Source organism: Polypterus senegalus, chromosome 4 (genome assembly GCF_016835505.1).
Source record: "Polypterus senegalus isolate Bchr_013 chromosome 4, ASM1683550v1, whole genome shotgun sequence".
In the NCBI taxonomy this organism is placed as follows: Eukaryota; Metazoa; Chordata; class Cladistia; order Polypteriformes; family Polypteridae; genus Polypterus; species Polypterus senegalus.
Genome location: NC_053157.1, coordinates 71,263,153 through 71,335,241, shown reverse-complemented (window position 1 = coordinate 71,335,241; position 72,089 = coordinate 71,263,153). Strand labels below are relative to the sequence as shown.

Below are 72,089 nucleotides of genomic sequence, written 5' to 3'. Positions count from 1 at the left end.
AAAATAAAAGTGCCTAAACAGTCTGATGGGGTACTTTTACATTTAGACCCTGCACTATAATTTTTTTTTTCTTTTGTTGCCTTGTATTTGTCTTATGTGGTATTTTCTAACTCAAGCTTTAAACTGCTTCCTTATTTTAATTTTCTAATACCTCTAAATAACAAAAATATGTTTTTCAAGTATTTTAAAAAAACAGTGATTGCTGAGTCTCAGGTGAACATAGGGTGGATAAGGATTGGAAAAGTGAGAAGGAGGTTTTGTGGTAGGAAATTTGGCTGGAATACTCCCACAGTTGGAGGGACTGGAGAGATCTGTAATAGATGGGCTAATTGTCTTTCACACTGAGGACTTATTCTGTACTTTGTTTTTAACTTTCTTCTTAGTCGATCTGATTATGATGATGCCTCATGGATCCAGCACCCTAGGATCAAATCTCATGTCTGGTTCCTCAATAAGAGGAGTTTGCATGTTTTCTGGTGTCTGAATGCATTTTTTTTTTGGTTGAGAAACACTGCTATAGGGTAAATTGGTTTGAAGTGTAAATCTGTGGCCTAAAAAACTAGTCACATTAACCAATATAAACAGGAAGGCAAAAAGTGACTTACATCAAGGTGTAAGATGGAAACCCTTAATATATTCCGGAAAAACAATGAAGAAGGCCTGATTTCACTTTACTTTTCACTTCATTTTCACTTTACTCTTTAAACACCTTTAAAGGATAGGCTTGCTATTTCCTGCTATTTTACTTCCTTATTTACATGACAATATACACTCACCTAAAGGATTATTAGGAACACCTGTTCAATTTCTCATTAATGCAATTATCTAATCAACCAATCACATGGCAGTTGCTTCAATGCATTTAGGGGTGTGGTCCTGGTCAAGACAATCTCCTGAACTCCAAACTGAATGTCAGAATGGGAAAGAAAGGTGATTTAAGCATATTTTGAGCGTGGCATGGTTGTTGGTGCCAGACGGGCCAGTCTGAGTATTTCACAGTCTGCTCAGTTACTGGGATTTTCACGCACACCCATTTCTAGGGTTTACAAAGAATGGTGTGAAAAGGGAAAAACATCCAGTATGCGGCAGTCCTGTGATGCTACAGGTCAGAGGAGAATGGGCTGACTGATTCAAGCTGATAGAAGAGCAACTTTGACTGAAATAACCACTCGTTACAACCGAGGTATTCAGCAAAGCATTTATGAAGCCACAACACGCACAACCTTGAGGCAGATAGGCTACAACAGCAGAAGACCCCACCGGGTACCACTCATCTCTACTACAAATAGGAAAAAGAGGCTACAATTTGCACGATCTCACCAAAATTGGACAGTTGAAGACTGGAAAAATGTTGCCTGGTCTGATGAGTCTCGATTTCTGTTGAGACATTCAAATGGTCAGAATTTGGCGTAAACAGAATGAGAACATGGATCCATCATGCCTTGTTACCACTGTGCAGGCTGGTGGTGGTGGTGTAATGGTGTGGGGGATGTTTTCTTGGCACACTTTAGGCCCCTTAGTACCAATTGGGCATCATTTAAATGCCATGGGCTACCTGAGCATTGTTTCTGACCATGTCCATCCCTTCATGACCACCATGTACCCATCCTCTGATGGCTACTGCCATACTGCAGGATAATGCACCATGTCACAAAGCTCGAATCATTTCAAATTGGTTTCTTGAACATGACAATGAGTTCACTGTACTAAAATGGCCCCCACAGTCACCAGATCTCAACCCAATAGAGCAGCTTTGGGATGTGGTGGAACGGGAGCTTCGTGCCCTGGATGTGCATCCCACAAATCTCCATCAACTGCAAGATGCTATCCTATCAATATGGGCCAACATTTCTAAAGAATGCTTTCAGCACCTTGTTGAATCAATGCCACGTAGAATTAAGGCAGTTCTAAAGGCGAAAGGGGGTCAAACACCGTATTAGTATGGTGTTCCTAATAATCCTTTAGGTGAGTGTATAACAAAGTGAATGAAGATGTGAAGAAGAACATACAATTGCCTCAGGAAAAATAGTGCCCAGAATTTGTGATACAGTAATCCCTCCTCAATCGCGGGAGTTGCGTTCCAGAACCCCCCGCGATAGGTGAAAATCCGCGAAGTAGAAACCATATGTTTGTATGATTATTTTTATATATTTTAAGCCCTTAGAAACTCTCCCACACTGTTTATAAATATTCTCCGCACAGTTATACAGTAAACCCTTGTTTATCGCGGTTAATCCGCTCCAGACAGATAAATGAATTTCCACGAAGTAGGATTCTTTATTTATAAATCTAATATTTTCGCAGTTAGAGCATAGAAAACCTGTTTACGACCTTCTAAATACGTTTTTTAACATTATTAGAGCCCTCTAGACATGAAATAACACCCTTTAGTCAAAAGTTTAAACTGTGCTCCATGACAAGACAGAGATGACAGTTCTTTCTCACAATTAAAAGAATGCAAACATATCTTCCTCTTCAAAGTGCGCGTAAGGAGCGGAGAATGTCAGAGAGAGAGTAAAGTAAACAATGAAAAATCAATAGGGCTGTTGCGCTTTTAAGTATGCAAGCACCGCGATAAAGCAGCGGCAATGAAGGGATCAATGCGAAGGTAGCCTTTCAGCATTTTTACAGGAGCGTCCCTATCTTCTAAGCAAACAGCCTCTGTGCAAAAGCCCTCTGCTCACATCTCCTCCGTCAAGCGCAGAGAACGTCAGAGAGAGAGAGAGAGCGCAAGATTAAAGCAAACAATCAAAAAATCAATAAGTGTGCTTTTGGACGCACCTCGATAAAGCGGCATTTCTTAGAGGATCGTCCGTATCCACTAGGCAAACAGCTTCTGTGCAAACAGCACCTCTGCTCACACCCCCTCCGTCAGGCACAGAGAATGTCAGAGTGGGTGAGATACGTAGAGGCAGAGACAAGCAAACAATCGAGCACCGCGCAGGAGGCATATCTTATAGCATTGAGGAGTTTTAGTTAATATGTAATACGTGCTCTGATTGGGTAGCTTCTAAGCCATCTGCCAATAGCGTCCCTTGTATGAAATCAACTGGGCAAACAAACTGAGGAAGCATGTACCATAAATTAAAAGACCCATTGTCCGCAGAAATCCATGAATCAGCGAAAAATCCGCAATATACATTTACATATGCTTACATATAAAATCCACGATAGAGCAAAACCGCGAAAATCAAAGCGCGATACAGCAAGGGATCACTGCATATATTTATTTCTTCTGACTTGCTTTTATCATTATAAACATATCTCTGAAGAAAATCTTTGCTTCTTTAAAATGAACAGATTTGGCAATTTGTTTTCATATTTCGACTGGTATCCCTCAGATACTATTTTAACATCCAAGAAGATGCATGGCATTACTTTAATTTTATTAAAAATGCTTCATTTAAGAACACAATTTCCCATGACAAATGAATATTGCCATGATTAAAAAATATTGACCTGAAAAATACCAGATTTTTCACCACGCTATTTTATATTTCCCTCTTTTGCCTCATCCCAACATGTAGTGTATTCTTATGTGCCTAAATCTCAATTCAGTAATCAAACAATCCAATTACACACAATAATCTCAATCCAATAATCAAATAATCCAATTACACATATTTACAATACTTTATTTGAGTTTACAGACACTCTTAGCATTTCTTAATGATTAATTTTTCAACAAGTTAGTTATCTTTATGTTAACAGTAATGATATAGTGATAAATGTTCCATGAAGTTACAGATTGATTAACATCCAATGCCTGATATTTATTTAATTTAGCTGGTTTCTTTGTCAAGCACAATTTCACTCTTAAAATTATGCCAGGTCTGTGCAAAGTTAACAGCAAAACTTAATCTTCAGCATCTTTAGATTGCTTATGCACCATTATGCATGAAACGTCTGGAGGAGGAATTGCTGCTAAGACACATCTGCAAAGAAAACAGAACAAAGCAGAAAAGTTATTTGTGGAATAACTAGACATAATGGAAGTAAACAGCTAACAGAATGAAGTAAACAACAACAGCAGCATGTATTTATATAGCATGTTTTCATACAAATGATGTAGCTCAAAGTGATGAACAAGATGAAGAAAAATATCAAAATAAGGTTAGGTAATACTAAGTAACAAAGAATAAAGTAAGGTCTGATGGCCAGGAGGACAGAAAAAACAACAAAAAAAACTCCACGAGCTGGAGAAAAAAAACCCAAAAACCTCTGCAGTGGTTGTGACACCACAAGACCACCCAGCCCCCTCTAGGCCTTCTACCTAACATAAATGGTCTCAATCAGTTCTCATGGTTTTCAGGCTTCACATGGAAAAATTAGATGATGATGGTCATGTGGACCTCTGGCCTTCAATCCATTGATGTAGGGACTGTCCTATCATTCCCATCTATCATTTTTCCATGACAGCATATTCCACAGCTAATAAAAATTATGTGATTATCAGACAAGGGAAGGATGACCATAGCAGAAACCCAGAGTACCAAAGGAAGAGGGAGAAAACAAATAGAATACTTTTTGCTTGTTTATTAAGGCACTTTTACTTTTACCTGTAAATTCACTCTTTATCACCTTTTTCAAACTATTTCTTCAAATGGAGAATCTTTGCCAAACTGAATTGACACTAAGCCTACTTTAAGCTTACAGTTTTTAACCCTACTGACCCAGCTAATTCACAGTTTAAAGCAGTGGTGGAATCTAACAATCTGTATCATTTGTTTCTTTTTTTAATGCCCCGCTTGGGGTTAACTCATGCCATGATGCCACATGACATCCCTTTTTACTAAGGCAATATCTTACAGAACCTAAAGCAATTAAACACGTATACTACTGTGTCAAAGTGTTATTTTACATGTGCTATTAACTTATTGAAATATATTTTACACTATGGATTTTATTTTTGAAGTAGCCCCACACGTCTTAATGATTGTACAATGAGCAGTATATCTTATAGAAATAAAAGTATTTTTTTCTTTCCTTCGATCCATCTAGCTTCTGAGCCTGCTTTTTGAATTGCAGGTTTGCCAAATGCTAGAGTTGATCTTCACAAGAATAAGGCCTGAATTTCTCAACATCTCATAAATGGCTAAATTAGAGTCACCTATTGACAAAGTAGGAACCTTACTGCCAGGATTTCTTAGAAAGCAATACTATTAAATGAACCTCCAGTTCACAAGTAATATTTTGTAGTTTCTAATCTACAGAACAAGTTCAATATATTATAAGGCGACTCATTACCAGTACATTTTATATTATTAAAAAGAGTTGCTTTCCCATTCCGGTCAAGGCTTACCCTCATATTTGTTTCTGTTAACTTAGGTCTTTACTCATTGAATGGGCCTCATTTCTAACATGTACTATATAATGACATTTAAGTCTTCCCCCGTATAAGTCAGGGCTTGATTTTACAGTATAATTTCCAGTATTTTATAATGTCAGTTGTATAAGTCGAATGCGGAAAACTTCAAGCTATTGGTCCAAGAGATTATGATATGCTAATGCCCACCTAAGAGAGTAACCATGGAGCACACTGCCTTTTTTTTCTATGTATTGTGCCTACGTGACCACACGGTAATACCGTTTGCGCTGTTTTGTGTTCTTTGTATCTCACACCCTCATAGACCTTTATCGTAAGAGCATCCTTCGATCAGAAGAAAATATGAAGCTGGTTTTAACTTAAAAGTCATTGAAGTCACAAAAGAAATTGGTAACTGTGCTGCTGCAACCAAATTCGATGGGTCTGAGAAACTGGTGCGAGTTAGGAGGAGGCAAGAAGATGTAGGTAAAAAAAAAAATTAAGTGTCGTATTTTTGAATGGGCGTATAACTCGGGGTCTGATTTTATGATCGATTTTTCGGGTTTCAAGACCCAACTTATACGTGAGTATATATGGTAAATGCTCATCAAAGGCCCCTTTTACATTATATTTTATTTGTTATCATTTTAAGCAGGAAACTGATTAAAGTGTGGAAGGTTCAGTAGCAAATCTAATCTGGCCCTGTATGAGTCAAAGTGGTCAGCTAGTGTCACACTCAGTGTAGTTTACTACCTTGTTCCCTGTGTTAATAGGACAGACACCAGTTCCCATGTGTCTGATGTTGGTCAGAAAACATATGGATGATTAAAAAATCTCCTGTTTGAAACAATGGCTTAATGATGGATTACTTGGCTTAGAACATAAACCAATATACAGTATGTCTAAATAAACAGTCATTAAATGCTGACCTGTGTATTAAGCAGTTATTTTAATACAGAAAACTGCACACACTTTGCTTGGGGAAATCAGGGCCATCAGAAAGTAGATTATGTATTGAAGAAAACACTTTTAAAAATCATATAATATTTAAGTGACACAAAGCAGTATGTTTGTGTTGTAGCTGACTGTTCAGACTCAGAGATCCAGAGTCATGGGATTAAAACCTGGCCCTCTTTCAGTGAAATGTATATATTCTTCCCGTCACTCTAAACGTTTTCATACCAAAGACAGTTGTATTAGGAAGCAGGTGACTAAATTAGCCTGGAGCGACAATGGATGTGTGCTGATCAAAATTAGTTCTTGGATTATGGACAGTGCTGTTGGGTTAGATGCAGCCTTCCGTCATCTTGAATTGGAAAAAACAGGTTGTGTAACAAAATCACACATTTTTAAGTAATCTACTAATGAATTACATTTGTTTGACATTTGTTTGCTTTTAAAAAGTATGAATAAAAAGTCACCAGCATTACAATTATATTACAAAAAGATTTTTTGTGCGAAATCTTTGTCTAATGACTGCAGTGCCATTGTAGAGAAAGCATTACATGTGAGTTCATAAACACTCATCTGTGTCCTCTTGTTTAAGCAGTTGTGATGGAGTGACCTGCATGTATCTTTTTGTTGGGACCCAAGAAGGCTTGCAATCTGCATGAAACCCTGGTCATATTGGGCAGAGCAAAGGGGTAATGTTAAAGAAAAAATCAAACCTTCTTCACTGTATTTACATTACATACGCAAATTCACTTCATCCATTTCAGGTTCATGTTGGTGGGGTTGGGTGCTAGGGCCTAGTTTGGCAGCACTAAGCACAAGGTTGGAAACAGCACTTGGACATGACAGGGCCCACTCAACCACACATCTCCACTCACACAGTCACCAATTAAAATTCCCTGTACTGTATGTCTTTGAGGATGTGGAACAAAAAACTACAGTACCCATAGGGTAACTCACACAGACAAAGGAAGAACATAAAAACCACAAAGACAACAACTGGGCATTGCATTCAAACCCAGAACGCTGCATGTATAAATCATCAGTTCTAACAGTGCTACCATGCCACTCCACTATTATAAACCTGCCAAAAGCAATTTGTAAGTCTGCATGTTTTAAATTTATGTTTACATGTGTAATTAAATATTTATAAAAATTTACCTTTAAGCCATTTTTTGCTGTTTTCCAGTTACTGTGGAATGTAGTTTTAATGAAGGCATTTGTTTTTCGCTTGGAGCTTGAACTAACTTATTCCACACATAGGAGCGTTTCATTTTAGATGTTGAAGGAGGTGTTTTGGGTGACTTCAACATTCCAAGTGATATAACTGGATACCCTGAATCCACAGGGAAGCCATACTCTTCATTGCCATAGACTGGCCCATCTAAGTCACCACGTGAATCAGGAAAAATAAATATAGGAGCGCCTGGAGCTGGGGGAGATGGTGCAGGAAATAAATGGGCAGCATCAGTAAAATCTGGACCTGCTGGACTAGCTTCAGGACCTGATGGTGGGGGAAAAATAAATATTGTCGGAGCTGGAGCAGGAATGGGAGCAGGTACTGGGCTTGGGGATGGAGCTAAGCCAGAGAAGGGACATGGAGATGCTGATACTGGAGACAGTGTTTCTCCTTCAGATGGGTCTGAGGTAGATGGTGTTAGAACAGGAGCTGGTGGTGGAAAAACAAATACAGGAGCAATGGGAAATAAGGGATCTGTACCAGAGGCATCTCCTTCTCCTGATGGTGCTGGAGGGACAGGTGGGGGAACTGGATCTTCTGGTAAAGGACTAGGTGGTGGAAATATGAAAACAGAAGGGGCAGGAGCAGGGGCAGGGGCTGGTGGAGGCAAAAATGAAGGAATACCTGCAGCCCCCGTGGAAGGAGCAGGTGCCAGTGCAGGTGGTGGTGGTGGTGGTGCTGGTGCAGGAGGAAAAATAAATATTGGTGGTGGTGGAGGAGGAGGAGGAGGAGGAGGAGGAGATGGTGGGGGTTGTGGTGGTGGTTGTATTGCAGGAGGAAATGCTTGTCCTGGAATCTGGCCATTGAGTCCATTGGCATCTTTTTCAGTTGGTGGGTATATGACAATAACAGGGGCTGGGGCTGGGGCTGGTGAAGGGGCTGGAGTTGGTGCTGCTATTGGTTGACGAGGCCCATCTGAGAATCGTCCAGATTCTGGTGGAATAAAAGGAAATATGAAAATAGGAGCAGGGGGTGGTGCAGGTATAGGCACCTGTGCTACTGGTTGTACAGGACCACTGCCACCACCAGAAAAGACAGAGCCACCTGGACCAAATCCAGGTGCAGGACCAAATCCAGGTGCTGGACCAGTTCCAGGCCCTGGACCAATTGCCTGTCCAAAAAGAGGACCTGTTCCAGTCCCGGGTCCTGGCCCTAACCCATTTATTCCAGGCCTAGATCCACGTGCAGCCCCATTGCCTCCAGAGCCTCCACCTGCTCTTGATATAACAGTAGGTGGTAAAAATATAATTGATGGTGGTGAAGGACGAGGTGGGGCTGGTGCTTGAGGAAGAACAATAATTTGGGGACTCTGCTGTGCTGGCAGAGAAACAGGGGCAGGAGCAGGTCTTATAGCAGGAGCAGTGGGTGGAGCAGGTCTTGGTACTGGCATGGGCACGGGCACTGGTACTGGCACAGGTATTGGTGCGGGGGAAGGAGGCGATGCAGGAGACGTTCCTCCAATCCCTGAACTGGGTGTGCCTCCTGGTAATGGAATACCGCCACGAGTGGAGGGGCCTGAAGATCTGGGTGATATTACAATTACAGGAGGAACTGCTGGTCTGGGTACAGGCACTGGAGGGTAAGTGGGCCATCTAGGATATACTAATGGTGGAAGCCTGGGTTGATACCTTGGGTAGAAAAGTGGATATGCATGCCTTGGAGCAAACTGTGCTGAAGGTTTTTTAATTTGTTCACCATTTTGAATAAACTGTAAAAACAAAGTATAAAAACACAAATCAGAGTAAGGAAAAAAAAAACTCTTAAAATTTTATTTCATTATAAGAATGCTGTGAAATATTAATTGTCTCTTGACTATATATCTATTGATACATGCATACATTCTCAGATCTGGCTAATCCAGTTCAGGATAGGAAGTGGAAAGGAGACAAACTTAGCAGCTCTAACTACTAGGTTGACACAACCCTGGACAAGATAGCAGTAGGTTCACATGGCCCACCTCTCATAGACCCATGCTCTCACTCACACTAGGGGCAATTTAGGTTTGTCAGCAACTGGAGAAGAAGTTCAGACTCCACATGGACAACGACTGGGCACAAGATTTGAATCCAGTGTGCTGGATCCATTTGGTTCAGAAAAATTAAATGAAAACCATGTATGATATACTTATAACAGATTGGTTATAAAAATGGTGCAGTTATTAACTCAAAGAATGAACCAGAAAGACAGCATAAAGCACAACTCAAAAATCAAAACACTTAATTATACGGGCTGCTTTCCTCCATCCTGTGTGTAGGGTGTCTTTTTGCCTTTCTTCTACATATTTCGTTTGACCCTGGCCTCTCTTTCTCCCTGCAGTTAAGAATTGACCAGAAATTCTACACTGTCTACACACTCAGATAGGTTCAGGTCTTCAGATGCCTTTAATCCCCATTCCGCAATTATTTTTGATCAATTCCTGGAATCTTTTGTGGGATCTGGGGTACACCAACATTCCTTCTAGGCTAGGTCCAGCACCTAGTGCACCCTGGTTTTCCTGCAACCATGAGCCTTTAGGAAGAGGACAGATCTCTCAGGCACCTGTGATGCTGCCAGCTGTAATGATGGAACAGGACAGCAAGATCCCATTTTGCTTTCTGGTGGCATGTCCCCTTTAGTAACCAGGAGGGGTTGCCTATTTGAAGAAAATCAGTCATCCTGACAGTTAGTGATCTCTCAATTCATTAGAACCTTCCACACAGACCACCGTTTTTCAATCTATGTAGAAGTGTCCCTGCCTGTTACCCTTCTAGAACACGCAATACCTAGAGTGTACCTCCACCTAGTGGGCCTTGTTCTACTACAATCTATCTCAAATGCAGTATCTTTTTCTTTTTCTTGGAAACCACCCTTTAGATCTATCACTACTTTAAAACAACCTGATGGTGCCTTGCCCTGGCAACCACTTAGCAGCTTGGGCACTTCCTCACAGGGTATAAATTAAAGAAAATATAACCTGCATGCAACACCACACATAATTTCTGCACCGCTGTGAGCTGACAACAGCTGCATTTATATGTCTGCTTAACTAAGTCACTCTGTTGAGACTATGATTTTTGTCAAAACTATTTATATAAAATTAAATACAATTATTTACAAGTAAATGAAGATACAGCATTATAATTCAACTTACTGGAATGCAACAGCCCGCATGAAAACTGTAGAGAACCAAAAGTGTAATCTTCATTTTTAAAGGAATTTCTGCAATCATTTCAAAGATAAAAAATTAAAATTGTACTACAATGCTTAAAATATATTTATGAATACATACAGAACTTTTAAATTATTAGGTTAAATGTGCATGATTCCTCAGATGTATTGCATGCATGAAACAGTATATCCCTATGTTTTTTCTGAGGAAAACAAGAAGAATCTGAATCTGAAAGCAATCCAATAGTTATAACAAAATTAATACAGCTAATTACTATTATTATTACTAGTATTATTTACAGATTATAGGAAGGATAAAACTATAGCCCAGTAATTTTTGAAAATGTTTCACTTACCTTAATGCATTGAATGGTGATTCATTTCTATGCTTTAAAAGTGTTCGCTGTTCTTCAGTATTCTCCTCTACATTAAAAATGTCAGTGAGCCAATGAATTTAAGGTAAGTGAGGGTGGAAAAGTAACCAATCAACTTCTCTGAGGTTCAGAACTATTACTAATTTTGCAAGCACATTTATACTACACCACTACTAATTACACTCTTTATGATCTAATATTTTGCAAAATTATCATGCAGGACTCCAGAGGTGCCTTACCACAGTCTTGTGGCAAAATTAAAACCGGTTGAAGAAGTAAATGTGTTTTTACGTGAGCAAAAATAAATACAAACAATTCTCCTGTTATGAGTGCCCTGAATCATAATATTGAAGTTCTAGATTTTACTGGATAACATTTTCGCAACAAAATATCAAAATAACTCTCTCAGACACACTTAATCCATTTGAAGTTCATGTGGTTGGAAGTCATTCTACACTGGGAACAAGACAGTGAAAACTCAAGGAGCACTCAAGTGCAAGGGTCCCGTATAAAGTAGTCAGTTAACCTATCCTACACCTTCTTAGGAATGTGAAAGGAAACTTAAAATACCAGGAAAATCTACACAGACACAGGGAAAACATGAAAACTCAATATAGACAACTACTAGGAATGGGAGTTGAACACGGGGTGGTGGATCTGTGAAGTAGCAGAACTAACTACTGTGCCACCCTACAACCAACTAACATTATCAAATGTCATTAAATTGCAATTTTTCTCTTTGGGATATTCATAAATAATTAATTTTATTTGTTTTGCTCTTTCAATCTACAAGTGCAAAAATTGCAAAGTAACAGGAATCTCCCCCTACAGCAGTGCTTCTCAATTATTTTCTGTCATGCCCCCCTAGGAAGAAGAAAACATCTCGCACCCCCCGCACGACTATAAATAGTATCATTTATCTATAAAATTGTTATAAGTACACCTCTGCATAACACTGTATCCTTATTAACGTATAAGAGAATAAAAAAGAAAGAAATAAGGACCAATTTACAACAAAGAATAGCTTTATTAAATGTTTCAGAAAAGATTTAAAGTGCATTCTAAATTCAAAAAAAATTTAAAAGAAAAATAAAAAAGCATGTTCCCGGATGTCAAACGTGCCCCCCTTGACGGAGGCGTGCCCCACTATTTGAGAAGCACTGCCCTACAGCAACAAATAACTGAGTGTGCATCATTCTGAGGCTTGTTTTTCTTTACAAGCCCTTCCTGCTCCTCCAGTACATTGTTAATTTCACCTTGCTTCAAGTATAAGAAGTAAAGTGGTTCAGTCTCATGCTGATGCCTCATGGCTTCATTCATGGCTTCATTCCCGGCTTTGCAGGTTTGAATCTTGGTCATACACTTGAATGTTCTCTCTACATCTGCATGAGGTTTTTGTTACAGGACTCCAGTTTTCATCAAAGATTTTAATAACTGGGTCTAAACTGGTCCTGTGCAGTGCCCCATGGTTGGGTCCTACCTTATTAGCTTTGTAGCAACCCTAAATTAAATTAATATGAATTATGTTACCATGAGATGCTGCCTTAAAACTGAATATACTGTACTGATGTTACCAACCTTCAGAAAAGCTGCAGCCTCTTAAGGTCAACTTTGGTCATCACATAAATTCAGGCTAAACTGTCAGTATAGTAGCAGAAATTTGAGCACAAGCAATGAGTTCTGAGTCTAAACAGGGTATTGCAAGTCAAAGAAAATTTCCAATTTCATAAAAAGTTAAATATGAGGAGAAAATATTGGTTTATTTTTAGTAATCTGTAGTAGTAATAATATAATCATGTTTACTGACTACATTGAAATTCTTACTTGATGTCCGAAAAACATACAACGTATTGCCAGGATTCTCGATTTAGAAGAGTAAGCTGGTAGATTAGCTTTGCAATGTCAGATAATAAGAATCCAGTATGGTATTCTGTATTACTATAACATGTAACACTACTATACAGTTTTTGTTTTTTGCCTTGGGCAGCTTTAGTGAAAGAAAATATTAATCTATCCATCTTTCCATTCTTGAAACCAGTTCAGGGTCACAAAAGACGCATGTCTGTGCGCAGTATCTGAAACTGCAAGGTAAAGTTTCTATACAGTTGCAGCACTGTAACACTAAGACTCAAAGTCTGAGTTGTTAATACTAAAAATATATTTAGGGACTCTGCATCAGATCTGAAAAAGTATGCAAACAACAAAACTCATCAAAAAACATGTTTAATGACTTTGGCACAAAATAACATGAAAATAATGTAGATATTTGAAACTGCAGATCACCAATGGCATCAAGAATTTAATTGAGCAATTACTTTTATGTATTTATAAAAATCCTCTTGGCTCCTTAATACCAACAGCAATACGTCTACATAATGTCTCATTGGCACTGTGACAGCCAAGTCAGAAGCTTTCTTTCTTTATAATTTTCTTGCTTTGTAGTCATTCTGGTGTGTATTCATACCTTAGTGTATGTGTGTGTGTGTATTTACTTAAAGAGCTTCTATAAAAATCCAAATTTCCCCTTGGGGACAAATAAAGTTCTGTCTATCTTAGTTTTGTCTTCACTATCCATACCAGCTTTTGGACTTCAGTACTTACACCAAAATGGTTTCAAAGCAAATAAAGGATAATTCCAAAACCCTTCATCTTACTCCAGTCTCCCTGATGTGCGGCGCCACTGAGCTGCACTACGGTCCACTCACCACTTTTCCTCTTGAAGCTGTAAAGTCCAGATCACCTCAAAGCAATAAGGAGGGGCAGTGTAGGAGGTCCTCTGTGAAGTCCTGATCATGTTGAAAAAATGGAGAGGAGGGGATTCCACTGTGAACTTCAGTTATGATCGTGTCGAAGCCTGTTCTTTTGTTTCATGAAGACTATAAAAATGGACGTTTTTCAACAACTGCAATAGCACATGTTGAAAAAAGGAGGGTTGTGCGGGGGATTGAGAGGAAAGGAGATGTTTACTACAAGTATCAAAATTTGGAAATGCTAGTACTACACTGTTTTAAAATTCCTTTTTCTGGTATTTTGCCAGTACTGGTGTAGCTATCTAAAATCCAATCAGGTCTCGGGATATTATTGGTCTTCAGCATTTCAAGGACTTGAAGCAAACCTGACTATTCTATTATAAAATTTGAGAGGTGCAATCCATGTGTTTCTTCTTTTACAAAGACTTGCGTGAAATATGTATTTAGTTCATTTGCTATTTCCAACTTAACCTTCAATGATTTTTACTTGTGTATCAATGAGGTTTCTTGAATTCTCTTTTTCACTTTACTGGCAACTTTGATTTTTCAGTTTTTCTTTTGATCTTGCAAATACTTTTTTGATCTCTTATTGTAGTGTCTGGTATTACTCTGAGTTGGAATTATATGGCTGTTAATTTTTTCATACAGTGATCTTTTCAGTTTTACATTTTTTAAAGAGGTGCTTATTTTTTAATAACTTTTGCTTTTATTATAATGTCTTTATTATTTGAAAAGTTGAGATCTAGAAAGGCATCACTGCATGCTAGGCATGGAACAAACTGCAAGAAAAAACAGTCATTTGCTTCACAATCAATATTTGCACAGTTAAACCTCTTTAATGCACATGTCTTATTTGATTAAGTAAGACGCTATTGTTCAAAAAAATATAAGAATTTAATGGCTGATAACACATGCCAGTCATTAGATCTCTAGTCTTCCATCAAACTAGCCTAACCCACAGTGATTCTGAAATGTACTCTTCCTTTTGTGTGATTTTGTGGGCTTGAATATTATTATTAGCATATAGTACCACAATATAAAAATGCTTTCAGATAATGATCAGCAGAAATGTACCCAGGCCATAGTTACTCTTTGCTATACTAATGTCAAATATTTTTTTTCCCAAAATACATTTTTGCTAAAATTCGTTTGAAGCATTTCTAAGAATACACTGTTTTTAATTTTCTCGTATATGAAGTATAGGGAAAGTATTGTACCCATCCATTATCCAACCCGCTATATCCTAACTACAGGGTCATGGGGGTCTGCTGGAGCCAATCACAGCCAACACAGGGCGCAAGGCAGGAAACAAACACTGGGCAGGGCACCAGCCCACCGCAGGGCACACACATACCCACACACCAAGCACACACTAGGGACAATTTAGGATTGCTAATGCACCTAACCTGCATGTCTTTGGATTGTGGGAGGAAACCGGAGTACCCGGAGGAAACCCATGCAGACACGGGGAGAACATGTAAACTCCATGCAAGGAGGACCCAGGGAGCAAACCCAGGTCTCAATCGTCCAGAAATTCAACCTCGAGATTTTGATGAATTTTGACGTTTTAGCCCTCCCTGAGTCCGATTTACTTTCTTGTAGGGAAAGTATTCTAATTGTCAAAAAATTCGATTTCGATGAATCTCGATGTTTTAGACCTCCCTGACTCCAAAAATACCATTTTTGAAATTATGTCTGTGTGTGTGTGTGTATGTAAACACAATAACTTGAGTATGCTTTCACTTAGGCCAACCATTTTGCACATGAGTATTAGGTACAAAATGCAGATTTATATCAACTTTTAAGCTATTTCCGCTTACTGGAAGTTGTACTTTTTTATTCATGCAGCTGCAGAGTCCGATTTATTCAACTTTACTTTTATAATTGTTCAATATATTATTAATTTGATTTGATTTGTTGTTGATGGTACATAATATAAAAATATAATCATTGTCTTGTGGTTTACTCCTCAAATATCCATCCCTATATCTGAGTATACGAGAAAGTCTAGGGGAGACCACTCCCAATTTCTAAATGTCTGTTTTTGTTTATTTTTTTGTTTCTTATTGTACTGTTTACATTCGCAATTTCTATTTCAATAGAATAAAACAAGCCTATTTATTTATCTACAGTGCTATTTTTAACAGTACTGTAAATATACTTTACATGAGAAAATACAGTATTCTCAAACCCACTTAATCCATGGTTGTAAGGCACCAGAGTTTATACTGGCAGCACTGGACACAAATCAGGGAAGTGTCCTGAAGAAAGCGCCAGTTCATCACATGGCTCACTCACACATGCAAACTCACACTCATACATCAGGTAAAGTAACAAGCACATCTTTGGGTATGCAGGAGGAAGACTCACGAAGACTCAAATCAAGACCTCTGGATCCATGAAGCAGGAGCATTAAAAAAACAAAAGTTATAGTGCTGTTCAAAGCATCTCTAACACATACCGGACGTAGTTATTAAAAATTGATTGGTGAGATGCAGAAAATGAACAGTCTTAACTACTGTTGATGCTTTGTCTGGACATTCTGCATTATTTATGCTTTCTGTGAACTCCCCAGATAATTTGGCATTTATTGTTGAGAAATGTTATAATCGTTTTTTAAATTACACATTTTTGATGGAAGGATATTTCTGACCAAATTTTATCTTTATTTTTCCTTAAAGTAAGTCTTATTTTATATTAGAGAAGAGTTGTTTGATTTAGGATGTATAATTAAAAATCATTAGCATCTCAGTAGTGTAGCAAAGAGTGTTACCTTCAAGCAACACTTGAACTCTGGTTTATACCCCACCTAAATTGTCTAACATATAGAATGTGCATATTTGATTATGTGGGTGTGACTGTTTTCTACCAACTTTGGGTTAATTTCACAGTTAAAAAGTTTGAAATAAATTGGACTGTCAACAGTAAATTCTCTTGGAGTGAGTGCCCCTGATGATGGACTGGCTTCAGGCACCAGCTTCCTCAGATCATGGACTGGATAAACAGGAATCAGAGTATAAATGAATAAAAAGACATTCTGTATTTACTGATAAAGGATTAAACTGCTAAACCCTTAATATATATCAAGTCACCAAAGCTAACTCATCAATTGAATTCTCTGTATTTTTGTTATTATTCATTTGATTCAATACAAATTTCTTTTGGCAAGTGTATATATTCCCTAGGTGTTGAACTACACAGATTTCAGTTTGACTTTCATGTTGTAAATTTGTTTTATTCTAGAACCAATAGTTTTATCTTTATACCAGTAATGGCGCACTGCACAAAAACGTGCAGTGAATACACTTGACTTGAGCATTCATAGTTTTCATCCTCTTTCTCTGTACATTTAGCATTCGTTTGCTCAGAGGTTGATGTGCTTGCTGCTTCATAAGCAGCTCTTCTTTTCTTCACCCTAGCGGCCCACTTCTTCTCTTCTTTCATTGGCATCTTTTTGTATTAAAACTGATTAAGTCAGTGTTTGTATTGCAATTACTTAGCACGTTTTGCTTAAGTTTTCATTTAAGCTGGCACTTAAGTCTTCAATCTGTCTCAAGAATGATTTACGATACAAAGAGGTAGGGGAAGAGATGGCGAAGGTGGTAGGGAATGAGAACGGTGCCCATACGCATGCGCCGCACGGCTTCCCTGCTGGCCACTGCCGAGAGTTGATTCTACCATAAAATAAAATAAAAATAAAAAGAGGAATATCCTTGGAGGTCAATCATCACCTTGAAAGCAGATAATAGACATCACGTAGTATATACGTACCAAATTTCAGGTCAATAGTTCAAACGGTTTGTGAGCTACAGGTGATTTAAAATCCTGGACAGACAAACGAACAGCTATGGTAGCATATTATATAAGAAGTTTTTTGTTTTACCCAAATGTCATCTTATTTTTTAGTGGGCACCAACATGTTCTTCCTCTGTTCCTGATAACAACTGCCTGTCTTCAAGGACATACCCCTGGCAGTCACATTGTATGACGTCAACAGCACAACAATAATTAAGCACGTGTTGTGAGGTTTGGAGATTCAATACAAAAAGCTTTTACAAGTGTTTTCTTTAAACCATTGGTATTTACACCTTTTTTGCTTTCATTCTTTCATTCTAATACTTTACTTCTATGTTCATTTATTGGGCTTGTGGCATGTTAGTTTTGACTTTCTGGTTACAACTCACAGTAATATTGATGTTAAGATTAATCCTATGATCCTTTTTTTCTCTTTTGCCCTTACAACGGTAAATATGATGAATATTTAACAGGCATTGACAAACAAAATGATGTTGGACTCCTCAGAGATTCATTTTCTTTAGGGATACTGTAACTGTCTGTGTAGTCGCTGTTTGTTATCAACTGACCATATCTCAATCTTTTTATTGACAGGAAATAATATTAGAACTGCTCTGCTTGATTTAACCAGATTTCAGTTTTAGTATTTGTTTACTGTGATATATGTGTTTCTGAATACAAATGTTGTAGGGTTTTGTCCTTTACTTTTTTATATTATAGTTAGAAATAACTGTTAACTATTTGAACCATTACTAAGTGTAAAGATCTACTCAAAAATAAATTAAATTGTGTTTACTTGAACTGTCATGAAATATGGAACACAACTGTCTTTGTTCTTTTACTAACTGCTATAGACAGTTTTTGCTTGCTGTTTTGTTTTATGTATTCTGAGTATTCTGAGCACTACTCTTTTTTTAGGTGCTCTTGGTAATTTTTGTGGTGAGCAGTGTTGTTTTTACTTAGTACTCATTTCCCTATTTTAGGATTGTGCTTTCTTAAAAAGCTAGTTATATAAAGGCAGGCTCTTATAGTGCATGGACCTTTGTTGTGGCCTTACCAGTAGCTTCCTTTTTTCAGTGTAATACAATAATCTGATTTTTAGGAAATCTTGCATTAAAGAACCCAGTGACTTATCACCACATACTTGCACTTCAGAAATGTCTTTTTTTTGTGTGGAAACAGAGTAAAAAAATGGATGCAGAAATCTTTGTTACCCACTTGTTTTGTGGTATACCACTATCAGTATATCACAAGCACTGTACAGTATAAGCACTTGTATGAAACATATGATTTATGTTTTGGTGGCTGCTAACCTAGATCTTTTAGTGAAATCCATCTTTTTACTAGCACATGTAAGTAAGAATTTCACTGAACTCTCTACATATGACAATATTGATCTTATGAACATATAAATATTTAGAGAGTTTTAATTACTTTGAAACTGAAATTTTCATCTAGCTTTTGATCAAATTTCAGCAAAAGATGAACTCTTCGTGTAGAGCAGTGTAGCCTGCAGATCCGTAAAAAGCAGCTTGTAAAGATGTGTTTAACTGCGGATGGATCTGTAGTAAAGTAAATCAGAAAAGTATTAAACAACTTTCCTTTAATAGTGCTAATATTTATTTTTCTGTTAAGTGCATCAACACTTTTATGTATAAAGCATGACTGGACAAAAATTAAATAACAAACACAAAGATTTTCTAATAACTTCTACAACAAAGCAACAAAACCTCAGATTATATTGAAAATGAGCGTTTGTGTCACAGGTATTTACATTATAATCATTTTCAGTGATATTTTACTTTTACAATAAAGGATTCAGAAATGTATCCTTTATAAAACTCCTGATAAATTCTTGATGAGTACACATACAAGAAAGCATAGTTTATGCCACATATTAGTTAGTATATTTTAATTATAGTTCCAGTCTTTTTATTTATTACTAAAAAAAAATATCAAAAATGAGTTAAGCATTTATCTATATAGTTTTTAAAACTGCTTTGTATTTAAACAACATATAAACCTTTTAATCTATTTCTGCATTTCTTTATTCGATTAAATAAGTATCTGACTTAAAAATGATGTTGCATACAATCAAAATTCGATTATATTTGGTAATACAAAAACTGGTCAATTAACATACCAAGGTCATTTCTTTTCTGTCTGGGAGTGTGACAATTGGCATACCAAGAAAATCAAAATTTTGTAACTAAAGTGGTCAATAAGTATAGAAAGAATAAAAAAACAAAATAGTTTAAAGAGGAAGAGGGTAAATAATAATTGGAGGAATGGCCTCAAAACCTCCATTACCCCCACCACCTCCATATCCACCTCCCCCATTACTTCCTCCCTTACCTCCCACAACTCCATAACCTGCTCCACCTCCTCCACTGCCTCCAGTCCCACCTCCACTACCGCCTGCACCACTACCAGCTCCTCCACCTCCTCCATTACCTCCTCCCCACCCTCCACCATTGCCTCCACCCCCGTCTCCTCTACCACCTCCCCACCCACCAGCTCCAACTCCTCCTCCCCTACCTCCTCCCCACCCTCCACCATTGCCTCCACCCCCATCTCCTCTACCACCTCCAGGTCTACCTGCTCCTCCACCCCACCCTCCCCATTACCTCCACCCCCACCTCCTATACCACCTCCAGCTCCGGCACCTCCTCCACCCCCACCTCCAGGTCCACCTGCTCCTCCACCCCACCCTCCCCCATTACCTCCACCTCCACCTCCTGCTCCACCACCTCCTCCCCACCCCCCTCCATTACTTCCACTTCCACCTGCACCACCTCCAGCTGCACCACCTCCTCCATTACCTCTTCCCCCTCCACCACCGCCACCAGCACCTCCACCAGCAAAACCATAAAAGGCAGCCATTCCACCAGCACCATTAGCACCTGACCCAGACAAACCAACCACAGGAGGTGGAACGATGATTAATGTTCCAGAATCAGAAGGGCCTGGATCAGCAGGTGGAGGAATTATAATTATAGGTGGGGGAGCTGGAGCTTGCCCTGGAATAGGAGCAGGATCTGGAGAAGGAGGTGGAACTGGAGCAGGCCCTGGCACTGGATAAGGAAAGGGTATTGGAATAGAAGGTGAAGGACCTGGTGCGAGACTTGGTGCTAAACCGGGTGCAGAGCCTGATACAGAACCTGCTGGTGCTGCTCCAGAATCAGTTATTATGATAATAGGAGGCAAAGCTGGTGGTTGTGGTGGTGGAATGGGTGGAGGAGGGATAATAATTGGTGGGAGACGAGGAGGTTGTGGGACAGGTAAAGGCCGTATAAAAACAGGAGGTAGTGGAGCAGGTGGTACGGGACGAGGTGGAGGAGCAAGAGGAGGAAGAACAACTGGTGGCATTGGAGCGATGAGTCTTCTTCTTATAACTGGATATGGAACTGGGTATGGAATTCTTCTGTATAAAGGCTGTATTATACGTTGAGCTCCAAACCCTCCAAAACCCTATTGAAAAAAAAAGATAAAATGTATATGCTTAAATTGCATTAACCATGTTTTATGTATGAAGTATTTAATAATTGCACATGGTTTGTAATGAGTGCCACACGTACTATTGGCCTTTTGTTAGTATGTCCTCTTCTTAAATGTATACCTGGGAAAATGGGTTGGTGAGAGTTTGCCTCATAATGGGGAATTGCACTTTTAAGGAGGAGACATGGACGGTGCTGCCAGGACAGATGGCCTAAAGGGGATTTAACCTGGAAAGGTATGAGGAGAGGGACATCTGGAGGTGATGCAAAGAGCAACCGGGTTCTAGCACAGGAAATCTGCAAACAGGAGCCATCTAATGGAATTTGGATTTTTTTGTCCAGAGTTACAAGCGAGTGCCTCAGAAGACAAACATTTTGTTTGTATTTATTGTGGTGCATCCAAATGCCTTTCTGGTACAGCAGAACGTTACTATTATTGGTGTCAGTTGGCTGTGTATTCAGTCTTGTTTCCAGCTTCCATCACCATCTTACAACCTTAGGAAAAGTAAAACCAGACTGAAGGATTTTTGGGGAAATGGGTTTCCTATAGCAATAACATCTTGCACCCTAATTTGTTAATTTCTGACTTTGTTCTAGCAAAGAATTTGTTGTTTGTTGGATGTAAGTTAGAAAGTATTTGTCTTTTCTGTAAATATTTAAAAACACATTTTCTTTTCTTCATTGCTGCTCACTGAGTGCTGGTCTGGGATTTGTGGTGAGTGGGTTAAACAATGACAAGTGTTGGTCATTGAACCCTGAAAAGATTTATTAAATATTGCTACCATTACGTGTGGGGTACAGCCCGGACACAGACAGGTAGACATGTTGGTTCACCACACACGTTTATTTACAATACTATTTTATAATCGTAAAGTGCACTAACCCAGTGCGTAGCACCAATCACCCTTTTAAGTCCTGGCGGTCGCCCCCTCGTGGTCGGGAGGAGGCACCATTCTGATCGTGTAGCTGCACTGGGCTTAGTTGGCCTCCCAGGGTAGTGGAAATCCTAAGTGACTACTAGGAGGGCAGTAAATTTATTTTAATGTTGCAAGCTTGTTACACAAGCTAATTTGTTTTATTGTATTTTTTTTATTTGCTACTGTTGACAATATTACTGTGCTGCTGTTATTACTATTTTAACAGTAGAAAAACTGAGAATTTAATTTATGATGAATAGAGTGTGACATAGTAATTAATTCTAGCTTTTAATAGTCTATAACTATTGTATTGTTATTATAAAAATACTTATGACTACTTTGAAATCAGTTCAGCTTTTTGTCCAGCTCCTCCAGGTATATGAAAATCCCCACTTATGAAATACTGTTTGAGTCATTTTGATGTCTAGTTATGCTAGACATCAACCTTTTGGGATTGACACTTATTTTTAGCACTCTAGACTGAAAAAAACTTTTTAGATCTTATTTTGTGCAAGAAATTACACCCTTATGATAAAGTGTAAACCAATAGGTGTCTGGAGCTAAAGTTATCAGAAAGACTTGTAACTTTGCCTATCACATCAACTGACCCTTGGGGTACAAGGGGTCAAAGTTACTTCTTTTCACAAAATGATCATATGATCTTTAAAAGTGCACATAAAATATGTACATTTTCTAATCTTGGCAAAATCCATTTTTTAAAAGTTTTCTACAAGTGAAGGCGGGCAGCACGGTGGTGCAGTGGTCGCACTGCAGCCTCGCAGTAAGGAGACCTGGGTAGTTTCCTGGGTCCTCCCTGCGTGGAGTTTGCATGTTCTCCCCGTGTCTGCGTGGGTTTCCTCCGGGTGCTCCGGTTTCCTCCCACAGTCCAAAGACATGTAGGTTAGGTGCATTGGCAATCATAAATTGTCTCTAGTGTGTGCTTGGTGTGTGTGTGTGTGTGTTTGTGCCCAGTGGTGGGCTGGCACCCACCCGGGATTTGTTCTTGCCTTGCACCCTGTGTTGGCTGGGATTGGCTATAGTAGAGACCTGTGACCCTGTGTTAGGATATAGCAGGTTGGAAAATGACTGACTAACTGACAAGTGAAGGCTTAGTTCAAGAGTTTATGGAATATTTAATCTGAAGCCTAATACAGTAAATGTGATATAATACAGGGGAAATTAACACATGATAAGATGTTTGCATGGTCTGTCTCCAGTGAGGGCTCTCTAGTTATTCCAGTTGTTATTCCCCTGGTGGTAAAATAGTATAAGGAAGAGTAAAACAGTAAATATCAATAATTATGACAGTCAAACTAATAAATCACTGTATATATTTATATTTATATATTTAGATTTGTGAATATAAACATAATAATGAGCACTGGTTGGTTTATCCGGTTCCACGGCCCAATAATCTTCAATAAATGTCAATCTACAAGACCTAATTCTTCTTCTGCATGATTATTTGGAGCTGAAGCCTATCCATGCAACATGGTTTAGATGCCAGTCCATCTGGCACACTCATGCACAGAACTAATTTTGCTCATATCAGACCAGTTTATATGCACCAATAATCCTAAAATGAATGTCTTTGAGATGTGCGGGGAAATAAAGTATAAGGTACACACTCATGTTCTCAAGTTAAAATAATCCCATCAATGATGAAAATGGAAATCAAATTCATATTTCTGGAGCGGTGAGTCAGGGGGAAAGAGTACTATAGCTCTTAGCCCGCCTACGGGTGCATTTTCTGAACTTACAGTTTCCACTGTTAGGTTGCATGAATCAAAATTTGGTATCTTGAGCTATAAACTCGAAACATTAACTAGGGAACTAGAATACACAACATTTAATATTGTATAATTTGGCAGCTAATGCTAGATGTTAGAATTCTTGTATATGTCTTGACGTAAACAACTCTCAGAGCAGTTTTGTATTAATACTTAAAAGGAATTAATAAACAAACAGCATGAGAACATGTTTAGAAGCATTACAGGGATTAATTTATTGCAAGCTCTATAGAATAGTGAATATTTCTAGATATTCTACCCTAATCATACATGTACAATAATGGGCACTAGTTTTTCCCCTATTATCATAGCTGGAGGCCAAGGAACAGATAGATAGCCATTTATGGTAGGTTAGCCTGAATATGACTTTTTATTCCCAAGGATGCTGCATGCCTAGTGGTTTATTTTCTATATTCCTCTAATTCACTGCAAGATTTATAGTTCATCTGTTAGTGTACTTTTTTCTATATTGGTTACAATTTGCTTAAATATTCTACATTTACTGTATGTTTGCTAATTTTTACTTTTGAGAGGAGTCAATTTGGAACTTTAAAATAGATATTTGCATTATATGTATGCTGTGGCGGGCTGGCACCGTACCCGGGGTTTGTTTCCTGCCTTGCGCCCTGTGTTGGCTGGGATTGGCTCCAGCTGACCCCCGTAACCCTATAGTTAGGATATAGCAGGTTAGATAATGGATGGATGGATTATATGTATGCTAATGTTGGATAGTTTTGCATTCTTACTAACATTTTAATTGTGTTTTGGACGCTGGTTTTTATGCCTACTAATTTAATTCTCTAGGGGTAATTATTTTTTGATCACAACATAAGTACAGATAGTGTTTTTAAAATTCAAGTCTAAGTTAGAATTTACTGTTTCATTTCATATCTATCACAGCAACAGTTACAGCAAAAATGTATTAAATTATCCCAAAATGAATCACATATAAATAAAAAAACATTCATGGTGAATGAATCAGATTGTCACATTACTTTTGTAAAATAAGAGTGCTAAGCTCATACTTTAAAAAAGTGTACAAAATTCAGTAATTGACATATTCATCAACATCTGACAACACAGTGCTTCTGTACAAGAAGGGCCAGAGCAGACTGTTCTTTCTAAAGAGACTCAGGTCTTCGATGTGTGCAGCAAGCTGATGGAAATCTTTTACCAGTTCATAGTAGCCAATGCAGTGTTCTAGACTGCTGTCAACTGGGGAAGCAACCTGAGCTCAAAAGAAGGCCTTAACAAACTTATCAGGAAAGCCTGCTCCATCACTGGGTAAACCCTGAACACACCAGCTTGTTGGGGAAAAGAGGGTGATGGCAAAGTGGGATGACATCATGAAAAATCTCCCCTATCCTCTCCAGGAGGCACTCACCTGGAGCTCTTTTAGCCACAGGCTCATTTCATCAAGGAGTGCTAACTAACTGCTATCAGGCAATTCAATGCTTCCAACCGTTGAACTTGTTAATGTCATTTTAATTAATTCATTTATTTACTTATTGGTTGGTTGATTGATTGATTTATTGATTGGCTGTATTATTTGTCCTGTGAGTCTGTATTGTTGTTTTTATATTTCTGCTGTTGTATGCATCTGAATTGTCCCATGGGATTAATAAAGTTAATCTAATCTAATTTTATCTAATCTAATCTAATCATTTTAACTTCTAAAACATAAAGATCTTAAGGAAATCATTACGAATTAATGAATTTAGTAGTCTGCATTATACCTGTATGCATAAAAGATTGCTGGTCTACTGTATCTTACATAAAAGTTAAATTGCTATGAATAGAATTAAGAGTACCAATGGCATTTAAATATTGTTCAGAAAGAAGGTTATTCTATACAGAAGCACTGTTGTTAAATTCATGTCTTAAAGATTTTCTTTTTCTAGTATACCATAAGGTGCTGAAAGTAGACTGTGTTATGCACATTAAGTCATTTAGTCATGTCTTTGTTACCTATGAAACATTATGCAATATATTTAAAAAGAGTGCAATATGGTTATGGTGTAATCTTTTCGACTATATTAAAAATGTATATAATGTATAATTGTAAAATATTTTTCTATTTACAATTATTTATTTTTAGAAATCTTATGTTTAATAAAGATATACTAACCTCATAGCTGTCTGAGCCAAGTGATCTTTCTTTTCTGTAATGTGCACCTTTGACCTAGCATAAAAAAGAAAACATGAAACTCATGTAAAACAGGAAAGAGTTAAATTTGAGATAGATAGATAGATAGATAGATAGATAGATAGATAGATAGATAGATAGATAGATAGATAGATTAAGCTTACTTACTGTAAGTGAGTGAGTGAAGTATAATAAATTAAACAGAATAATCAAGCAAGTGAATTTAAAATATTTGCCTAAAAGGAAAAAAATAAGAAAAATTACAAATATGCTTACAATATTATAGCAAGAATGATATTAAAGGCATATGTATATACAACATTCCTTATATTTAAATTTTCCTTATTTCTTTATTGTGTTTAAAGAGGACACTTACAGTTTTGGAACTCCATAGTGAACGGAAAAACATCACACTTCACTAATCCATTAAGAAATTCTAAGAATGCCTGTGATCATTGTTGCATATTTTCAAAGATTTCTAGTCTTGGCTTGCAACAGCAATTTAAAAGCAGACCTAATTAATTATGAGCCAATCAGCTTTATTGACTTTCTTTCATGAAATTACAGGATCATTTCACTTTAAATACAAAATGCAGTGAATCATCTCAGTAAGAGTTTAAATCATACATCTATCAAAAACCACTGATAAAAACAAATGTATTGAAAGAACCCATTCATATATTAAGTAAGTGAAAATAAGTATTTGTATTGCTTTCTCTGTTATTCTTCTTATTAAAAAGCTTTGTTACCTTCATTTCATTTCATTGGAAGAAATTTCATGTTTTAAAAGTATACAGTATGACAGATAATTTAACAAGAAAAATGTGTACATTTTGAATGTCTATATGCACAATAATTTTTTGTATCCAAATTGGTTGTTGTACAAAATGTGTGAATGAAAGCTGACCAAATATTGGTGTGTCACACTGAGACAGTTCACCAATTCTGCCTAGTCTACTTTGCCAGCTGTAATGTCGTAAGTGCAGAAAACAATGACATGGTTGTAGTTCATACTGTCTAAAGTATAATTCTTAATTACATTCTTCTGGTAATTTGTTGAAATAAATAAATATTGTCACTCATGTGAGAGTAGGAGGACGTTGTATGGACAAAGCAAAGGTAATTCCACGCCAGGCCTGGGGTGGCGGGGTACACTAAACCTTCTCCTGTTGTCTCTAAAGACCAGCTGCAGGAAAACCTGTCTGACTCTACGTTGATACTGTCACTTTCAGTTCTGGCACCTTGGAAGATGACACATCCGGTGCCTAGGATTACGTCACTTCCAGTTTGGGTGCCTAGGATGATATCATTTCCGGTTCCAGGGTCTCAACTGAAATTAGAAGAAGATCACTTCTAGTTCCTCTACATCACTTTCAGTCTGACTACTTAAAACCAACATCTTTGCAAACCCTCATCAATTCATCTCTGGACTCCAACAGAGACACTTCTGTCAAAAACCAAACCCATTGCAGCCAGGGTTAAGGTATGGGTGGCTGCCCCAAACCTTTTTTAGTATGTCGAGTCTGATCATTTCACAATACATAAAGTATTTTCTTTTTGTATCTATGGTATTATTAAAACATGACAGGAATTACCAAAACAACAATTAAACGCTGGTATTGATTTCTCACTCATGTTTTGAAGCTGTTTTGCTGAGGTAACAATTGTAGGAGTTAATGGGCACATTAGACATTTCAAAAAGTCATTTAGCTTCTATGCCAAATTAACTTTTTTATTTTTCTAGCAGCCGTTAACAGGAGCTTTTATACAGGCAGTCCCCGGGTTACGTATGAGATAGGGACTGTAGGTTTGTACTTAAGTTGAATTTGTATGTAAGTTGGAACAGGTACATTATTTTAATAAATGCTATTGTTGACTGATTGTAACCAAGTGCTCTGCCAATGAATGATGGAGTTTCACCTCTCTCTGACCTTTTTATTATTTCTACTTTATTTTCAATGGTGATGTTTTTTCTCTTCTTTACTGCATCACCAGCACTTGCATCAGATTTATGTTTCAGATCCATTTTTGAAGGGTGAAGACAAAAGGTTAAGATGAGCTCTTCTGCACAGCACTGTACATGCTATCACAACAGGAAGGCACCAATCGTCAACATGTCTGATGTACTGACAAGAGACAACTTCCCGCTATGTGCATAACAGTACAAGCAGGCTTGCTATTGAGAATGAATGAGGGCAGAGGGGGGGGGTTCATCACTCGCCCATGACACAGTCACCTCCACTACAGTATGCTGCCTGCAGCGTGCACCCACCGAGAACGAACATGGTACGGCCAAAGGCAGGTAGTGAATCATCTACCACCGCCCCATTCAACAGGCAGCCACCCGAGGCACACTACAATGCTACCCCCCGCCACCCTGGTCACCCTCAATGGCCTCCATTCAGCCACAACTGGGTAACTGCTTGCAGCATCCCCAATAGCCCACCGAGAACGAACGGGGCAGCTGTGTCCAGTTCCCAGATACCCCCCTCCTCTCCATCCAGCCTGCGTCCAATCAGGAACAGTAGTTGCGGTGGCATAGTGGGCGGGCAGTGAACCGCCACATCAAGCCTCCATCCTGCACCCGAGTGATAGCTATGGCCCTGGTGACTATGGACCACAGGTCACCGCTTGCCACTAGGAGGCACCCAAGGGACACTGCACTATGCAAGCAGCGAAATCGCCCCCCTCCAGCCTCGTCCAGCCACCACTTGCAGCATCCCCAGGCTCAAGATGACAAAGCAGCAGTTACTGAGGCGCGTACGTAACAGTTGCGGCCCCGTTCGTAAGTCGTAGGTCTGATGTCCATAACCTGGTGCCTCATGTATAAATGGTGCGTACGCACAGAAATGTTGCATAAGAACGTTTCCACGTACTTTTCCACAGTACCTTATACCCTGTCATACGCAAGTTCTCCGCTCGGTTTTGCAGACTGGCGGCACCCATCGTCATAGCAGTGCTACTGATCCTGTGTGGTTACCCTTTATTTCTTAGAACCACATTCCTGACGTGGCTTTATAAACACACTGGAATTAACCGCATATTGTTTATTAGTGTAATGCATCTGATTGTAATTAACTTGTAACAATATAATGGTCCAGGGAATAGCCATAGTATTCCAAATACCATAACTGCTTTAGCGTTGTTACTCTCACTGCACCTTCTTCTTCTTCTTCTTCTTTCGGCTGCTCCCATTAGGGGTTGCCACAGCAGATTTTTCCATATTACTCTCACTGCACCACTCGAAGTATTTTTATCACTGTATCTGAGTGGGGAATCACAGCAGCAGCTGGTTGGAAAGAGAATTATAGGTATACAGCATCAAGCACATGCTGCCTCAGCCACGGCAAAACGTTTCAAAGCCTTTCCTGTACGGACCTCGCGGTTCAGAAACAGTTTCATCCCAAGAACTATAAATGCACTCAATCAATTACTCCTTGTAGAACTGTTTGTACTTATAAGTACAATTACCTCACTGTAAACTTACACTACAGTTATAATATTGCACAACCTGCGGCACTTTATAAAGCGCATATTTACATATGATGATGATATCATTTTTAAGATGAAATGCAGCAAAATATGTTGATTATATTATACAGATAAAACTTTAACTTCATTTAAATAATCTGTATTGTTAATAATTAAACATGTGAGAACACGGTGCCGCAGTGCTGGCAAGTTCACGTATTGCTCCTGCCTCGCGTTGTATATTTACTGAGACTGGCGCGACACTGAAAGGATAGAAGGTAGAATAATTAAGCACGTACAGTGGAACCTCGGTTCACAAACATCTCGGAACACGTACAATTCAGTTTACGACCAAAAAGTTCGCCAAACTTTTGCCTCTGTCCACGACCACAGACTCAGTGTACGAACAAGCTAGTTTCCCTTTCGGTTTGTGTGCGCCGATGATTTCTGTACATGTTGCATTGTTCTCAGTCAGACGTGCGTGCATGCTTTCGCTGTGAACTCTTTGTGCTCTATTTTGTTTCCCTTCCAGTTCGTACACGCTGATTACTGCATTTAAGCACGTGTTCAGCCTCTCCCTGTGCATTGTTCTCAGTCAGATGTGCATGATTTTGGTGTGAACTCTTTGTGCTCTACAGTATTTCGTGTGCTTCTGCAGTTAGTCATGGCTTCTAAGCAAGTGAAGAGTGGTGAGAAGAAAGGTTTGAAGAAAATTGAAATTATTGAAAAGCATGAGCGTGGCATTCGTGTTACTGATCTTGCTGCTGAGTACAAGAAGTCAAAATCTATGATTTCGACTATTCTAAAGCAGAAAGAGGCCATTAAAGCAAGTCATGTTGCAAAAGGAGTTAAAGAGGCAGAGGCCTCAACTGCTGGAAGAGGTGGAAAAACTGTTCCTAGTGTGGCTGAACAAGAAGCAACTTGCAGGGGACAGCGTAAGCGAGGCAATGTTATGTGAGAAAGCCATGAAGATTCATGGCGAACTGCTGCAAAACTATCCTTCTATGAAAGCTGAAAGTGAGGATTTTAAAGCCAGTAGAGGATGGCTTGAAAAGTTTTGCAAGAGAAGTGGCATTCATAGTGTGGTAAGGCATGGAGAGGCTGCTAGTTTAAATGCTGAAGCTGCGAAAGAATTTGTGATAAATTTCACTAAATTAGTGTAGGACGAAGGCTACATCCCACAACAAGTCTTCATTGCAGAGGAGATGACGACAGAGGAACTCGCTGAACTCCAGCAGGAGCAGCTTAGGTTGCTTACTGAGGAGCAGTCCTCCGGGGAAGCAGAGGAAAGGGCGGATATAAAAAGTGATGCGATAAAAGCCATCATGGAAAAATGGAACGAGTGCCAGGATTTTTTTGAGAAGAACCACCCTGACAAAGTGGTTACGAACAGAATGATAAACATGATGAACGACAATGTCGTCTCGCATTTCCGAAAAATTTTAATGCATAGGAAAAGGCAAGTCACATTAGACCGCTATTTTGCCAAGTCTGATCCACCAGCTAAACAGCTAAAAACACTAAAAACCCAAGAAATCACAACAGAGAAAACAGCTGAAGGAGAACATTCCTCCCTCGCAGAGCTGGACTCTCCCTCAAAACTGTAACCTCCTCTCCACCAAGTTCCTCCTCACTTGCTTCATGCCAGAACTCGACTCATGCAAGGTTAGTTTTCTTGGTGGTTTATGGTTAGTTTTTGTATTACGGATTTTTCAAATATTCATTTTTCGTAGCGTGATTTGTTGCAATGTTACTTTTCTTGGTTGTTAATTAAGTTACGGAATTTTCAAATGTTCATTTATTCCATGTGTTTAAAACTCATTTAAAAAAAGTGTTTACAGCGAGTGGTTTGTAGCGTGATTTGTTGCAATGTTACTTATCTTGGTGGTTTATTAAATTACAGATTTTTCAAATGGTCATTTTTTCCCTGTGCTTAAAACTCATTAAAAACACTGTTTACAGTGAGTGGTTCGTAAGGCTATAGCGCAAACTCTTGCAATGTTAGTTTTCTCTGTTGTTCAAGGTTTTCTCAGTGTTATTCAATGTTTTAACATTTAGTTTACTATTACGCTGTGCATTCCATGGTATAGTTAACTATTTGTGCTTAAAAATCTTTAATAAAATATATATTTACATACAGTTCATTCGGTCTGGAACGGATTTACATACAATCCTATTGGGAAAATTACTTCAGTTCACGACCAAATCGGTTTACGACCAGAGTTTTGGAACGAATTATGGTCGTAAACCAAGGTTCCACTGTACTCTGAAGATATTTTAATGTTCCTTAAAAGTTTTGAAGAATCGTCGTTGTAAGCTTATAGATGGCTTAACGTCTATTACAGAGCTGATTGTGTGGCGATTGGGTATTTGGGGAAAGTAAAGTAACGACAGGAATTGGAGGTTAGTACATTTGAAAGAGACAGTACTGCTACAATAAATTATTTCATCGAAGGTCACGCATGGCACAGCAGCATCTTGTGTGAGACATGAACAATCACTGCGCCATTGTGTTCCCATATTTAATAACATGCTTTCATTCCAATCATCATGAAAATGATATCACGTATACATGTCAGTATTTTAATTATTCAGAGAGCTGTAATATCACGAATGTAATGGATTCTGTGTCCTGTCAGAGAAAGAGAAAGAACGGAAGCCCGTAGTGATTCACACACATAGAGCACATAGAAGATCAAATACAAAACAGAGCATTTAACATGCTATTTTAGTTACGATGGGATTTGAGAAACTAATAAATTAAATGATTTTAAGATGAAGTTTATGATGTTCTACTTTAATGACAAAATAAACTACATGATTAAAGTGGAAATTTCGAGATTAAAGTTGACATTTCATGTTTTTTTTCCCACTGTGTGCCTATTTTTTTTTTTGTCTATACCCTAATAAGCTTTCATATGACACTCAGACGATGGGCTACAACTCGCCTTTTCACAGTGACTTTGATATGTGACTTCTTTTTTATTTTGGGCACTGTGTGACTTTGTGAACTTGAGCTTTCAAGTTTCTCCAACACGCTGTTACTCGATCAACTTCCTTTTGTTAATTATACCACTGTTTAAATCAACAAATAGTATGTTTTTCCTTTGCCTCCACTTGGTATTCACTGAAATTCTTATATTTTCTCCCGTGCTTTTCCCATTGTCTTTTCACAGAACTCTGAGCTTAAGGGCTATTTATATTGATTTGCATATTCAAAGAGGTGTAATTCTGGGAGGAGTTGGAACGGGACAGCACGCGCGTGCACAAGCGTTATTTTTCACGCTGACCGGGATTTATGTAGCGGAATAACGCAGAAGTTGACGAACGCACAGATTCCTGTATCTGGATTTTTCTGTGCATAAGCAAATTTCAGCTTTTGTTCTTACGTCATGTTATAGTGCGAATTCTACGCACGGTGTTATGCATGAGGCTCCTTGTGACTACCTGTATATAATTACTTTATAAATGTATTTTTACAATTTGAGCAAATGAAGCACAAAATCTAAAATTAAACAATGTTTCTATTTAAAATGTGTGTGGCCAACTACAAATACATGCATTGTTTTGACCTGCAGACAGAAGACACATGGCTGGCTGTTTGCTGGTAAGTCCATGCATTTATTGTAGAAGTTTCTCACTAAAGGTTATCCTTACCAATTTCCACTGTTTGGTTATGAAAACACCCCCAAAATAATACATTTTCAAATCACCTCCAACCTGATTGTCTTACTTCTTCTTCCTGCACTAAGAATATCAACTTTCATTCATCTCCATTACCACACAGCTTTTTTGTGGGTGAGCAGCTCATTGGAATATCATACTGCCATCTCCTTAGCTTCTTGCTCCTGGCAGAGCAAAAAGTCATGATGATATGCCGGCAGCGGTCTTCGCTGAGATGGTCTGACTCTAGTGCAGGATAACCAGCAACCATGTTTGTGGGGTAATCACAGCTCAGCTTCAGGGAACCTAGAAAACCATATTCCATATCAGTGGGCTTTGACAAATTAAAAGCGCTTCCGCTATAATAGACTAGTCAGCCATGGTGTAAATATTGTCAGTTGGACCCAATGTACCACCTCACCTGTTCATTCCAGCACCTGACTAACTCATGGACTCCCTTGTATTGGGCAGCAGTCTTTCTTCCATTGATCGTCATCCCATCACCAACTCAGAAAGGGCTGCTCTGATCAAGAAGATCATAATAGTGCTTTTGTTGCCCACCCACCTCCTTGAGTTCACTTAATTAAAAATCTGTCACCTCCAACTGATCCTACAGTTTGTAAACATACTCTGGACCTGGGGCCAGATGCATCAATAAAGATTGAAAGACAAGCTGAAGAGGGGTCCTTAGTTCCCAACCAAGCATCAGCAAGGCAGATGTACATCATGTGGACCAGAAGCAGTTGATGATCCCTGTCACACTGGTGACAAAAAACTGATTTGTTAGATTCTGAATGAAATGATTTTCTGGAACATCACATTGTGGGTGTAAGGAATTATTTGATATCTTCCTGATGTCCTGCTGCTGGCACACTTGATAGAATACTTGGCTGTCAAATTTCCTACATTGATCAGAATGAATTTCATTAGTTAGACGAAATTGGCTGAGGAAACTGTTGATAAATGCTTTGCACCTGAGTCCATTTCACTAAACATCTTCCATGTTAGGCTGGTTGAGGATCTGGTGCTGCACTGCCTACACCAACTTTGGCATACTATCCTCTATTTTTTATCAAAGCAAAAGTGCTGGATGTGGCTTAGAGGTGCCAGCAGGTGGGTAATCTTTCCAGCCACGTTTATGATGCTATTGGAAACACCCCACAGTCTGAATTTAACAGCTTAAAAATCAAACACTTCCATTCTTCATTTCTAGCTGCCCATCATGACGGGTATTCTTTCAGCAGCACTTGCTCTGTCTCCTGTATTTCTTGCAAAGCCTCCTCCAAAGTCAATGGTCTGGGAAACCAATCTTGCTGCCCTAAAGCTGGGTTAGTGAAGCTCCTAATAAAAGCCTCCTTAGCTAAACCTGTCAATCCAGATTGTGCAGTTACATCAGCTGCAAATGATTAGTAAACTTGCAATCCGTTACTCCACCTGTTCCCATATTTCAGGGGTAGAATCTACTCAACCAAATACTTACATCTAGCAGGTCTTCTTCCCTCAGATCTGTCCAGCATACTCCTGCCTGACTCCACACCAGCTGGTAAATACCAATGTAAATACCTGTGGAGTAGAAACACATAACTGTCCATTTGCTGGTAAATCCAATTGGCCAGAGAAGATACCATCAAAATAATAAATGTTCAATTTGCATACAACTTTAAGTCATTGTTTATATTTATTTATTTGGGGAGTAGTGCTTTTATAAAATGTAAATTTAGTGGACAAATAAAGTATAAATAATAAGCAACAAAAAACATATTTCGTGACACATTTATTTATTTACTAGCAAAATACCCGCGCTTCGCAGCGCAGAAGTAGTGTGTTAAAGAAGCAATGAAAAGAAAAGGAAACATTTTGAAAATAATGTAACCTGATTGTCAATGTAATTGTTTTGTCACTGTTGTGAGTGATGAGTGTTGTTGTCATATATATATATATATATATATATATATATATATATATATTTACACACACACACATAAACATATGTATATATATACATATCTATACATATACACATATATACATACATATATATCTACATACATACACACACATATATACACACAAATACATATATATATATAATACATACACACACACATATATAAACATATATATACAGTACATATACATACATATCTACATATATACACACACAGCTATTTCGTATCAGTGCACTACGCTGTTTGTTAAAACGGTTGACTCCCGCTCTTACGTGCAATAACAAATCAAATCATTCAGTTGTCTTTGCTCATATGTCATTTTAGAGCTGGACGCCTGGCATCTTTTTTTGGCCACAAGTTCGTTTCTGTTTGGTGTGAGGTTCTGTGTTGTGGAGATTCTCAGGATGGATTGCAGGTGCTCATCAGTGAGGCGACTCCTGTGTGCTGTTTTGTTAGTCTGTATCACTGAGAAGAGCTTCTCACACAGAAATGTGCTACCAAACATGCACAAGGTTCGAGCCGCATGTAGACGGACTTTTTTTGTTCTTCAAAGTCACCAAAGCGCCGTGCAAACTCAGTGCGCAATAACTCTAGCTTCGCAATAACTTGCAGCATCCATAACGTAGACTTGATTAACGCGGTAAGTGTTCGGCAAGGCAGCTGAAGCACTGCATTATGGGATCTGTAGTTTATTGTGTTACCAGCGCTTCATATACCCGGGCTTTAATAACAATAATATAGTATATAAAATGATCTCGCGGGCCAGATATACTGTAATTACACGCCGGGCCAGATGTGGCCCGCGGCCCTTGAGTTTGACACATATGGACTAAATAGAACTTGAAAAGATATATTTTTCAAATGTGATCGCGCAATTCAGATAGAGTTGACGCGCACTACAGCCTGCATGCCTCAATGAGTCATCCTCCCCTCGCCCTTACTTTTTTACCGTTCATCTAATGAATACACTGAGTATGACTTTACCAAAACAATCATTGATGGCGAATAAAGTATCCATTATTCGAGTATGTAGAGCGGGATATATATATATACATATATATATACCCGCGTATCATAGCGGCGAAGTAGTGTGTTAAAAAGGTAGAAAAGAAAAGGGAACATTTTAAAAATAACGTAACATGACTGTCAATATACAGTATTTGTTTTGTGAGTGTTACTGAGTGTTGCTGTCATCAAGGATTTGATTATCATTATTTCTTTCAATCAGGTTCGTATTTGTAGGATGTGTTTTGTTCAAGTTACATTCCGTGTTTGTCAATCGTTATAAAGATGACAGGTTTCATTCATCGATTCGTTTCTTACTGCATCAATAAACAGCTCGTCTTCTTCTTTATCTGAGATCTGACACACTGCATGCACGGGTTTTTTTTACACTGTCTTCCTTTAGCGGGACATTGACTTTTTCCACCGTGTGCTTTGTTTCCACAGTAGCTGCATTTATGAATATGCTTATCAGGCGCTTCATATTTTTGCTGCCTTTTCAATTGTGTAATTCGGTTTTGTTCAGCTCTTTGGAGCTGTTGCTTTTTATCTGTGCACTTCGTCAGTTCACGTGAGCCACTCGGTGTACTTGCATCGAAGGTTCCCAGCTGTGCTGGTGCCATCTCGTGCTATGTCCATAGCTTTATTTAATGTTACCTTAGTCCTGGCACTTAAAACTTTCTCTCGCAGTTTCGCTGAGTTTGTGTCAAACACCACCCTGACCATCTCATCTTCCTCTCCATAAGCACAGTCCTTCACCCGTGAATATTTACCCGTGGCAGTTTGCTATTGGATTGCCGCTGACGGACGGCCTTATATGGGCAGGCACTAAATTACAAACGCCAGCGCAGCCTGTCTATGAACTTAATTTAAAGTGTAGGTTTACATCGTGCTTTGTTTCAAGTAGCAGAACTCATGAATATGGTTGTATATGTCACTCGCTCGCTTCTTATTGTTTCGCTGCCTTCTCAATTATATAATGCATGTTTTCTTCAGCGCTTTTTTGAGGTCTTCCTGATTTTCTATGTGCTGCGTGATTACGTGGGAGGCGTGATGATGTCACACGAAACTCCGCCACGGCGTTGAAGCTCATCTCCATTACAGTAAATGGAGAAAACTGCTTCCAGTTGTGACCATTACGCGTAGAATTTCGATATAAAACCTGCCCAACTTTTGTAAGGAAGCTGTAAGGAATGAACCTGCCAAATTTCAGCCTTCCACCCACACGGGAAGTTGGAGAATTAGTGATGAGTCAGTGACTGAGTGAGTGAGTGAGTGAGGGCTTTGCCTTTTATTAGTATAGATTTATGCTTTCATTTCATCACATATTTATTTATTTAGGCTCTCATTTCATGACACATTTATTTATTTATGCTCACATTTCACAGTATTTTTATTAATTTATGCATTTATTTATTTATTTATTTATTTAATTTTGTCCGAAATATTCCTCTATACCTGCCACATCTCTCTATTATAAAAAAAAAATCTTGGGAGGGAGGCAAGGGAGACGAGACATGATCTTCTCTGAAGACAATTTGCAGTGACACAACATTTAAAACAAGTTCACGGACATCTAACCTAGCAGTTGTTGGAGCGCATTTGGCAGACACACTTCATGTGCTCCCAGCTCTTAAAACAATGACAAGCGACAAGCAGAACATGCAGCTCACCAGCAGCAGCAGCAGCAAGCCAGCAGATGATTTGACCGCTCCGACCACCCCTCCCTTCACAACATGAGCAGCAGAGACGCAAAGTGGCAAAAGCACAGCTTCTGTACAGGCTTTTAACTGATTGACGGGCAGCGTGACAAGCAGAACACGCAGCACGCTAGCAGCAGCAACAAGCCAGAAGATGATCTGACCGCTTCTCCTAAGTGTGCATTCAAAACCAACCCCAACATGAACGGCAGAGGCACAAAGTGGCAAAAGGATAGCTGCTGTACAGGCTTTTAAATGATCGATGCACAGCTCGCCAGCAGCAGCAGAAAGACAACAGCAGAATGAATGGCATCTTCTTACCGTGAGTTCAGCCGCACTTCACAACGCAAGTAGCGTTAAATGTCCTTCGAGAAAGAAATTTAACCATAAAGGAGAAGTATTGTTTTAAAAAAATGTTTAAAGTAAAAGTGAAAATAATGCATATGTAACAATTCCAATGAAAATAACAATCTCTTTAAATTGTATATCCGTAAACCAAACACGGGGTGGGTGAGAAAGCAAGCAGGGGCAGAGCCCCTTGTAGTCTAAAATGATATCCTACATGCCTATATTATCGTTCCAAATTTTTTCAAAGTTTTATGTAAATAAATTATTTTGATCCCCCATCCCATTAGGGGGTGAATGACTAGAATCAATTTATGTGGTATGCACACTGTCAAGTCTTTCTGATCATTTTTGCTGAACACACCTATTGGTTTGCTCCTTATCACAGTGGTGTAATTTTCTATTCAAAATATGGTTCACAAATGTCCTAAAAATGAGAGTTTATCTGGTATAGAGGGCCAAAAATAGGGGAGAACCCAAAAAAGATTTACATCTTGCATAACTAGACATCATGATGAGTTGAATGTTATATAATATATCAGGAGGTGCAGGATAAAAAAAACTGAAGTGATTTAAAAGCATTCATAAGGCATGCTTTTGAATACAGAAGATGTAATAACTGCAAGATGATGCAAATTAACAAGACCTCAATTGAAAAAGAGGCACCACAGTGACCCGGTGTTAGTACTGTTCCAAGCCTAAACTGGTCTCTGTATGGCATTAAGAAGTTCTAACCATGACTGTGTTTTTTTCTGGGTACATGTATTTTCTTCCCTCATCCAACAGATTTGTGTTAAAGTGTGATTGTCTCCATTTCAGCTGAACAGCCTAGTTATAGACATTTACTCTTTCAGGGTTTATTCATGTCTTGTGCTTAAAAACAATTTGTATAAGCTCCGGCCCTCTCAATCCTGATTTATATTAATTTAATTAGAAAATGGACAGTTCAATATTATTTAAAAGTCACAATATAACATTTTTAAACCCATTAAATCCAAACCAGGGTCATGGGAATATACAGCTTATCCTGTCAACACAGGATGTAAGGTAGGAGTGTACCTTGAATGGTGCTTCATTGCATTGCAAGGCTCATTTATTTCCATACAGGACCAATTAAGACCAAAACCTAAACTTAAACAAAATGTTTTGGGCAGTGGAAAGCCTTTGACACGTTGTTTAAAATTAAAGAATCTTGTTTATAAAGTTGGTCTAAAAAAATCACACGTCAAAGGAGAAAGACAGGAATCACTTGGCAAAATTAAAGTCACTGTAGCTCCCTCTGCTGATAATTTAAATTTGCTTTTTTCATATGCATACAATGAAAGGTCATATGCAAAAGATAAACCATCGAATGAGATTACTGTAAATATTAGTGAAATACAGTATTACTAATAACACATTTCTTTAAAATTTTGAAGACTTGCAATAATAAATGTATAGATAATTACAATATAATGTTCACAAAGAGGTATTTACTGCTTGAAAAGAAAAGCTGTTTTTAATTCTGGTGTAGCAGGTTTTTGTGCTTCTGTAGTGCTGGAGAGGCAGCAAGAGAGAGAAACAAGTTAGAAAATGTACCTTCTGAGTAATATCCAGCTTGGGGGCTTGGGCTCATGGGTCATTTAAAATTTTGCTTATTTACTTCATCAGAGAGAAAGATATTACATTTTCGTTTATTAAATATTTTGAAAAGAATATTTAAAACACTGAGAATAGAACATTATTATACATATTAGGAGTACATAAAATATGCCTTTATTTAGCATTTGACAAAATCATGTACTAAAATACTAAGGACAAATAGGCTCATGGTGGTTGAAATAGCTTTTATAGACTCCCTGAGTAGTAATATGTCAGGTGGGTTCTGTCAAAATTTAATCCAAATTTGATTGATGAGATTAAACTACGCCCCATTTTAATTGAAGACCGGCAGTCCGCCCCACCCGCCATCTGTTGTTTATTGACCTTTGATGACCTTTCCGGAAGTCCCCTCCCCCACCCACCGGGTGTTTTGTTGACCTTTGATGACCTTGATCCGGGCCCCTGTTGATTGATGACAGGAAGTCCCCACCCCCACCCATCTGTTGTTTGTTGACCTTTAGTGCCATCTGTTTTCCCCAGGAAGCTGTCAAGGGCAATTTGATGGATGCCCCCCCCCCCCTTGAACCGCCGACCACCCCGCCCCCCTGCCTAGCCCCGTCTCACTAGGGCAAGTTCAGACATGCCCAAGGGCTGCCTAGGACCCCTTGAAGCCATCACCAACCCCCACCACTTCCCAGCCCCCACCCCTCTTCCAAAGACAAGTTCAGGCATGTTGCAGCCGGACCCTGGATAAGTTCAGGCATGTTGCAGCGGACCCTGGACAAGTTCAGGCATGTTCCTATCCATACCCAGACTGAATGGCCTGCCTAAGCCTCACGGATAGGCTGCACATGATGTCTGACCCCTCCACTTCCTAGTTCACTTCTGAAACTGGTGTATAAAAAGCGATGCATTTTCATCAGTTCTAAGCACTCTGTGAAGAAAAAATGGAATCTATGACCGATGCCCCAGTGAAGTGTCAGTTCCGTAGGTTCTATTCTAAGGATCGTTTAAAAAGGGTTAAAAGATGTTTGGTTCCCGAGTTTCTTCAAGCTGGAGCGACCGACGAGGAACAGGTCAAGTTGCGCGAAACAATGGTAGAATCATGCATGGTCGATAAGGAAAAATGTCACCCGCCTGTAGTATTCAAGGACTGAATTCTGCAAGCTTAAGCGACGGGCCGGTAATGGTCTTGTTTAGCTGCCTTCTCAATTATATAATGCATGTTTTCTTCAGCGCTTTTTTGAGGTCTTCCTGATTTTCTATGTGCTGCGTGATTACGTGGGAGGCGTGATGATGTCACACGAAACTCCGCCCACGGCGTTGAAGCTCATCTCCATTACAGTAAATGGAGAAAACTGCTTCCAGTTGTGACCATTACGCGTAGAATTTCGATATAAAACCTGCCCAACTTTTGTAAGGAAGCTGTAAGGAATGAACCTGCCAAATTTCAGCCTTCCACCCACACGGGAAGTTGGAGAATTAGTGATGAGTCAGTGACTGAGTGAGTGAGTGAGTGAGGGCTTTGCCTTTTATTAGTATAGATTTATGCTTTCATTTCATCACATATTTATTTATTTAGGCTCTCATTTCATGACACATTTATTTATTTATGCTCACATTTCACAGTATTTTTATTAATTTATGCATTTATTTATTTATTTATTTATTTAATTTTGTCCGAAATATTCCTCTATACCTGCCACATCTCTCTATTATAAAAAAAAAATCTTGGGAGGGAGGCAAGGGAGACGAGACATGATCTTCTCTGAAGACAATTTGCAGTGACACAACATTTAAAACAAGTTCACGGACATCTAACCTAGCAGTTGTTGGAACGCATTTGGCAGACACACTTCATGTGCTCCCAGCTCTTAAAACAATGACAAGCGACAAGCAGAACATGCAGCTCACCAGCAGCAGCAGCAGCAAGCCAGCAGATGATTTGACCGCTCCGACCACCCCTCCCTTCACAACATGAGCAGCAGAGACGCAAAGTGGCAAAAGCACAGCTTCTGTACAGGCTTTTAACTGATTGGCGGGCGGCGTGACAAGCAGAACACGCAGCACGCTAGCAGCAGCAACAAGCCAGAAGATGATCTGACCGCTTCTCCTAAGTGTGCATTCAAAACCAACCCCAACATGAACGGCAGAGGCACAAAGTGGCAAAAGGATAGCTGCTGTACAGGCTTTTAAATGATCGATGCACAGCTCGCCAGCAGCAGCAGAAAGACAACAGCAGAATGAATGGCATCTTCTTACCGTGAGTTCAGCCGCACTTCACAACGCAAGTAGCGTTAAATGTCCTTCGAGAAAGAAATTTAACCATAAAGGAGAAGTATTGTTTTAAAAAAATGTTTAAAGTAAAAGTGAAAATAATGCATATGTAACAATTCCAATGAAAATAACAATCTCTTTAAATTGTATATCCGGTAAACCAAACACGGGGGTGGGTGAGCGAAGCAAGCAGGGGGCAGAGCCCCCTTGTAGTCTAAAATGATATCCTACATGCCTATATTATCGTTCCAAATTTTTTCAAAGTTTTGCGTAAATAAATTATTTTGATCCCCCCCCATCCCATTAGGGGGTGAATGACTAGAATCAATTTATGTGGTATGCACACTGTCAAGTCTTTCTGATCATTTTTGCTGAACACACCTATTGGTTTGCTCCTTATCACAGTGGTGTAATTTTCTATTCAAAATATGGTTCACAAATGTCCTAAAAATGAGAGTTTATCTGGTATAGAGGGCCAAAAATAGGGGAGAACCCAAAAAAGATTTACATCTTGCATAACTAGACATCATGATGAGTTGAATGTTATATAATATATCAGGAGGTGCAGGATAAAAAAAACTGAAGTGATTTAAAAGCATTCATAAGGCATGCTTTTGAATACAGAAGATGTAATAACTGCAAGATGATGCAAATTAACAAGACCTCAATTGAAAAAGAGGCACCACAGTGACCCGGTGTTAGTACTGTTCCAAGCCTAAACTGGTCTCTGTATGGCATTAAGAAGTTCTAACCATGACTGTGTTTTTTTCTGGGTACATGTATTTTCTTCCCTCATCCAACAGATTTGTGTTAAAGTGTGATTGTCTCCATTTCAGCTGAACAGCCTAGTTATAGACATTTACTCTTTCAGGGTTTATTCATGTCTTGTGCTTAAAAACAATTTGTATAAGCTCCGGCCCTCTCAATCCTGATTTATATTAATTTAATTAGAAAATGGACAGTTCAATATTATTTAAAAGTCACAATATAACATTTTTAAACCCATTAAATCCAAACCAGGGTCATGGGAATATACAGCTTATCCTGTCAACACAGGATGTAAGGTAGGAGTGTACCTTGAATGGTGCTTCATTGCATTGCAAGGCTCATTTATTTCCATACAGGACCAATTAAGACCAAAACCTAAACTTAAACAAAATGTTTTGGGCAGTGGAAAGCCTTTGACACGTTGTTTAAAATTAAAGAATCTTGTTTATAAAGTTGGTCTAAAAAAATCACACGTCAAAGGAGAAAGACAGGAATCACTTGGCAAAATTAAAGTCACTGTAGCTCCCTCTGCTGATAATTTAAATTTGCTTTTTTCATATGCATACAATGAAAGGTCATATGCAAAAGATAAACCATCGAATGAGATTACTGTAAATATTAGTGAAATACAGTATTACTAATAACACATTTCTTTAAAATTTTGAAGACTTGCAATAATAAATGTATAGATAATTACAATATAATGTTCACAAAGAGGTATTTACTGCTTGAAAAGAAAAGCTGTTTTTAATTCTGGTGTAGCAGGTTTTTGTGCTTCTGTAGTGCTGGAGAGGCAGCAAGAGAGAGAAACAAGTTAGAAAATGTACCTTCTGAGTAATATCCAGCTTGGGGGCTTGGGCTCATGGGTCATTTAAAATTTTGCTTATTTACTTCATCAGAGAGAAAGATATTACATTTTCGTTTATTAAATATTTTGAAAAGAATATTTAAAACACTGAGAATAGAACATTATTATACATATTAGGAGTACATAAAATATGCCTTTATTTAGCATTTGACAAAATCATGTACTAAAATACTAAGGACAAATAGGCTCATGGTGGTTGAAATAGCTTTTATAGACTCCCTGAGTAGTAATATGTCAGGTGGGTTCTGTCAAAATTTAATCCAAATTTGATTGATGAGATTAAACTACGCCCCATTTTAATTGAAGACCGGCAGTCCCGCCCCCACCCACCATCTGTTGTTTATTGACCTTTGATGACCTTTCCGGAAGTCCCCTCCCCCACCCACCGGGTGTTTTGTTGACCTTTGATGACCTTGATCCGGGCCCCTGTTGATTGATGACAGGAAGTCCCCACCCCCACCCATCTGTTGTTTGTTGACCTTTAGTGCCATCTGTTTTCCCCAGGAAGCTGTCAAGGGCAATTTGATGGATGCCCCCACCCCTTGAACCCACCACCCCGCCCCTGCCTAGCCCCGTCTCACTAGGGCAAGTTCAGACATGCCCAAGGGCTGCCTAGGACCCCCTTGAAGCCATCACCAACCCCCACCACTTCCCAGCCCCCACCCCTCTTCCAAAGACAAGTTCAGGCATGTTGCAGCCGGACCCTGGATAAGTTCAGGCATGTTGCAGCCGGACCCTGGACAAGTTCAGGCATGTTCCTATCCATACCCAGACTGAATGGCCTGCCTAAGCCTCACGGATAGGCTGCACATGATGTCTGACCCCTCCACTTCCTAGTTCACTTCTGAAACTGGTGTATAAAAAGCGATGCATTTTCATCAGTTCTAAGCACTCTGTGAAGAAAAAATGGAATCTATGACCGATGCCCCAGTGAAGTGTCAGTTCCGTAGGTTCTATTCTAAGGATCGTTTAAAAAGGGTTAAAAGATGTTTGGTTCCCGAGTTTCTTCAAGCTGGAGCGACCGACGAGGAACAGGTCAAGTTGCGCGAAACAATGGTAGAATCATGCATGGTCGATAAGGAAAAATGTCACCCGCCTGTAGTATTCAAGGACTGAATTCTGCAAGCTTAAGCGACGGGCCGGTAATGGTCTAACTGGTCTGAAACATCGTTCGAATCGAGCGATGATGACTTGTAAAACCTCCCTTTATTTACGCCCCAGACCTCTTACCATAAATACTCAGTTGGTCAACGGAACCAGACGAAGGATCAGACCATTTCAGAATTCGTTGAAGCTTTTAAAAGCTCTCTGCATATCAACAGCTTCGGACTCTGAAATGACGGAGTTCGGCGTAACATCCTCGGGGTTTCCGCCTAAGACTCCGGCTTCAAGACCTGAATCTTACCAGTTCTATAACTCTGTCTGGATGGATTGCATTCAGGACCGCCAAGAATCTGACGCCCGTTATTTTACTATACGGCCTGATTACACTCTCTGGTCAAGAGACCTTGAGACAGACAGCGGATTCCAGTCTCTTTGGTCGAGTAGGGCCTCACCCGTCACACCCAATGGTGATCAGCCGGACACTGTCGTCTCCGTTAATGGCGATCAGACGGAAACCTCTCACCTAGCTCCAGGGCAGCCTTGGGTGCACAAACAAGTTCCACAGGAACCGATGTCGATCTGACTTTCTGAGGCAAATATGGATTGCCCCGATGGTGTACTGCCTGAAACCTGGAAAAAGGCCCTGCAGCTTGTTAAAGGTCTGATGACGTCTCTGCTGGACATTATTGTCTACTACTACCAGAAAAAAGAATGTCAAGGCTGTGGTATAAATCACCCTGCCCAGGTAAGACATACCTGCCTCTTTGAACCTGAAATCGGCTACCGTCAAGGGCGCTTTCAGAAGATTTTGAAGATTTTCCGTAAATATTGGCTGAAACGACTAGCTGTGAAAGTTCTCTGGTATTTTAATATTCTACTGCCGATTCCCAAAATATGTGTAGTGATTGAAAAGACTGTGGATGAATTTGAAAGTACCAGCTCTATTTATGATACTGTAATGCAGTCATTTTATGAAATGGATGAATACTCCTACTGTGTAACCCCCGTGTGGCAAATGAGTTTTGTAAGCGTAATATTAATCATGAGGGTCATATGAATCTGTGGACTAAATATGACCTGGAATTTGATGATATGATAGAGCTGATGGGTCTTTCTGAGCCTGAAATTACAACCGCCTGAAAAATTCAGACTCCTAAATAAAGGTTTTCTAATTTTTTAACTGGTGTCAGTGTCTGTTTTATCACCGATGATGGAGCAGGTCTTGGAAAAAACATATTATAACTCTGAGAATCCCGGTCCTTGGGGGTAAGGCTTCCTTGAAAAGAGCTCTCTCTCAAGCGGGTCACCATATTGGGTCCCAAGAAGTGTCCGATTGGTTATCTGGGCAATACACCTACACGATACATAAACCGGCCAGAATCCATTTTAAAAGGAATAAGGTGTATGTTTCCAATATTGACGATCAATGGCAGGTCGATCTGGTGGATATGACAAACTTGTCCGAGTATAACCGAGGTTACAAGTATCTACTGACTTGTATAGATATTCTTTCTAAATACGCTTGGGTCAGGGTTCTGAAAAACAAAACGGGTAAAGAAGTAACCAGGGCTTTTCGAGAAATTTTGGAGGAAGGTAGAGTACCCGTCAAACTTCAGACGGATAGCGGTAAAGAGTTTCTCAATCGGGAATTTCAAAGCCTGATCAACAAACACGGAATAAAACATTTCACCACCGCTAGTGAATTAAAGGCATCGGTGGTGGAAAGGTTCAATCGAACTCTGAAGACCAAAATGTGGCGTTATTTCAGCTCCCGGAACACCGGTCCTATCTGCGGGGTTACAGGACTTGGTGAAATCTTATAATCTCAGCTATCACCGAGGTATAAAAATGGCCCCTGCCGAGGTGAATAGTTCCAATTCTTGGAAAGTCTTTAAAAACTTATACGGCCTAACTAAAACCAAAAGAAATATAAAATATAAATTCAAAGTCGGCGATACGGTCAGAGTGTCGAAATCCCGGAATCCTTTTACCAAGGGTTACGAACAAACCTTTTCAGACGAGGTATTTACCGTTTCTGAACTAGTCCCCAGGGATCCGCCCGTCTACAAGCTCAAGGATTATGATGGCGAAGACATTATAGGTTCCTTTTACGATGCCGAGTTACAAAAGATTCGAGGTACGGACGTCTTCAGGATTGAAAAGATTTTGGCGAAAAAAAATATCCGTAGAAAAAAGCATATTTTGGTGAAATGGCTCAGTTGGCCCGAAAAGTTTAACAGTTGGATCCCTGAAAGCTACGCGCAAGACGTTAAATACTGAGAATCAAAAATAGTATTTCATTTACGGTCTGTTCACAATGGAGAGAAAAAGCTTTTACGTTGTACTACCCAGCAATTCTTCCCAGGATGTTTTCCCTAATAATACCATCGCGAATTTACCGTCAAATTAGCAGCCCCAATCGACCTACAGGGCCCTGGGAAGTTGGATTGGCTGAAATTCAGTATCCGCACACCTGGAACACCCTAGACAAACCGGATAATGACTTTATGTTGGTGAATCCGCTAATAGCTAAATTTTATACTATTCCCGCGGGCTATTACTCTAGCGTCGAGAAAGTGACCGACAAGATGAATGAAGTGGTGTTGAAAGATTCAAAATTCTTGGAGTCCCTGTCAGTAGACTCTACGCATTCCGCTATAGCGCTCTAAAGCGTAGATTCTATTTCTCAAACACTGTGAAGGATGAAACTCTGCATGTCAAGGGACAATTAGGTAGGATTCTAGGAGCTCATCGGACACAACTATTGGTCTGGTGAATGAAGCTCCTTACCCCGCGGATATCAGAGCGGGGTTTTATTCCTTGTACGTCTACAGCGACATTGTGTCTCACCAAAGAGTCGGAGACAGCTACGTCCCTCTCTTGAGATGCGTACATATTGAGGATGAGATGAATAAGATTACCACAATCACCTACGACAAGCCGCACTACGTTCCGGTCAGCAAGAATCAGTTTGATACTTTGACCATTGAAATAAAGACGGATCAGAACAAAGCGGTTCCATTTCAGTTTGGCAAGGTCATAGTCAAGTTACATTTCAGACCCTCCAAGAGGTGTATACACGACTAATACAGAGATGAGATCTTACCTGGACCCTAGCCCTTACGTGCATTATTATGAAGCCCAAGCCGGTAACGGACTCCCGGTTTTCTGGGTCCCCAGTGATGTACGGTTCTGGGATCGGAGGGATATTTCGAGGGTTATTTAGAAGAGCTTTGCCTCTCTTGAAAAGAGGATTCGAAATTGTCAAACCACACATTAAATCAGCCGCTAAGAATATTGTCAAAGATGTGGTGGCTGGAGCCATGTCAGGAGCGATGACTCGAGGAAACGAAGAAAATCAAGCTGGGGCGGGTCTAATGGTGATGAGGAAAACTAAATGTAATAGACCTCCCGGGTCACGAGCAGCCCTGATCATCAAAAAGACGCGCGATTCAGCTTTTACTTCATTTTCTTCTCTCCGCCACAAGGATAAGTCCCGCGCCCACAGAAAAAGAAATCGAAAAACATTTTTTAACTCAAAATGTCTTTCGTTCATCGAATGTCTCAAGAGTGTGTGAAATCCGAACTGGACTTGTTTACGGTACCCTATACTCAGACTAGTGTAGAAAAAAGCATCTACGTCGAGGTCCCCCCTCTCTCAGCTCTATCTGAAGTCGCCCCGCTGGAGTTTCTGATTACCGGGAATGGGGAAGACTACTTGGACCTGAATAACACGCTTCTACACGTCCGATGCAAAATCGTCAATGCCGACGGAACTAATCCACCCCCCGTGGCCAAGGTAGCCTTTGTTAATTATCCGATAGCCGCTTTATTTTCACAAGTGGATGTAACCCTGGGAGATCGCTTAATATCACAGAGTTCCAGCCTTTACCCATATAGGGCCCTTTTTGAGGGATTGTTAAATTACAGCAGTGAAACTCTCAAGTTTCAATTTGGTACGGCCTTTTTTATAAAGTTTCGGCCAACGAACATGAAAACGCAACCTTGGATGGCCAATGAGGGGTTCAAAAAAAGAAACGGTTATACGGCCCAGGGTAAGACAGTAGAACTCCTTGGATCTATTCATTCCGACCTATTTTTTCAAGAAAAATTAATTCTAAACGGAGTGGACGTCAGAATAAAAATGGTCCGGAGCAAAAATGAATTCTGTCTGATGTCCGGAGATGCAGAGCGTTATAAAGTAAACATTTTATCCGCAGCTCTTTTTGTCAAGAAAGTTAAAGTTTCAGCGGCGGTGAAATTGGGGCACGTACACGCACTCACAAACGCCAAGTACCCCGTGGAAAGAGTGAATATGAAAGTTCTCAGTTTACCGGCCGGGATACGGGTGAGCAATCAGGAGAACCTGTTCTTGGGACAATTACCCAAATACGTGGTCCTAGGCATGGTGGATAATGATGCCTTTTCCGGGGATTACGCCAGAAACCCCTTCAATTTCAAGCATAACCATGTGGAATTCCTGGCCTTGTATTTGGACGGAGAACAGATTCCCGCCAAACCATTTCAACCCAATTTTACTAATGACACCACCGCTCGAGAATATTACAACCTTGTGTTGGCCACCGGAAAGCACTTGAAAGACCTGCCTCTGGCCATCAGCCGTTCTGAATTCTCCAAAGGTTACACCCTGTTTGCCTTTGATTTGACTCCAGATCAAGAATGCGGAGACCATTTCTCATTGATGAAAACTGGGAACATGAGATTTGAAATCCGCTTTCGGCAACCCCTACCCAATACTGTGAATCTAATAGTGTACACGGTCTTTGACAACATTATTGAAATAAACCAGAGAAGAAATATACTTTATGATTACTAAAAAAGCATGAACACCCTGCAGATCAACGAACTCATGTCCAGTAATCCGTACACAGAAAATCTGTTTTACGGAGTGTTGGCGTGACGAACTGCCTAAAAGATACTTACGGAGCTCCCGACCATGATCTTCGTCAATACTCACCGTCAAAATCAACCTGGAGAACACTGGCTGGCGATACATCTCAGAGAAGACGGAACTGGAGAATTTTTCGATTCCTATGGAACCCCACCAGACTTTATCTATTTTCCTGAGGAAATATACAGCTTTTTAAACAGAAACTGTAAAGAAATTATTCACCATACCCGGCAGCTTCAAAGCTGGTTTTCCACCGTCTGTGGACAACACTGTATTTTTTTCCTGTATCATAGAGGAAAAGGACGCTCTTATCAAGAGGTCATGAACCTGTATTTTAATGAAGTCACCAAGAATGATGATATGGTTCAAAATTTTGTCAACACCTTGTCTAAGAACAGTTCTAGAAGCTTTCAGGATCATCCCTGTATGCAAAGTTCTATGCCCTGTAATTATCTTAAAGAATAGGCAAACTTTGTAATTAAATATAATATTTTATTAAACAAAAATATAATTACATTTCAATAAGGAATCCATTCATTCTTTTTGCGAGATCTGGTTTTCTTGCCAACAGGTGTATCGGAAGCAGACGTCGCGGCAGCAGAGGCAGCAGAAACCCCCACCTTCCAAAGATCTTCTAAGCGCTACGGAAAGTGAACTGGATAAACAAATGAAACTCATACTTGAACGTGATGACTTGACCGTCGATGCAAAAGTAAAAATGTTTACTTTATAACGCTCTGCATCTCCGGACATCAGACAGAATTCATTTTTGCTCCGGACCATTTTTATTCTGACGTCCACTCTGTTTAGAATTATTTTTTCTTGAAAAAATAGGTCGGAATGAAAAGACCCGAGGAGTTCTACCGTCTTACCCTGGGCCGTATAACCGTTTCTTTTTTTGAACCCCTCATTAGGACCACCCAAGGTTGTGTTTTCATGTTCGTTGGCCGAGTCTACCAAATTGAAACTTGAGAGTTTCACTGCTGTAATTTAACAATCCCTCAAAAAGGGCCCTATATGGGTAAAGGCTGGAACTCTGTGATATTAAGCGATCTCCCAGGGTTACATCCACTTGTGAAAATAAAGCGGCTATCGGATAATTAACAAAGGCTACCTTGGCCACGGGGGGTGGATTAGTTTCGTCGGCGTTGCCGATTTTGCATCGGACGTGTAGAAGCGTGTTATTCAGGTCCAAATAGTCTTCCCCATTCCCGGTAATCAGAAACTCCAGCGGGGCGACTTCAGATAAAGCTGAGAGAGGGGGGACTTCGACGTAGATGCTTTTTTCTACACTAGTTTGAGTATAGGGTACCGTAAACAAGTCCAGTTCGGATTTCACACACTCTGAGACATTCGATGAACGAAAGACATTTTGAGTTAAAAAATGTTTTTCGATTTCTTTTTTCTGCGGGCGCGGGACTTATCCTTGTGGCGGGGTAAGGGCTAGGGTCCAGGTAACATCTCATCTCTGTATTAGTCGTGTATACACCTCTTGGAGGGTCTGAAATGTAACTTGACTATGACCTTGCCAAACTGAAATGGAACCGCTTTGTTCTGATCCGTCTTTATTTCAATGGTCAAAGTATCAAACTGATTCTTGCTGACCGAAACGTAGTGCAGCTTGTCGTAGGTGATTGTGGTAATCTTATTCATCTCATCCTCAATATGTACGCATCTCAAGAGAGGGACGTAACTGTCGCCGACTCTTTGGTGAGACACAATGTCGCTGTAGACGTACAAGGAATAAAAACCCGCTCTGATATCCGCGGGGTAAGGAGCTTCATTCACCAGACCAATAGTTGTATCCGAATGAGCTCCTAGAATCCTACCTAATTGGCCCTTGACACGCAGAGTTTCATCCGGCACAGTGTTTGAGAAATAGAATCTACGCTTTAGAGCGTTATAGTGGAAGTACGTAGAGTCTACTGACAGGGACTCCAAGAATTTTGAATCTTTCGTTACCACTTCATTCATCTTGTCGGTCACTTTCTCGACGCTAGAGTAATAGCCCGTGGGAATAGTATAAAATTTAGCTATTAGCGGATTCACCAACATAAAGTCATTATCCGGGTTGTCTAGGGTGTTCCACGGTGCGGATACTGAATTTCAGCCAATCCAACTTCCCAGGGGCCCTGTAGGTCGATTGGGGCTGCTAATTTGACGGTAAATTCGGCGATGGTATTATTAGGGAAAACATCCTGGGAAGAATTGCTGGGTAGTACAACGTAAAAGCTTTTTCTCTCCATTGTGAACAGCCCGTAAATGAAGTACTATTTTTGATTCTCAGTATTTAACGTCTTGCGCGTAGCTTTCAGGGATCCAACTGTTAAACTTTTTGGGCCAACTGAGCCATTTCACCAAAATATGCTTTTTTCTACGGATATTTTTTTTCGCCAAAATCTTTTCAATCCTGAAGACGTCCATACCTCGAATCTTTTGTAACTCAGCGTCGTAAAAGGAACCTATAATGTCTTCGCCATCATAATCCTTGAGCTTGTAGACGGGCGGATCCCTGGGGACTAGTTCAGAAACGGTAAATACCTCGTCTGAAAAGGTTTGTTCGTAACCCTTGGTAAAAGGATTCCGGGATTTCGACACTCTAACCGTATCGCCGACTTTGAATTTATATTTTATATTTCTTTTGGTTTTAGTTAGACCGTATAAGTTTTTAAAGACTTTCCAAGAATTGGAACTATTCACCTCGGCAGGGGCCATTTTTATACCTCGGTGATAGCTGAGATTATAAGATTTCACCAAGTCCTGTAACCCCGGCAGATAGACCCGGGTGTTCCGGGAGCTGAAATAACGCCACATTTTGGTCTTCAGAGTTCGATTGAACCTTTCCACCACCGATGCCTTTAATTCACTAGCGGTGGTGAAATGTTTTATTCCGTGTTTGTTGATCAGGTTTTGAAATTCCCAATTGAGAAACTCTTTACCGCTATCCGTCTGAAGTTTGACGGGTACTCTACCTTCCTCCAAAATTTCTCGAAAAACCCTGGTTACTTCTTTGCCCGTTTTGTTTTTCAGAATCCTGACCCAAGCGTATTTAGAAAGAATATCTATACAAGTCAGTAGATACCTGTAACCTCGGTTATACTCGGCCAAGTTTGTCATATCCACCAGATCGACCTGCCATTGATCGTCAATATTGGAAACATACACCTTATTCCTTTCAAAATGGATTCTGGCCGGTTTATGTATCGTGTAGGTGTATTGCCCGGATAACCAATCAGCCACTTCTTGGGACCCAATATGGTGACCCGCTTGCGAGAGAGCTCTTTTCAAGGAATCCTTACCCCCCAAGGACCCGGGATTCTCAGAGTTATAATATGTTTTTTCCAAGACCTGCTCCATCATCGGTGATAAAACAGACACTGACACCAGTTAAAAAATTAGAAAACCTTTATTTAGGAGTCTGAATTTTTCAGACGGTTGTGGTTTCAGGCTCAGAAAGACCCATCAGCTCTATCATATCATCAAATTCCAGGTCATATTTAGTCCACAGATTCATATGACCCTCATGATTAATATTACGCTTACAAAACTCATTTGCCACACGGCGGGTTACACAGTAGGAGTATTCATCCATTTCATAAAATGACTGCATTACAGTATCATAAATAGAGTTGGTACTTTCAAATTCATCCACAGTCTTTTCAATCACTACACATATTTTGGGAATCGACAGTAGAATATTAAAATACCCGAGAACTTTCACAGCTAGTCGTTTCAGCCAATATTTACGGAAAATCTTCAGAATCTTCTGAAAGCGCCCTTGACGGTAGCCGATTTCAGGTTCAAAGAGGCAGGTATGTCTTACCTGGGCAGGGTGATTTACACCACAGCCTTGACATTCTTTTTTCTGGTAGTAGTAGACAATAATGTCCAACAGAGACGTCATCAGACCTTTAACAAGCTGCAGGGCCTTTTTCCAGGTTTCAGGCAGTACACCATCGGGCAATCCATATTTGCCTCAGAAAGTCCGATCGATCTCGGTTCCTGTGGAACTTGTTTGTGCACCCAAGGCTGCCCTGGAGCTAGGTAATAGGTTTCCGTCTGATCGCCATTAACGGAGACGACAGTGTCCGGCTGATCACCATTGGGTGTGACGGGTGAGGCCCTACTCAACCAAAGAGACTGGAATCCGCTGTCTGTCTCAAGGTCTCTTGACCAGAGAGTGTAATCAGGCCGTATAGTAAAATAACGGGGGTCAGATTCTTGGTGGTCCTGAATGCAATCCATCCAGACAGAGTTATAGAACTGGTAAGATTCAGGTCTTGAAGCCGGAGTCTTAGGCGGAAACCCTGAGGATGTTACGCCGAACTCCGTCGTTTCAGAGTCCGAAGCTGTTGATATGCAGAGAGCTTTTAAAAGCTTCAACGAATTCTGAAATGGTCTGGTTCCATTGACCGACTGAGTATTTATGGTAAGAGGTCTGGGGCGTGGCGTAAATAAAGGGGAGTTTTACAAGTCATCATCGCTCGATTCGAACGATGTTTCAGACCAGTTAGACCATTACCGGCCCATCGCTTAAGCTTGCAGAATTCAGTCCTTGAATACTACAGGAGGGTGACATTTTTCCTTATCGACCACACATGATTCTACCATTGTTTCGCACAACTTGACCTGTTCCTCGTCGGTCGCTCCAGCTTGAAGAAACTCGGGAACCAAACATCTTTTAACCCTTTTTAAACGATCCTTAGAATAGAACCTACGGAACTGACGCTTCACTGGGGCATCGGTCATAGATTCCATTTTTTTCTTCACAGAGTGCTTAGAACTGATGAAAATGCATCGCTTTTTATACACCAGTTTCAGAAGTGAACCAGGAAGTGGAGGGGTCAGACATCATGTGCAGCCTATCGGTGAGGCTTAGGCAGGCCATTCAGTCTGGGTATGGATAGGAACATGCCTGAACTTGTCCAGGGTCCGGCGTCAACATGCCTGAACTTGTCTTTGGAAGAGGGGTGGGGGCTGGGAAGTGGTGGGGGTGGTGATGGCTTCAAGGGGGGCCTAAGCAACCCTTGGGCATGTCTGGACTTGGCCTAGTGAGATGGGGCTAGGCAGGGGGCGGGGTGGTGGGGGTTCAAGGGGTGGGGGGGCATCCATCAAATTGCCCTTGACAGCTTCCTGGGGAAAACAGATGGCAGGGCTAAAGGTCAACAAACAACAGATGGGTGGGGGTGGGGACTTCCTGTCATCAATCAACAGGGGCCCGGATCAAGGTCATCAAAGGTCAACAAAACACCCGGTGGGTGGGGGAGGGGACTTCCGGAAAGGTCATCAAAGGTCAACAAACAACAGATGGTGGGCGGGGGCAGGACTTCCGGTCTTCGATTAAAAAGGGGTGTGGTTTAATCTCATCAATCAAATTTGGATTAAATTTTGACAGAACTCACCTGACATATTACTACTTCCCTGTATCAACTCAAGTGATTGATGTACTATTATTGTATATACTTCATATTTCTTAAATAAAACATTTATTAAAGAAATATAAGAATATAAGAGACTTAAAAACTATGTTGAACTCTTAAACTAAAATTGTTGGCTTTAATGATGTTGACTATGATGTACAACAACTAACTAATTTTCTGCTGGTAAATTATAGCATTAGTTAAATATTGAATCATTAGAATCTGCATATAATGATATTGTAATCAAGATTATATTCAGTGTAACAAATCCTAAGTATATGTTTATTCAATACGCATTGTGATAGATGGCACGCATGTACTGGCATCCCTGTTGGTATGGGTTCCTATCCCTTACCTGATCAGGAGGTCATGACAGTGAGTTTGCACAAAGAAGGGCAAAATGTTCTCTGCACTTGTCAGAAGACCAATAAAGGATATCAACAGGCAGGTGAACACATTCAGCAGCAATGGACTGAATACCCTTACCCTTCTGGGGACGCCAGTGGGATTGAAGGAAAGGGGGAGAACAGCTGGTAGGACTACGTGGTCACTTGATACACTAGATGGCAGCTTTCAAGGGTGAAACTACCTATACAAACACCTGCAAGACATGCTGGGAACTGTAGTCCCAAACGGCAGCCTTGTCAGGTTCCATGAGTGCTGCCAGAGGGTGCTGCAGGGATCCACCATCCCTACTTTGTGGGTTTTCATTTGACATGGAAGTGCTCTTGGGTCTAAGCAAAAAGAATCCACTCAACCTCAAGTTAGAGTCAATGTAGAGGATGGACAAAGCTTGCCTGGGTAGTGTAGTGGAGAAGAAAGAGTGGAAGAAGAGAATTGTATTGTGGTTGTGCCACTATCAGAAGTGATCTTTTGTAAGGTATTTGTATAATAAACCTTGTATTTGCACCTGAGACTTGTCTCTGTATGATTGTGCCTGTTGCTTTGGATGCTGCCCCTTACAGAACCATGTCGGGAAAGCTCCATTCCTCTTTCATGTATTTCTAGAGACAGTATATCAACTGACCTTTTATTTTCCTTGTTTGCATTTATTACTTTTATGGTTTCAAAGATCGTTTAACTTACGGGGGATGGCTTCATATATATTCACACTCGTGCACATGGGAGACAGCTTAAGGTCTTGAGTAAATGTGATTACCTGCTGAAAAAAAAACAAAAACTTTTTCACAGCACTGCACTTCAAAATTCACAAACATTTGTACTGCCACATCAGAGTCCACACATATTATGGTGGTTCCTTGTTTTAATACAATGAGATGGTATCTACTTTATAAAACATATATATATATATATATATATATATATATATATATATATATATATATATATATATATATATGAATATATATATATATATATATATATATATATATATACATACATAAATGCAAAGATGGCTGACTGATGGACTGACTCATTCACTCACTCAGCAGCAAACATACAATTTCTTATTTAGGTAAAAAGCTGAAATTTCACAAGATGGTACATTTAGTGCAATAGGTATCTGCTAATAAAGGCCATTTTGATATTTCAACATTCAGGGGTAAATACCTTCACTACAGTAGAAAATATAAATGGATATGATTGAAATATGGTGACATTATAGAAAAATAATTTAGCTGACGTGTTTTTTTTTTTTCATTTGTTCATATTTGTCCTTAATAATGTTCTAGCAGATGGGGCATTCTAATGTACCAAATCCTCTTTTTGGCACAGCACTGACAGTGATTGCACAGACAAATGGAGTGTACCAATTTACTGTATGTGTTTGCCAGGATCTGTGACTGTGAGTGTAGTCAATTTCACACAACTGGTCCAGTAAGAAAGGTATTTATAATATTAACTCCACCCCCCAAAATCTTACCTGTCTTTTTCTGGCAATGTGCTGCTCTAGAGACTTCATCAGTGCTCACAAAGTTGAAGTAAGAGCAATGACAAAAATGCCACGGCATCAAAGGTAGCAACTTAAGAGTTGTTTTCTTTTAAAACAATTTAGGGGTATCAAAGTCATTGTCTTGCTGGATTACAGCATTTGCCTTATTGTTTTTGTGGATTGTGTTTTGTCACATTGTATTTGCAAAAGACACTTTCCCCATTTATTTTAATCTGGACCATTGGAAATGTGTTGCGAAAGCCAGTGCGTGCAGTGTTGCCAAACCTTTAAAGAGCAATCTTCCTTTCTCCGCCCACCTTAAAAAAACATTAAAAAACCCCAAACCCAAATACCTGCTTCACTATTGCAAACTTGCACACAAAACAATGCATTTAAAAGGAAACTGAGCTGCTTTCCTTTTCATTACCCTTTATGATGTGATACAACTGATAACAGTTGTACAATGGTGCCACTTCGCTAAGCATGCATTTAATTTTCTTGTGTATATCATATATGGCAATACTTTTGATATTAAAATCAGATTTATTTTTGTGTTTAGCCTTATTCTGGCTTCTGCTATTTATGATTTTTCAATTCACTTCAAATAAATCACATTTAAATTAAAACATATGAGAAGTGTAATGCTATAAACAGCTTACCCCCATCCATAAAGAGCAAACAAATCTTCTGCTATAGGCAGTGGGTACGGCTTCTCTTCTGCTCCTTGATTTCATATTCTGAGTGACTAATCAAACTCTGGTACTACTGCAATAGGAGTAGCCCATTTGCTTCTTTTAGTTTTAGTTATGATTTCAACCTTCTCTAATGTATTCAATTCAAGTTCTACACCTTGCTTAAGTGCACAGGCTGCAGGCTGTGTCTTGTGAAAGTTTGGATTAGTATCCATCTTCATTTTAATTTGTGCTTTAAATATTTGAATTGTTTCTAATCCCAAATAAAACATCTTTTTTATTGTTTTTATTTATGCAGAACTCCCTGTAGTGACACTTGTTCTGTGCTTTTAATTTGAAAAAGATTTGCCCAGTCTAGTTGGACAACTTAAACTGTTTTCCAAAGAATAGAAAATTTTTAAATACTTAATTACTTTATTTTAATTACTTTGGTTTAATTTTTGGTAACAACAGCAGAAGCAAATCTCTATGTAAAAATGCAATGAAGTGATAGCATCTCAAAATCATTAAATCATATTCATAGTTGGATCAATCAAAGTGCCAAAATATTGTACTCTTCGACAACTTGCAACACGCAGTATGTCTGCATATACAGTACTGTATCTCTCTTTTAAACGTCATTTTTAATGTAAGCACTTCATATTTATGATGCTTGTGCAACTCTTAGGCAAAAGTAAGTCTTCAAACTAAATATTATCCATCCATCCATCCAACCCGCTATATCCTAACTACAGGGTCATGGGGGTCTGCTGGAGCTAATCCTAGCCAACACAGGGCGCAAGGAAGGAAACAATCCCCGGGCAGGGCACCAGTCCACTGTAGGGCACACACACACACCAAGCACACACTAGGGACAATTTAGGATCGCCAATGCACCTAACCTGCATGTCTTTGGACTGTGGGAGGGAACCGGAGGAAACCCACGCAGACACAGAGAGAACATGCAAACTCCACACAGGGAAGACCCGGGACGCGAACCTGGGTCTCCTAACTGCGAGGCAGCGGCACTACTCACTGCGCAACCGTGCTGCCCACTACATATTATATAATGGCCATTTAGATGTGTTCCTTGGATTTATACTTGTGTCATAAAATCAAGTGAATTCATTTAGGTACATTTTTTTTTATTTGAATTACAATGTGTGCTTTGAAATTAAAGTTGTGTTGCTGTAAATTACCAAGGAAAAATATTGGATGCCACTTATCTTTCGGTGGGTACAGTGACTGAGGAACCTATAGAGCATGTACTTTAAATTGAAAGAAAATGAACATCTCTGTCTTACTAAAAGTGAAACATACCTTTGGGCAATGCTTTATTTTAAAAAATACAGTAAATAATTTCCAACAAATCAAAATAAATAATGTTTATTTAATATGAAATGCTACAATCAACAAATACAGAAAAAAGTATTTTTACAATAAGAAACAAAAACTCATATTTTCATATTTTGATATAAATTATATTTATGTCTTTGATTCCCTTACATTTTTGTGCATTCAGTTGTTGATAAGAGGTGGTAGTCATTTACAAAAGTGATGGTTATATTATGGGTAATAGATTACAAAGTATCTGATGCTGCTACAGATGAAATTTTAGCAGGAAAAGGAAAAATAAAAACTGGTGGAGCGACTTCTTTGTCTCGACCATTATCTGTACTCCATCCTGTGTTCCAATTTACATATCCTTCATTTCCATAGCCATTAGCTTCTGCTCCTCCACCTCCAAACCACCCTCCAATAAGTCCACCACCACCAGCACCTCCACCAATTTCACCTGTAAAACCTCCTCCAAATCCATTTCCTCCAGCACCACCCGCTCCTCCATATCCACCACTGTTATATCCACCTCCTCCTATACCACTTCCACTATATGCACCTCCTCCTGCTCCTCCTCCAGCATCACCTCCATCATACCCACCATAACTTCCACCTCTACCATTACCACCTCCAGCTTCACCACCAGCACCACCTCCACCATAACCACCACCACCTCCTCCCCCTCCACCATATCCTCCATTTCCACCTCTGCCATATCCTCCACCACCACCTCCATGTCCACCACCACCAGCACCTCCTCCTGCTCCAATACCACCAAATCCTCCACCACCTCCTCCTGCTCCACCACCTGCACCTCCTCCTGCTCCACCAGCACCCCCTCCTTCTCCACCATTACCATATAATCCACCACCACCATTTCCACCTCCAGCATCACCTCCACCATATCCACCCCCTCCTACCCCACCAATTTCATATCTCCCCCCTCCAAATACAAAACCATTGTTACCACCAATCCCATCAAAAGAAACAGGAAATCCTCCATTTGTCCCTGATCCAAAAGATTCACCTAAAGTAGGTGGTACTATTATAACTGGAGGTGCTTCAGGGGGTATAGGGTCATCAGGTGTTGAAATTATGACAACTGGTGAGGATGGTGATGCAGGAGGAGTAGATGGAGGAGGTGGAGGATCAGGCACAGGAACTGGCTCAGGGACTGGAAATGGAAATGGTATAGGGATAGAAAAGGAAGGAACTGGTTTCTCCGGTGGAACAGGACCTGATCCTGGGCATGGTGCAGCACCGGCTCCTGAGTTCTGGATAAAGCCTGAGTCTGGGCCTGCTACAGGTCCATTTTCTGGACCTGGAAGAATGATAATAGGAGGCAAAACAGGAGGAAGAGGAGGTGGAATGGGTTCTGGGGCAATAATAATGGGAGGCAAAGGAGGAGGAGGAGGAGGAGGTGGAATAGGCTGGGGAGGCACAATAACAGGGGGAAATGAAGGAGGAGGAAGAGGTGGTGCTAGGGGCTGTTGAGGTACAATTACTGGTGGTAGAGGAGGAGGTTGTAGAATTGGTGGTTGTGGCATAAACACTGGTGGCATGATAGGTCTCTGAGGAGCAAATATTGGTCTGAAAACTGGGTAGGGCATTGGGATTGGAATTCTTCTATAGATAGGTTGCATAGGTTGCATCATTGCTCCATGCAGGCCTGTGTATGACTGTAAAAATAAATGAATTAAATAAATCAATAAATAATTAGACAAACAAATAAACAAATAAATTAAATGAAACTACAGGGTGGGCCATTTATATGGATACACCTTAATAAAATGGGAATGGTTGGTGATATTAACTTCCTGTTTGTGGCACATTAGTATATGTGAGGGGGGAAACTTTTCAAGATGGGTGGTGACCATGGTGGCCATTTTGAAGTCGGCCATTTTGGATCCAACTTTTGTTTTTTCAATAGGAAGAGGGTCATTTGACACATCAAACTTATTGGGAATTTCACAAGAAAAACAATGGTGTGCTTGGTTTTAACGTAACTTTATTCTTTCATGAGTTATTTACAAGTTTCTGACCACTTATAAAATGTGTTCAATGTGCTGCCCATTGTGTTGGATTGTCAATGCAACCCTCTTCTCCCACTCTTCACACACTGATAGCAACACCGCAGGAGAAATGCTAGCACAGGCTTCCAGTATCCATAGTTTCAGGTGCTGCACATCTCGTATCTTCACAGCATAGACAATTGCCTTCAGATGACCCCAAAGATAAAAGTCTAAGGGGGTCAGATCGGGAGACCTTGGGGGCCATTCAACTGGCCCACGACGACAATCCACTTTCCAGGAAACTGTTCATCTAGGAATGCTCGGACCTGACACCCATAATGTGGTGGTGCACCATCTTGCTGGAAAAACTCGGGGAACGTGCCAGCTTCAGTGCATAAAGAGGAAAACACATCATCATGTAGCAATTTTGCATATCCAGTGGCCTTGAGGTTTCCATTGATGAAGAATGGCCCCACTATCTTTGTACCCCATATACCACACCATACCATCAATTTTTTTGTTCCAACAGTCTTGGAGGGATCTATCCAATGTGGGTTAGTGTCAGACCAATAGCGGTGGTTTTGTTTGTTAACTTCACCATTCACATAAAAGTTTGCCTCATCACTGAACAAAATCTTCTGCGTAAACTGAGGGTCCTGTTCCAATTTTTGTTTTGCCCATCCTCGTTGAGATGCTGCAGTAGCTGGAGTTTGTAAGGGTGCCATTTGTGAGTAGCTAATATCCGCTAAAGGGATGTTCGACTAATGCCACTCTCCAGTGATATGCGGCGAGTGCTACACTGTGGGCTTTTGCTGAATGAAGCTAGGACAGCCACTGATGTTTCTTTATTAGTGACAGTTTTCATGCGTCCACATATTTGGCAAATCCAACACTGAACCAGTTTCACGAAACTTAGCAAGCAGTTTGCTAACTGTAGCATGGGAGATGTGTGGTCTCGTAGGGTGTCTTGCATTAAAATCAGCTGCAATGACCCGGTTACTGCGTTCACCAGACATCAACACAATTTCTTTCCGCTCCTCACGTGTTAACCTCTGCGACATGTCAATGGCTGTACACAAAGAGAAACTTGTAAATAACTCATGAAAGAATAAAGTTATGTTAAAACCAAGCACACCATTGTTTTTCTTGTGAAATTCCCAATAAGTTTGATGTGTCAAATGACTCTCTTCCTATTGAAAAAACAAAAGTTGGATCCAAAATGGCCGACTTCAAAATGGCCACCATGGTCACCACCCATCTTGAAAAGTTTCCCCCCTCACATATACTAATGTGCCACAAACAGGAAGTTAATATCACCAACCATTCCCATTTTATTAAGGTGTATCCATATAAATGGCCCACCCTGTATAATTAATTTGAAAATTATGAAATAATTCCTTTTTGTTCATAAATTGTATTACATATGATTTTCTAGAATTATAAGAAAATGGAAAAATATAATTATAAACATAAAGATATGTAAAAGAGTATAATTAAAAAGCTTCTTCAAATACAAAAAAATCAGGTACTTTATATATATTTTAGTTACAATGAATATAGTATTGCTTCTTCACAGGCCCTGAGTCATGCGTCCTGGGTTGAAAACCCAACCTGGTTACTTTCTGTTTGGAAGTGGTACATTTTCCTGGTGTCTGCATGTGTTCTCTCAGTTTTTTCTGAACATCCTAAAGACTTTAATTAAGGCAGTAGAATTTGGCCTGGCTTGAGTAAATGTGTGTGTGTGGGTAAGTTTTTCCTGTATCTATGATTAGTTCCTGCTCCTAAAACTACCAGTTAAATTTCATTCCCTGTGAAAATGTATTGGATTAAAAAAAGTTTAGTAATTGTTGGATGCACATTTACTGTACAGGTCACCACTGTGGCATTAAATAGACCAGGGTTTGCGTCCTGGGCCCCTCCGTGGAATTTTCATGTTCTTGCGGTGCTGCATGGGTTTCCTCTCACAGTCCAAAGACATGCAGGTTAGGTGGACTGGCGTTTCCAAAATCGTCCCTATTATGAGATTGGAATGTGTGTGTGTGTGTTTCCCCTGTGATGGTGTCCTATCCAGGGTTTGCTCCTGCCCAGCACCCTATGCTAGCTGGAATAGGCTCCAGCGGATCCTCACAACTTTGTTCAGAACTAAGCAGGTTAGAAAATGACTGAATGACATTTACTATACTTATATAAAAACTTGGATTTCTTAGATTTCCTGTATGCTACTCAGATCTGACCAGGGTTGAAACTCAGGGTTGATACTCATAAGCTGTAATGAAGTCACTAGCCACTACAGAAACACAGCAAATTTGACCCTTGAAATGTTTATTTCCCTCTGTAATTTATTTTTTTAAGTGGGTAATTTCCATCAACATAATTTTTAAATATGTATTTGTTTTATTGCTTCTTAGGTACCTTCTCAAAAAAATCTAAAAAGAACCAACTGTTGTCATGATGTCACTCTATGTGCATAAAAGAACTTGGCTCACAGCAGACTGATTTCACTGAAATTTGGTTCATTCATTCTTCAAAGGAGTTTGTCAGAAAAGTATCATTTTCACTAAGACATTACAAAATAGTAATAATAGTAATACATTTTATTTATAATAGCACCATGCCAGTACTTTTTGGTAATTTTCATAGTATCTATCTGAAAACAAGAAAACTTTCTGTTTGAGCTCAATTACTGATTTTACTGTTTCAGATTTACTTACAAACAGGTTATGTCAGCTTGTATATTTTATTCTTTCACATATCTAATAATCACTCCCAACCACCAAATATATACAAGTTATTAAATTATCAGCAAAGTCACACACTCAGGTCCCATATTTTCATTTTAGTGAGAGAGAGACAGAGAGAGAGAGAGAGAGGTTGGATGCATGTGCTGATAGTACGCTGCCGCATCCACCATATGACGAACCATCTGGATTGGAACCTGAATGCAGCCGTGCAGAAGGTGACACCTCAGCACCACACTGAACAGTGTGAGGTTTTTATGGTGGCTGGAGTGCCAATCCTGCCACCAACTCCCAAATTATTCCTGAAAGTTGGAGGACCTGCTTGCAGGGCTGAATGCAGATTAGCGTCATACCAGGAGGTTAAGGGCCATTGTGAGGACTAGTAAAAATATTTTTGAATAGAACCAAAAAGGGGTCAAAACCAAGAGAATGAAAAATCAAATGTCAGAAGAGTAACAAGAGACAAAAATTGAAGTACAAAGACAATAATCAAAGAGTCTGCACCAAAAAGACTACTGAGTAGGTAGTTTTGATATTTTTTTTGACATAAAGGGGTTTTGTATCTGTAAACTTAAATGAGACAGTCCTCAAAAGGATGACCTTTTAACTTGTTGCAATGTAACCTTTGAGAACACAATCCTAACAATGTGGTTTGCTAACCTAATGACAGGAGAAACAAAGGGCGGTGTCTGTAAAGAAACAAAATGTTTGCATGGACGGCAGAAAATAATTTAAAACAGAAAGTAAGCCATGATTCAATAAACTGACCTTAATATTAGATTCTTCATCTTGAAAAAGCATACACAGAGTGTAAGAATGTCATTTAATATGCAGACACCTATAAGAATTTTAAACAAACCAATTCATGACACAAAGCAGGGCTTGCATACACCTCCGCAATACCAACTCCATTGTTCTGCTGCTCAAAGTTTTATCAGGTAAATTAAAAGATCTTCATAGCCATAAAATTTAGTACATAAAAAGTAAAAAGTCTCTTATCAAAAAAAAAAATGGACGAGGAAAACATCTTGCTAAATTTGGCTCTATTTGTTGTTATGTTTGGCTCTATTATGTTATTTGTTGTTATGCATAAGCATGTACTCACAATTGACATCTCTCTATTATAAAAAAACAAAATCTTGGAAAGGAAAAGCAGGGCGACAAGATGTGATCTTCTCGGAAGTTTTCAGAAGACGCTTTAAAAACCCACAAGATGAAAGAGACTGGCCATGGAGCCTTGCGGGACCGTAAGCATGAGACTTGGTGCCAAGAGATTGTCCCAGGACTGTCTCGCAGGGACATGGAACATGAGATTCTTGCAAGACACGCCCTACTTACAACCAATATCAAATAAGAGCACGGCCAGCAAAACACTTAGTCGTGTAAAGGCACGTAGCACACACAGATCCTGTGCTTTCAGCACATATAAAGTGTATAAAGACAATACGTTCTAGATGAAATGTCAACGACTAAGCAAAGAAGAAAGAGCAGCACGGAGAAAAGATACCCAAAAGCGCTGGAGAGAAAAAAAAGGCAGATAAGAGATTATGAAAGCAGTGGAATTCGAAAGGCTCAAACAAACAATGGCGTGATACACATGCAGAGAAAGGTAAAGAATACGAAAGCAGTAAAATTCGAAAGTATTGTAGCGTCCCAGCCTTTTTATTTTAAGTGACTGTTATGTCCGATTGAGGGAGGGAAGAGTACAGTACGGAAGACTGATAGCGGGGTATTGATTGATGCGGTAATGGGGGCGAGACCTGGGGGAGGAGGGGTTGGAGAGGGTGCTAGAAAGTTGCGTTTGGGGATATGAAGTTGGCGATTGTTCAAGTAAAACTTTTTTTTTTTCTTCGAGCCGGATGCGGAGGTCGCTACTTTAGCGCAAACAAAAGGAAATTAATCATCAGGGCCAGGAGTAATTGAAAAATAGCAATACAAAGTGAGGTCAGAAATAAAAGGCAAAGAGTAGAAAACAAAGTAAAACGTTATAAAGAGGTTCAAAACAAGGGGGCGAAACACATACAGAGCAAGTTAGAGATAATGAAAACAGTGCAATTCAAAAGACACAAAAAACGTAGGCGCGATATACATACAGAGCAAGTTACAGAATATAAAAGCAGAAAAAGTCAAGAGTATCAAAACAAAATAAAGATCGCATTAGCGCTAAAAAACAGAAATTATTACTTGGTGAAATAACGGAAAGGTGAATTAAGATCGAATATATGGACACAGGTGATATGTCAGAAGTGTGGAAATATTATAAGGCTTTGAAGTTTAAGTCATAAACTTGTAGATTGTCTAATTCGTGTTGCCATCAGGGAAAAGTAGTGTTTCCACACAATGAGGAGACGTATCCAAGAGAATTAAAAATTTGATGAAAAGTTTCGGAAAAGTGAAATCCACAAACAGTCATTTGCCAACCTGCTATATCTGAAAACAGGGTTGCAAGTCAGGAACAAACCCCAGGCAGTGCATTAGCCAACCGCAGAATCCACAAACACTACAGGCAAAATATATGAGTCTACAATAATCTTTTTGCCTTTGCATCATTCAATGCAAAAAATGTAGATTTACACAAAAATGGACCATACGCTATGAAAATCTGTGGTCCCACAACAGTTAAAGCAAGGACAAGTTTAATTTTAAAGAAAACACAATTCTGTCAGGTGTATATTTATGATCAAGGAGAAGCGATGCAAATGTAAACAGGCGAAAAGAAAGGTAATGTAGTATATATTCTGCGAATAACATTAGACACCAAAGGAGATCTTGCTATGCCATTCGTATTAAAATGTTTACAGTTTCCCGTGAGAACAGCTTTTGCTATGACAATTAACAAATCACAGGGACAAAAATTACAAAAAGTAGGATTATTTATTAGAGAAAAAGAAACGACATTCACTCACAGGCAGTTATACATTGCCTTGTTACAATGTATCTCCAGAAACGGAATCAAAATTCAATGCGATCTTGAAGAAAAGGTAATTTCAAATATTGTTTTTAATGAGGCTTGTAAAAGTGCAACAAATGAAACTGAAACAATTCCAAAGAGAAAAAAAAAACAGCTTTTAAAATTGTACGAGGTGTAGCAGAAAAGTAATGAGACTGATTTTTTATTTACCAAAGTTTTTATTTTTTTCAAACATCAATGTTATCCCCTTCAAAGTAGTTCCCTTGGGCAGCTACACACCGATGGAGACGTTGTTCCCACTGTTGGTAGCAGCGCTGGAAGTCTTCAACCGGTATGGTCTTCAGCATGTCCGTTACACTCTTTTGGATGTTTTCTAAAGTCCCGAAATGACGTCCTTTGAGGACATTTTTCAGTTTAGGAAAAGGAAAAGTCACACGGACTGAGGTCAGGTGAATAAGGGGGCTGGGGAACCACAGGAATGCCTTTTGAGGTCAAAAATTCTGTTATGGAGAGGGCAGTTTTTTGGCACCATTTTGGCACAGACCTTTCACATGTGCAAATGTTCAGTCAAAATTTGATGAACGGTAAATCTGTTCAAATTTAATTGTTCACTCAACATTCTTAATGTTAAACGACGGTCTGATCTCACAAGAGTGTTCACACGTTCGATGTTTTCTTTGGTTTTCAAAGTTGAAGTCCTCCCTGAACGGTGTTCATCTTCAATGTGTTTTCTGCCTTCCAAAAATGATTTGTGCCAGCGAAAAACTTGAGCTCGGGATAAAGAATGTTCCCCATAGGCCTGTTTTAACTTTTCAAACGTCACACTTGCCGTTTAATGGCACAACGTTGCTCCAAATTCCGCTGTTCCATTTTGCGTGACGCACAACCAAAAACACAACTTCGCTAATAGCAGTCACAAAAATCACGTAGTTAACGGAAGGAGTTGAAACTCGCACTGAGCTATGGGAGGGTACTGATACACGTGCTCTATCAAGGACAACAGCGCAGCGTTGCCAGATCGCTTGCAGTGTTGCTAGTCTCATTACTTTTCTGCCACACCGATTAACCAAACACAGGGGTTGGCGAGTGAAGCGAGCAGGGGGCAGAGCCCCCTAGTTATATTAAATATAAATTTGCATTATCTGAAGATTATAGCTGTTCAATTTCTCAACAAAACACAGTATATTACTATCAAAGCATCATATTGACCTGCTATCCATCACAGTAACAAAATTCAACCTAGATTTTAACTCTACATTGGATACTGCTTTCACAGAGTACTTCTTATTTTATGTTTATGCAATAGGAAATACAATTAGACATGAACCCTAAACATCTAATAATTGTGAACCAATCAATGCAAATTTTACATAATTTGAGAAGGAACCAGGTGCCTATTTCTTATGACTACGTCATTTTGTTAAACGATACTAAAAGACATGTGTTTTTTGTACTCTGCTAATTCATGCACTGTAATTATGCTTCATTTTCAGTGTTGTTTTTGAATATGACTTATTCTTAATAAATATTTAGTAAACCAAAATATGATATCTACATCTTTAATTAAAGCAAATAAACAAAAGTAAAAATGCTCCAACTTTCAAACCAGTGAACTAACTCATGCCATGTGCACATTTTCTAACATGTTTAACCTGACTGCAGTTCATTTAGAAGAATTTCAATGTAGTACAAATACTTAAATTTCTTTCCTTCTTCATCTACCTAATAATAATAATATAGAGTAGATTTATATCTGTAGTAGTGATTACTAGGTCAATACACATTTTATAAGATAGATAGATAGATAGATAGATAGATAGATAGATAGATAGATAGATAGATAGATAGATAGAAGTTTACTTGTCTCCAGCAGGAAATTTGGCTTTTTACAGTAAATAAGTAAATATATAAACAGTTGACAGATAGCTAAATTAATAAATAAATATACACACACACACTATGGTTCAAACACACACCAGAACGACTAAAAAGCCAGAAAATTAAAAAAAGAAAGAAAACTTCTGACTTGGCACTCACGTTTACAGTGAGGCACTCTACAGGTATGGTGCTGAGGTATTTTGAGGTAATTTCAAGCATAACTAACTAGATATCTGATTATTTAAAATATTATTTTTCCATCAATAAAATAAAGACATCCTACTTAATTAAAGTATATATCCATCCATCCATTTTCCAACCCGTTGAATCCGAACACAGGGTCACAGGGGTCCGCTTGAGCCAATCCCAGCCAACACAGGGCGCAAGGCAGGAACCAATCCCGGGCAGGGTGCCAACCCACCGCAGAAAGTGTATATCTAATATATATTATGAATCAACACTGCTGAAAGACAATGTGTTTAAAGCCTTGTTGTCGATAATGAGCTTATTAATGATGGCCAACATGTAGAGAAGATACTTCATATGTATTCTTTGAAATTCTATGTAATTCGTAAAATGTATAATACCGTAACAATGAAAATGGTATTTTCATTTAAAAAGGTAATGTCTTATATTTATAGCATATCATTCCCATGTGCCAGTGTGTTTGGTATATACATTATTATATTTTGCCCTTATTAATATAATGCACTACCATACATTCACTAAGCATTCAAAGGTAATACTTACTTCATAACTGTCAGATCTTGTTCGCCGGGATCGTTTCTCAGTAAGCTAAAAAACAACTAGGAATAAGTATAAAAAGAAATAGCAAAGCAAGAAGAACACAATAACATCATAAATTATGCACATCTTCTTACCGGCAAGGAAAGTGTTAAGCTTGCAAAGCAGATTAACAATATCCAGTGCATCATTTTTATTTTGTTTCCTAAAAACAGAAACAAAAAACAACATTATATATTTAACTATAACTTCTAATTAAAAACATTCAGAATTACAATGTATTATTGTGGAATATTCATCATTTAGAAAAAACATTCTATGCTTAGTAACTCACCTTTTTCATAATAATCCATCCTCAGACATGAAAAGTTTTTTTGTGATCCATTGAATAGGTTAAGTAAGACTAATCTTTTCAGCTGGAGATCACTCACTTAAGTGTTTTACTTTTGGAGCAATTTATATACAGATATAATTAGTGACCAACCAATCAGCTCTTTAAGTGTAATAACGGCTTTGAAACAATGTAAGATAAAAGCTGATTACATCAACTTAAACAGACAGTAATATAATACCATATTATACTGTGTACATCACAGGAAATGTGGTCTATTTTGCCATGAACTTAAATATAACATGCAAGATAACAGTATTTGAAACTATCACACTAACTCATATAGTCAAATATTGCAAGTCGTGTTACAAATTAAGGTTTAAAACACAGGACAAATATTGATGTTAGTTTACTAAGCAAGGATTCAGTTCCACTGGTAGAGGATCTATGGCTGGTTTTAATGTTTTGCTTAAAAACGAAACAAAAAAAAAAAAACCAAACAGTATATAATACTGCAGCTTTTGCATGGAGGCAAAGACATCACTGAACAAACAATTTAACTGAATAGCAACTTTGAGCTTCAAAAGTGAACACTGCTTAGAAAAACAATAAATGTTATGCTTAGAGAGTGTTTGCTGAATAAATGTAAAGAATAATTCACTTAAATTAAACAATTAAACCATACCCCAAGTATCCATTTTCTTCTCAAGATGGTACCATGCTCATGCTCATGCTCACTCATTAAACTGATATGCATGTCTTAAAGATATGCAAAGCAATTAGAGGTCCCATAGTAAAATCACTTAGGGAGACACAAATTATCAAGGCGAAAAGAACCCTTGAGCTATAATGCAGCAGTGTTACCCACAAAGAACATAAGAATAAAAGAAATTTAACAAACGAGAGGAGACCAGCTCACCTGTCCCAATAACTCATCTAGGCATTTCTTAAAGATTGTCAAGGCTTCTGCTTCAACTACAAGTCTTGGTAGTTTGCTCCAGATTCCTGTAACTCTGTGCATAAAGAAGCGCCTCCTGGTTCCTGTCTTAAATGCACTTCCCTTTAATTTCCACTGGTGTCCTTGAGTATGTGATGTATCCTTGGGTTGAAAGAATTCTGCTGAATCTACTTTATCAATGCCATTGAGGATTTTAAATACCTAGATTAGGACCCCACATTGTCATTTCTGTTCGAGACTAAACAGGTTTAATTCTCTTGAGTGTCAGAGTAGGACATATCATTAAGTCTTAGAATGCACTTGGTGGCTCTCCTATGCATGACTTCAAGTGCTGCTATGTCATTTTTGTAGAGTGGTGATCAGAACTTTACACAATATTCCAGATGTGGTCTCACTAGTACATTAGATACAAGACAAACTGTAAACCCAAATTCTCTGTGTATTGAGTAAAACTCAGCAATGTGTTATATAGTGATATTAATAAAGAAGCTTAGTTAGGTTAAAAAAATCAAAATAAAGCCATATAAAAAGACACTTGACCTTGTATTTATTTTAGACATTTTAAAAGCAAACCTGTAACTGTCAATTTAAAAAAAATACCTAGGAAATCTGCAATATATGTATCACCCGTTAAATTAAAAATGATAAAAGTTATATAGTTAGTAAAGAATTAGGCAAAACAAGTACAATTCTTATATAGAATAAGGCAGGTTAGACGATATAGAATGATAATCAGGCACCCATAGTGCTTACTTTTACAGTAACAGCAGTGAATGAAATAAAGGCTGTTATCTGGCTTCACTTTGACTTATTGTACTCTGCTATGTCTTGCCTAAGACATCCATACAACATAATGTTATTTTAATTCTATCCTTTGTACGTAACATCTGGTTGGTTTCATAAAATTATTATGTTATGGGTATTAATTGGCTAATAAAAAGGACTTAATACTTTATTGTGTTCTGCCAGGTGAGCAAAAAAATTGTACAGTAGCTAAGACGGAACAACAGATAATAATTATGGGATGCAGCAATGGAGGTGGTGGTGAAATTGAATCTGAACTCGATATGAATTATATCATTACTTACAATATACTCAATTGTCAACTTTCTCACGTCATACCATTGTGGATGGCAGGGCACTGACTGGAGTTAAGTCGTCAGGAAAAGCAGTATAAAGGGCAATAACACAATAAAACAAAAATTGGGACTTGGAGGGAAGAAGTATTAGTCCAAGAAGTTGGAGTGCACATGCTCCTCAGGTTATGGAAACACCTGACATTCAACCTGGAAAAAGAAGGAATTCAAAGAAGGGGGGCTGGATGCAGTAACGCCTCCTGGCTGCAAGATGCATGGGGCTATGCTGTTGTTCTTACTTAAACATGCAGCTGAAGACTTGAGTCTCAATTCAATTCAGCCTCTCGTGACAGCAATGAATGAAAAAATCTTGGATAAGGCACCAGTCCTCTCTCTCACACACACACACACACACACAAACACACACTCTCAAACATATAGGGCCAGTTTAGAATAGCCAAACAACCCGAATCATTTCTTTATGGAGAAATGTTTGGGGGTTTGGGGAATCTGGAGTACCTGGAAGATTATCCACCTAGACATGAGAAGGTGCAAATTCCATACAA

At 39.2% G+C, this 72,089-nt stretch overlaps 2 protein-coding genes across 2 annotated transcripts; both read right to left on the bottom strand.

Moving 5' to 3' along the window:
* Positions 1-3,636: 3,636 nt before the first annotated feature.
* On the bottom strand, positions 3,637-11,247 carry LOC120527438 (vegetative cell wall protein gp1-like). Its single transcript, XM_039750848.1, has 4 exons — positions 11,000-11,247; positions 10,627-10,694; positions 7,418-9,204; positions 3,637-3,935 (listed from the first exon to the last, which is right to left on the bottom strand). The coding sequence occupies exons 2-3, from the start codon at positions 10,678-10,680 to the stop codon at positions 7,420-7,422; spliced, it is 1,839 nt and encodes a 612-aa protein (XP_039606782.1). The 5' UTR covers positions 10,681-10,694; positions 11,000-11,247; the 3' UTR covers positions 3,637-3,935; positions 7,418-7,419.
* Positions 11,248-59,117: 47,870 nt separating this feature from the next.
* Positions 59,118-69,571, bottom strand: LOC120528717 (translation initiation factor IF-2-like). Its single transcript, XM_039752873.1, has 4 exons — positions 69,493-69,571; positions 69,296-69,363; positions 69,165-69,209; positions 59,118-60,554 (listed from the first exon to the last, which is right to left on the bottom strand). Exons 1-4 carry the CDS (start codon positions 69,509-69,511, stop codon positions 59,118-59,120), a joined length of 1,569 nt encoding a protein of 522 aa, XP_039608807.1. The 5' UTR covers positions 69,512-69,571.
* Between the last annotated feature and the right edge of the window lie 2,518 nt (positions 69,572-72,089).

Excerpts from the sequence above, each read along its gene's own strand:
- LOC120527438 (XM_039750848.1), bottom strand. The coding sequence starts at position 10,680 with ATGAAGATTACACTTTTGGTTCTCTACAGTTTTCATGCGGGCTGTTGC. Across the intron at positions 9,205-10,626 it reads ATGCGGGCTGTTGCATTCCA|TTTATTCAAAATGGTGAACA; the intron begins GTAAGTTGAATT and ends TTGTTTTTACAG.
- LOC120528717 (XM_039752873.1), bottom strand. Across the intron at positions 69,210-69,295 it reads GCTTAACACTTTCCTTGCCG|CTTACTGAGAAACGATCCCG; the intron begins GTAAGAAGATGT and ends GTTGTTTTTTAG. Across the intron at positions 60,555-69,164 it reads CAAGATCTGACAGTTATGAA|TCATACACAGGCCTGCATGG; the intron begins GTAAGTATTACC and ends TTATTTTTACAG.